We start from the raw sequence: 70,165 nt of genomic DNA on the forward strand, positions 1-70,165 counted from the left end.
TATATAGACATTTAAAATTCCCTGCTCCGGAGCTCAAGATCACCCCTCCATACATGCATCACAGAAGGGGTGTAACCCAAGACCACCACCTCAGATACATCATACCCACATCACAGAAAAGGCAGTCTAAAACAGAAATTTGAATGTTTATCTCCTGTCTGGCAGGTTACTTGATTGGATACCCTGCTTACTTGATTGGATTGCCTGGGGAGCCTAGCCAGTCTTTTGTAATGATAAATACTTAGTTCCTGGGCCAGGTCACAGGCTCACACCCTATTCATATCTTAAATGTGCCCTTAAGACAGGATTTGTGATGGAAAAGACAACGGGGAGACTTTTCCATTTTCCTTTGACCTTGTAGAGAAAACATTTGCACAGTTTGGGAATCAAAATGGTTTCTGGTCGGTCTTCCTGTGCTGATCTATGTACGTGCTTGGTTGGTACACTTATGAACATTAAACATGTATCTAAGACCTCAAAATTCCCATCACAGAATAAACACAATATCTGCTCACTGGAAGGGTGAGTTTGGAGTTTATGGTTGCCCAGTACCCAACCTTTGCTTTTGCTTCTCCCCCTACCCCACACCACAGTCAGATATTGATTGGGGGGGGCGGGGCGGAATTAACGACCAGAGTCACGGATAAGGTCTTTGACTTTATTGACACATGGGTAGATGAGCAAACAGAAGGCAGCCAAGATCTATCCATCCAAACTGGATGTTCAAAATATTTTCAAGGACCAATTCTACAACCACTAGGGAGTGTTTCACCCAGTGCCACCTGCCTAACTCACGGGGGACTGCTCTCCTCTTTCAGGTAGTCCTTGTAAATCCTCCTCATCCGTTGAATCTCCTTCTCCGGGGGCTGCTGCCAGTCGTACCACTCATACCACGCTGTCTTGTTCTGCAGGGCTGGGGACGGAGGGGTCTTGGTGACAGCTGGATGCTGGTTGCTGTAGTCCTCGTGGAAAGTGACAAAGGGGACGCTAGAGGATAAAAGGCCTGAGGGAGGGGGTGGAGGAGTAAACATGTCAGAAAGACAGCTTCTTGCTATCTCCAAAGAAGATGGAACTACGCCCCCTCCCACACCCACAATATCTCCCTGTTGCTGGTCTGCAGAATCTCCCACTGCTGATATGGAGTACGGGTGGGGCTGCATTATCCCACACACAGCCCTGCAGGCACGCCCCCTCCAGCTTCAACCCAACTCTCTTCCCCTCCTTTGCTCAGCTTCATGCCACTCACCACTGTCCCGAGCCATCTGAATAGCTTTGGTCAGTTGCTGATACTTCTTCATACAGATACCTGCGACGGAAGGAGGCATTTCAAAGTGCAGCAGAGACTGCAGTCGCATGCAAATAAAAACTTGTTTGCACTTAGGGATGGAGAGTCTATCTGTTGGAACTCCGTTCGACCGAGCTACTCCTCCGGTCAAGTCTTCGGAATCTCCTCCGAAGGTTATTAACGACCTAAGCCTTTGACGGGGCTTCAGGCACGTTCCCATTCCGCAGAGTATACAAACAGCAGCAGAAGGACGAGAAATACCGAATTTTTCGCCCTATAGGACGCACTATAAGCGCAGCGCATCTTCCCGCTGTCCCCGGACCTGGTCTACCCCACAAGCTCCGGGGACAGCTGGGAGGCACAGCGCGTCTTCCCGCTGTCCCCGGACCTGGTCTGTAGGCGGGCAGCGCTTCTCCCCGCTGCCGGCCCCACAAGCGCCTGGGGGGGGATATTTTTTTTTCTTTATTCCCCCCCCAAAAAAACCCTTGGTGCGTCTTATGGGCCGGTGCGTCCTATGGGGCGAAAAATACGGTATATGCTACAGCACTACGTTTTATTTCTAACTACGCAGGACAGAAAAGAATATACATCTGCTCTCTGTGAAGTCAGAGAACCAACTGGTACAAAGAAACAGGAAACCAGTAACATCAACACCCGTCTCCCATCAGACTTCCAACAGTCTGGAATGTAAACAGAGTCTTGTGACTCCAAAAACTGCACAGTGTCATAAGAGAAATCCAACACTTCTTATACCTTAGAACCTGGACTGGCCAACTTCTCTACTCATGTAGTCGATTCTCCAAACCAAATGGGTCTGGTAGTGAACCTTTTCATGAGTAATCATGAAGCTGATGTCACAAAAGAGCTGGAAAGTTATGGAGTTTGGGCATGAGCAGGCCTTTCCACAGGAAAATGAGAAGGCTCGTGTTTCTAGGAATTCTAGGAAGCTGCCTTATTCCGAGTCAAACTACCTGACAGTCTAGCCAGTGCTGCCTGCTGTGATTGGCAGTGGCTGGCTCACCAGCATGTTAGGCAGATCACCTGCTGCCTTGTTTGCTTGTTAATGCCAGGGATTAATCCTGGGAACTTGTATTGCAAGGCATGTACCCTCCCACCCAACTACCATCCTTTCCCTAAAACCTGGCCACACAGCATGACCAATCCCAAGAAGGTCAGGTTGTGCAGCAAAACTATGCTTCTGGCCGACAGGCTACTCTGAGTGGCACCTAGAAAAATATATTTTAAAAAAACCATAAAGAGCCCTGTTGGCTCAGACCAAAGGTCATTACTCCAGCATCCTGTTTCCTCCAGCTTTTTCAGAAAGCCCACAAGCAGGTCTTGAAGCAAGTGGTGTATACATTGGTACCTCGGGTTAAGAACTTAATTCGTTCTGGAGGTCTGTTCTTAACCTGAAACTGTTCTTAACCTGAAGCACCACTTTAGCTAATGGAGCCTCCTCCTGCTGCTGCTGCTGCGCCGCCGCTGCACGACTTCTGTTCTCATCCTAAAGCAAAGTTCTTAACCTGAGGTATTATTTCTGGGTTAGCAGAGTCTGTAACCTGAAGCGTATGTAACCCGAGGTACCACTGTACCGCCTTTCTTCCGATGATCTCAGGGTGGTTCACAACATAAAAATACAAAATAGGTACGCAAAATGCATAATAAAATACCCCCCAGCACATTTAAAAGGTCTTAGAATGTTTATTCAGCCAAAGGCCTGGTTATAGAGAAACGTTTTTGCCTGGCGCCTAAAGGTATGTAGTGAAGGTGCCAGGCGAGCCTCCCTGAGAAGGGCATTCCACAAACAAGGAGCCACTGCAGAAAAGGCCCATTTTTGTGTTGCCACCCTCCAGAACTCTTATAGAGGGGGCACACAAAGAAAGGCCTCAGATGATGAGTGCAGGAACCAGTTGGTTAATATGTGGAGAAGATGGGAGAAAGCTAGAATTTTTCTAGTGCTGTCAACTATTTCAGTCCAGTCCAGTCTAGTCGCTCTGTGGTGTTTGGCCTAACAGGGCCAAAATTAATAATGATTATTCTTGCACTCAGAAGACCCAGGGTCAAATCCCAATTCAGGCACAAAGCTCCATGGATGGCCTTGGAGAGGGAGAAGACAACCATGAGCCTTTTGAAAGAAAGGTGCAATAAATAGGCAATGGACTAGGATCATGGCTAATGAAGCCTAATAGATATATATTCCATGTATTTGACTAACCCCTTTTTAAAGCCGTCTAAATTTGTGGTCATCTGGCTGCAGTGAATTCCCTAAAAAAATATGTATTGCGTGAAACAGTTGTTTTTTTAGGGGGTCTGCCCTGAATCCACTGTTAACCAGTTTTAGTGAGTGACCACAAGTTCTAGTACAATGGGAAAGAATTTGGAGGCTGAGAAGAGCCTCTCTGGTATAGAGTTCTCACTTCCTTCCAGTGCCAGAAACCTCAACAAGGTAGACAACAGCAGGGATGTAGAATTAAGTGGAATGGGGGGGGGGTATGAAGGGCAAAGGGTGGCTTACCTGTATGTGTCGGGTGGTAGGCGATGCCTGTGTGGGGGCTGATGAACTGCTCCAGAAGCCTCACATTCTGCAGGAATAATCAGACTTTACATGTTACAATTCAAAAAAGGGATCATGGGCACTAAAGCTATTTCTGCCAGTTCCCTATGAAGCTGCCTTATACTGTTAGTTAGACCATTGGTCCATGTTAAGCTCAGTCCTGTTGACACTGACTGGCAGCTTTTCCACAGGACATCAGATGGAATCTCCAGGTAGGGCCGGAAGGGATACAAGAATCAAACCAAGGACCTTCTAAATGCTAAGTAGATGCTTGACCACAGAGCTACATAGCTCTTCCATTTGGGGCCATGTGACATGCTGTGGTGGCGACGTGAGCCAGGGTCCTTCTCTGCAGCCATAGAGTGTCCTCTCTAGGGAAGGTCACCTCATTCCTCCCTTATTGGCTCTTAAGATGTCAAGGCAAGGAAGCTGGAGGGCCTTGAAGGTTGTACTTTTACCTCTCTTACCAGTCCCTGCTGTTCTGATTAACATGGCGACCAATCCCCCCCCCCGTCCCCTTTTCAAAATGTAGCAAATTTTTATACTATTTCTACTATTTGTTATCTGCTTTGGAGACTTTCAGTTGAAAAGCAGGTTATTTCAATTCAGAAACAAATTTCGGTTCCTCTTACCCTATAATCCAAGAAGAGGTTTTGGTCTCTGCAGATAGGGCAGGGATTCCCACAGATGTGCTTTCCTCTCTGCAGGAACAAACATATCAAATGAATGTCATTACATATATATATATATATATATATATATATATGCTTTCGTAGATTTTCACGGGTACAGGAATGCAGGTTTTGGTGTCCTCGGGTGTCTTCCCGTGTAAAAGTTGGGGTGTCTAGGCGACGTTTCGACGAGGTCTCACTCGTCATCTTCAGGCTGGTGCTTTCGGCTTCTTGTTACTGGAACAGAGCAGGATCTCAGTGTTTGAGTTCCTATAAATACTGTTGAGGGGGTGTGGTGTATAGCCTCCAATGTTCTGGGCAGAGGGGAAGTTCCCAGGCTAGTGTGCCTTTTCTTCTTTTGTTCCTTAATTACTTGAGGGATATCTTGAGTGATTTCTTGAGTGATATCCTGAGTACCACTTAGGTGGGTCATTAGGTGTGGATTAGTTGCTAAAGTCTTTGTGTCTTGACCTCTTGAACTTTGTGAAGAGTTTTTCTGAGAAGATGGCTGTACTGCACTTAGTTGTGCTCTGGCTTGGCTTCGTGTATAGGGGCGAGCCACAAAACCACAGCTCGCCCCTATACACGAAGCCAAGCCAGAGCACAACTAAGTGCAGTACAGCCATCTTCTCAGAAAAACTCTTCACAAAGTTCAAGAGGTCAAGACACAAAGACTTTAGCAACTAATCCACACCTAATGACCCACCTAAGTGGTACTCAGGATATCACTCAAGAAATCACTCAAGATATCCCTCAAGTAATTAAGGAACAAAAGAAGAAAAGGCACACTAGCCTGGGAACTTCCCCTCTGCCCAGAACATTGGAGGCTATACACCACACCCCCTCAACAGTATTTATAGGAACTCAAACACTGAGATCCTGCTCTGTTCCAGTAACAAGAAGCCGAAAGCACCAGCCTGAAGATGACGAGTGAGACCTCGTCGAAACGTCGCCTAGACACCCCAACTTTTACACGGGAAGACACCCGAGGACACCAAAACCTGCATATATATATATATATATATATATATATATATATATATATATATGGGGATATGGTGCTGGTATTGATAAAAGTATCATTGGTTCCACCACAAAATGGATACTATAGGCAGCCCAAAAAGTAGTGACGGTATTGTCTCCACACACACTCTCTCTCTCTCTCTCTGATGCAAAGTATCCATTTGGAACTTAGTTTTCCTGGCACACATCACTAAAAAGGGGGAAAGAAACACACTCACATAGGCGCCGACTCCATGGGGCCTGAGGGGGCCCGAGCCCCCTCAATAATTTTTTGGGGGGGGCTCAGCCCCCCCAATAATCTCGGGCGCCCCTCCAGCAGAGCGCCGCCGCCGTCCCCTGCCTCCTCCCCACCTGCTCCCTCGCCAGCCAGCCAGCCAGCCGCGCGCCCTAACCGGAGAGCCCCGGCTGTCCCCCGCGAGATTAGGGAATCCTCGCTGTTTCGCCGCTTCGCAGCACCACTGCCGGGGGGAATTTCCTTCCTCCTGGTGGTTTCAGCCCCCGCGAGAACAGGGGAATCCCGACCGGAATCCTTTCCCTATTTAGGGCCGGAGCAGAGGGGGCTCGCCCTCTCTTCTCCGGCTAGCCCCCACGTTTTCGGAGGTTCCTCTGAGGTTCGATACTTGACTGGGCCGCCCCTCCCCCAGCCCAAAATGCACAGGGAGGGGCGGGCTGCATGCCTCCTGCCCTCCCTCCCGAGCAAAAGCTCCACCCAATTTCCTTTGGAGCTGATTAATAGGCGCAGCACGCTCTCCCCTATTCGCTCACGAGGAGGCGGCGCCACTTTATTTGCATATTCATGAGCTTATTTATTATTCATGAGCTTTCCCGGGCCCCCCCAATATTTTTTATAAGTCCGCGTCCCTGCACACTCACAATGCAAGTCTTCCGGGTCTTCTGTGGTGGAATCTGGCCCTTGTGATTGCGCCGGTAGCCGAACCAGACGGGATTGCTGCCATATCTTTCTATGTATTCTAAAACGGGAGAGAGAGAAAACGATGCCAGTCTATCACAGCAGAATTTTGTCAAGGCTCTCCTAAAGGACAACACAGCAGAAGCTTTCATCCTCCTGAGCCCAACTATTACAGATTCAAGTACACATCCACTTCACACTGCGTGCCCCAGAAGAAACAACAGGCTTACTGTCTTGTGAAGGAAAAGGTGATGGTAGTTTAAGAAACTTGGGCTCTATCGACTTGTGGGTAAGCCCCACTAAGCCACGTGATTTACCCCAGAGAAAGTCACGCCTTCGACTGCACCGTTCGTCAAAATCACAGATGGTGGTTAAAGGAACGTTGGTGTTGTGATGAACCACACCCATTCAAAAAAAATTAAATTATTTAACACACCCTCTCCAAGACTACATGCATCCCTTTGTCTCTTTCCCTTTGAGCACAAGCCCATGCATGGCTTCTCAAATGTAGGTCCCACTGGGTTCAAAAGATTTTATTCCCATCTTAGTGCGAAACTGTTCTCGGAGCCTCTCTGCAGCTTTGTCTCAGCCTATCCTTCAGCTGTTAATTCCCCACTGTATTCCTGCCAGTGATATCTGTTCCTCCAACTTGACCAACCTCAGTTTCCTAAAAGTTTCCTGCTCCTCTTCCCTGCTGCCCCTTGTGGCTTGAACTCCCCACATAGCACTTTCTTCCTTCAAAACCTACCGCTCTCGGACTTCCGGAGGCGGCGCGAAGGGTAATGGCTGCCCTTTCCTAGTCGGGAAGGGAACTCCGTTCGAGATCGGGTCGTCCGCTACGGCGAAGCGGAGACCCACACCGGAAAACTGCAGGCGGCAGAAGCCTGCAGCCTTGGGACCCGGCGGGCGCCAGAAGCTGTCCCCGAAACGTGGAAGGAACCCCGTAAGGGGCTCCGGACCGTCAAGGAGGCAGCGGTGCTGAGGGTCGTTCCGCGATCGGCGGAGAGAAGCCGCGAAGCCGTTGCCGGTGAGCGCCGACCTTTCTTCCTGGATTTGGCTCTTAAACTAACCAACCCGTGAGTAAAAGAGACTTTTAATCGATTGGAGACCAATTCGAGACCAAAGTAGTTGTATTTGGCTGAAAGCGGAGGACGAAAAAGAAAAGGAAGTCCGTCTTCCGCCGCCATTGAACTTGAACGCAAAGAGCTGGAGGAGTGAAGGCTGTGAGTAACCCTGTTTTTTATGATTGGATCTGGGCATTCATTGAGCTGTATTTAAAGACAGAAAAGGAGTTTAAGCTCTGGACTTACATGCTAGCATGGACTTTGAAATCCCTTTCTGCTAAAGTTATAATTTTAAAGAGAGAAACCAGGGCTGGAACTGCCTGATAACAGTAACAATCAGTTTGCAGACTCAAGCAGTTTGATACAATAACTGGGAAAATCTGAGAGGTAGAAACTCTGCTACTTTTTAACATCAATTGAAGTACCAGCAAGCACTGTTTTGAGACATTGTGACTATATATTACCAACTCTGCTAAAAACTAAATTGGAAGGTTTTTGGACTTTAACTTTTATTTTTGAGTAATCCTTCCGAGAAGACATTTTAGGCTCCCCCTAGAGGTTTTTGGACTGAACGGCAGTGACTTTATTTTACTTTCTATTTCTCGGCCTGCTGGCTGAGTGCTGCACCTGGCTTGTCTCTTTCTCATGGGAACAGTCAGTTTGACCTTGACTATTAGATAAGTTTGGAATGAGTGGCGCAAAGAAAAAGGAGATTAAGGAGACTAAGGAAAAAGAACAAAGACCAAGAACGAGACAAACAACTTTAGCCTCAACTTTACAGCAACGTAGATCGTCTGTGCCTATTTTACTCTCTGAAGAGGAAGCTGCCTCCTTGCCACAGGCAGGGGGAGGAGAGACAGAGGATTTGCAACTGGAGGATATGGCCTCAGGATCAGCTTCTTCTATTTTAGAAAAAATCTATGAAAAATTGGAATCTTTGGACAAGAGAGTGGAATCCTTGGACAAGAAGGCCGACGAGCAAACTGCGAAAATAGATCAGAACACAGAATGCCTAAATAGAATAACTGGGCAGGTGGCACAGAACACTCAATTGATTGCAAAATTGGAGGAGGCTTCAGGGGAAAATAGGAAACTGGTTGAAGACACGAGCCAAAGACTTGGACAGCTGGAAAAAGAAGTAAGACCACTCAACAAACAAGTGGGTGAACATCAGACCTATCTCTCGATGATTGAATTGAAGAATAGGGAGACTAATTTAAGGATAAGATCTGTATCTGAAGTAGAGGAAGACAAACTGGCTGAGTTCCTGACCAAAATAATCTCTGTGCAGTGGAAACTTGAGGAAAAAGACTTTAAAATTATATCAGCTTTCAGGCTGGGAAGATTGATAAGAAAAGACAAACCCAGAGACTGCTTGATAACACTGAGATCAAAGGAGGAAAGGGACAAGATTCTGGGCCTACATTACAAAAATCCACTGGACATTCTGGGTAAAAGAATTGAAATTTATAAGGATATTCCTAGACAGCTGTTGGACTTGAGATCTGAATACTCGGAACTAGCAAAACTACTGAGGAGCAACTCAATCATCTTTAGGTGGGACTTCCCTCAAGGACTATCATTTAATTTTAGAGGAAGGAAGATTAAAATCAGAACATTGGAAGACAGAGATAAATTTTTGAGCCAATACGGAGAAGACCTTCACAAAGGACTTGGATCACTGCCGGAGCCTGGAGCACCAAAGGAACCGGCACCCTTGGTTGACAAAGTACCACCCCCTGAAAAATAACCAGATTTATACAGGATGTCTCTGCAACTTCTGAGCTGGAACATAAATGGCTGCAACATTCCCGAGAAAAGGAAGAAAATTTTCCACATATTAAAAAAGGAACAATTGGACATTATTTGCTTGCAAGAAACACATGTGACTAGGCTCCACAGAAAAATACTTGTAAATAAAAGACTTGGCCAGGAATTTATATCTTCGGATAGAGTAAAGAAGAGAGGGGTAGTGATATATGCAAAGGAGAGCCTTTCACCTAAATTATTATTTAAAGATGAACAAGGCAGAATCTTGGCAGTTGAAATACAGCACCAAGGAGAAAAAATTTTGTTATTAGGAATTTATGCACCAAATGAAGGGAAATCGGAATTTTACAAGAAGTTGCATGAGAGCATGCTGGAATATCTGGACTTTGACAACATCATTATGATGGGAGATATGAACGGAATTGTATCAACCAACATGGATAAGTCGCAAAGTCAAAAAGTTACCAAAGATGGCAGACTACCAAAGACCTTTTTTGAAATGACAGACAATATGGACTGGATTGACATTTGGAGAACGAGGAACCCCTTGGAAAAGGAAGGAACATTCTTCTCTGAAGCCCATCTGACTTGGACAAGAATTGACCAAATATGGATTACTAGATGTCTGGCACCTAAGGTCAGAAAGGTGGAAATCTGCCCAAAGACCTGCTCCGACCATAACGCTTTGAGAATGGACCTGACACTAATACCAACCGGCTCCTTTCGATGGAAGATGAATGACAATCTATTTAGAGATCAGGAGATTATTAAGAAGGCCCAAAAAGTTTTGAAGGACTATTTTGAAATAAATTTGAACACAACGGTGGAAAAAAGAACAATTTGGGACGCGAGTAAAGCCGTGATGAGAGGGTTCTTAATACAACAGAATGCTATTAAGAAAAGGAAACAAAATGAAAAGAAAGATAAGATCTTGGAAAAAATAAAAGAGCTAGAAAAGAAGCTAAGAGGAAACCCGAAGTCGCAGCCGACTCTGAGAGAAATTAAACTCCACCAGGCACAATATTCTAGACTGATCAATCAGGAAATAGAATGGAAGATTAAGTTAATGAAACAAAAAACGTTTGAATCGGCTAATAAATGTGGGAAACTGCTGGCCTGGCAGTTGAAGAAGAGACAAAAGCTGAACACAGTTACAAATTTGGAAATTGAAGGAAAAAACATCCAGAACCCTGTGGAAATCAGGAAATCCTTCCAGAAATATTTCAAGAAATTATACACTCAAGGGCCGCAAAATGAGGCTGAGATTGAACAATTTTTGGAAAAAAATAGTCTTAAAAAACTCACACAAGAAAATAGACTACTCCTGAACAGTCAAATAACACGACAAGAAATTGAACATGCCATTCAGAATATGAAGCTGGGCAAATCTCCAGGACCAGATGGTCTTACCTCCAAGTATTATAAGACAATGAGTGACTATTTGATCCAACCCTTAATGGAGGTCAGCAATGAAATTTTGGAGGGAAAGAAGGCGCCGGAATCGTGGAAGGAAGCTTTTATCACGCTGATACCAAAATCAGAAACTGAAAAGACACAACTTAAGAACTATCGCCCCATCTCCCTTTTAAATGTGGATTATAAAATATTTGCTGATGTTTTGGCAGGAAGACTTAAAAAAGTTTTGAATGAAGTAATTCACAAGGACCAGGCTGGCTTTCTCCCAGGTAGACATATGTTTGCAAACACAAGGAACATTATTGACATTTTGGAACTTTTGCAAACAGACATAAACACTAGAGCAGTGCTGATATTTATAGACGCGGAGAAGGCCTTTGACAACATCTCTTGGAAATTTATGAAGGGAAACTTAAAAGAAATGGGAGTGGGGCGGGGTTTTGAAAATGGGATTGATGCGATATATTCAGAACAAAAAGCTAAACTGATAGTTAATAATGTGGTAACGGAAGAATTTAAAATTGAAAAAGGAACACGACAAGGCTGCCCGATTTCCCCTCTGTTATTTATCTCAGTTCTGGAGGTGCTCTTGAATATGATTAGAGGTGACCGGTTGGTGAAGGGGATCAGGTCGGAGCGAAACAATATAAACTGAAAGCTTTCGCAGATGACCTAGTTTTGACATTGCAGGAGCCAGAATCTAGTACGAAAAGAGTTTTACAACTGATACATGACTTTGGTCAGGTTGCAGGATTTAAGCTAAATAAACAAAAAACGAAGGTGTTAGGAAAAAATATGACAGAAATAGAGTCAGAACGGTTTCAGAGAGAAACAGAATTATCACTGGTGAAAAGGGTAAAATACCTAGGGGTTAATATAACAGCCAAAAATCTGAGTCTATTCAAAGATAATTATGAAAAATGTTGGTCTGAAATTAAGAGAGACTTGGAAAGCTGGGCAAAGCTGAAGCTTTCTTTGTTAGGCCGAATTGCTGCAATTAAGATGAATGTGCTGCCAAAGATGTTGTTTTTGTTTCAAACATTGCAAATTGTGGACAAAACAGAGTGTTTCCGGAGGTGGCAGAGAGATATTTCTAAATTTGTCTGGCAGGGCAAAAAGCCCAGAATCAAGTTTAAGATATTAACAGATGCAAAGGAAAGAGGGGGCTTTGCCCTGCCAGACTTAAGGTTGTACTATGAAGCCGCAGCTTTCTGCTGGCTAAAAGATTGGCTACTTCTTGAGGACACTGATGTTTTAGATCTGGAAGGTTATAACAATGCGTTTGGTTGGCATGCATATTTGTGGTATGATAAAGTTAAGATCAATAAGGCCTTTAAGAACCATATTGTCAGGAAAGCAGTGTTTAATGTCTGGACAAAATATAAAGACTTATTGGAAAATAAAACACCAAGGTGGCTTTCACCTTTGGAAGCTAAGGCCCGAAAAGGAACCAATATGGAAGCCTACTGGCCAAAATATTGGGAACTGCTAGAAAAAGATGGAGACAATTGGAAATTGCAGAGTATGGAGAAAATGAAGGATAAAGTGCGAGACTGGTTACACTACGCTCAGATTAAGGAAATTTTTAAAAGTGACAAAAAGTTAGGATTCCAGGTGGAGAAATCGAAGTTGGAAACAGAACTGTTAGAACCTAAGACTAAGGTACTTTCAAGAATGTATAACTTGCTGTTGAAATGGAATACACAAGACGAAATGGTTAAGTCGGCTATGATAAAATGGGCACAGGACATTGGGCATAACATTATGTTTGAGGACTGGGAAAGGTTGTGGACCACTGGGTTGAATTTTACTGCATGTAATGCTTTGAAAGAAAATGTAATGAAAATGATATACAGATGGTACATGACCCCAGTTAAACTTGCCAAAATATACCATTCGTCAGATAACAAATGCTGGAAATGTAAGGAAAATGAAGGAACATTTTACCACCTCTGGTGGACCTGCCCTAAGGTGAAGGCCTTCTGGGAAATGATATATAATGAGCTGAAAAAGGTATTTAAGTATACCTTCACTAAGAAACCAGAGGCCTTCCTCCTGGGCATTGTCGACCAGAAGGTGTTAAAGAAAGATAGAACATTTTTCATGTATGCGACAACAGCAGCAAGGATACTACTTGCTAAGAATTGGAAAACTCAAGATCTACCCACACTGGAAGAATGGCAGATGCAACTGATGGACTATATGCAGCTGGCGGAGATGACTGGCAGAATCCGAGACCTGGGAGAAGAAAGGATGGAAGAGGACTGGAAGAAATTTAAGACTTATTTACAAAAATATTGTGATTTAATGGAATGTTAAAAAAGATGCTTGGTTATAAACAATTGGCCATCACTAAAATAGATCAGGAAATGACGATAAGAGAGATTAAGAGAAACAAAGTTGAAGGAGAATTATTTTAATGTATTTTATTGGTACACAAGTTGGAAATAAGATGATAATTTGCTTGACAAAAATTTATTAATGATGTAAATGGGAGCGGGAGGCGTGAGGAAGTTCAAAGATGACAGGAAACTTTGTTAAAGCAAAACAATACTGTTTATTATTAATGTACTTCTTTCTTTTTTTCTTTAAAAATCTTAATAAATATTTATAAAAAAAACCAAAAAAAAAAAAACCTACCACTCTCATGAGGATTTTTACTTAACTGCTTAGTTCTCACTCCCAGATCAACTGGAGCTTATGTAGCTGCTAAGCGCATTGACCTCCTCTTCATCCAGTACTGCCCTTGCCTCACTCTTTCTTGCCTTGACCCCATTACGTCCCTCTGCTGTTTAAATTTACATCCTAATATCTCTCTCTCTCTCTCTCTCTCTCTCTCTCACACACACACACACACACACACACACACAGAGAGAGAGAGAGAGAGAGAGAGAACGCTGTATAAAACACCATGAACACTGATAGTGCTATATAAATAAAAACAGCACAGAATTGCATGCTGGGAGTTCAGTGAGTTTTAAAATCTAGCAGTCATCCAATTGCTACTGCTATGTGCCCCAAGCAAACGTTATGGCTTTGCTAACCATTCTTTACTGAGAATCTGGTAAATATTCATAGATGGCCAGAAGAAACTACTTTATACTGAATCAGGCCAATGGGTCATCTGGTGTCGTACTGCCAATGGCTCTCCAGAGCTTCAGGAAGAATGTTCCAAGCCCAGCAACTGGAGGTGCCAGTGACTGAACTTGATCCAGTGAGCTTAGTGCGCAACTGTAGCTGGAAGGAGGAAAACAAGATAGCCACACGAACCCAAAGCAGAGAGCCAATGACTGCATGTTCCCAACAGATACAAGGGAAATCACACAGAGCAAGCATGCTGGTCCTGCTTTGGAACATGCCTGGAAAAAATACTTCTGAGAACCATTTGTATGCTGTCCCACGGGAGAAAGACATGGCACACTTATAAGAACTGCATGTACGTAATGGTGTATGTGGGGTTAAAAAAAGAAGTAAAGTCTAGCACATGGATAGGCAAACTAAGGCCCAGGGGCCGGATCCGGCCCAATCGCCTTCTAAATCCGTCCCACAGACAGTCTGGGAATCAGCGTGTTTTTACAAGAGTAGAATGTGTCCTTTTATTTAAAATGCACCTTTGGGTTCTTTGTGGGGCATAGGGATTCATTCATATATTTTTTTTCAAAATATAGTCCGGCCCCCAAAGTCTGAGGGGCAGTGGACAGGCCCCCTGCTGAAAGTTTGCTGACCCATGATCTAGCACATTTCTGTAGGAGATTCTTCCAGCCCTGATAACCCTCTAGATGTTGCTGTTTGTTTGTTTATAACTTGTTGGTCACGTAAGAAAATAGCCTCTAGGTGACTTATTAAAAGTTAAAACATGAAGGAATAGCACAAAATAACAATATATTACAGAAAAAAACCACAAACACTATAAAACAAACCAGGTAATGGCAGAAAACTTTAGCAATATAGAACATTTGATCAACAAACAACAGAAGAATTAACCTAATCTGTCAGTGCATGGGAGAAGAGGACATTTTTACCTGGTGCCAAAGAAATGTTAATGATGTTGCCAGGCAGACCACAACAGGGAGAGCATTCCACAAGTGGGGAGCCACAGCTAAAAAGGCCCTTACCCTTGTCACCAACTCCAAACCGCCTTCAGGGCTGCAACGCCCATCAGCCCCAAACAGAGTGGCCAATGGTCAGCTCCTGTATGTAACTGTACTGTTACATACAGGCAGAGGTCAACATTCTTGGCCATGGAAATTATCCCAGGAGTAGCCAATGTGGCAACTACAGCACCTGGAGACAGTCAGGTTGTGTATCTGCAGTAATGACCAGAGGAGGAATAACCACTGGGATGAGTACAAAAAGAAGAAATGCCATGGTACACCTGCAGCAGCACAATCAGACACCTTCACCTGCCCCAGCTGCAACAAAACATGTCTCTCCAGTATCAGCCCCTACGGCCACAGCAGGTGCTCTAACTCTGCAATGGTTTGACTTCACTCACAAAGGTGCACTCGTCCACTGTCTCCCTAGACAAACAGATGCCAACATGAGCCAATGTGGCATCCTCCAGATGTTGTGGACTACAATTCCCTAATCCACAGGCCATCCAGACCAAGGCTGGTGGAAGTTGGAGTCCACAACATCTGGAAAGCACCACACTGACTAACCCAGCATTATCCACTTTTATCTATGTAAAAAGATCTGCAGTCACATGAATGTCATTGCAGTTCATGCCCTATTCTTCAAAGACACACCACTACTTACTTACACACACACACACACACACACACACTGCTGCTGCTGTCCTTATATTCCCCAGATACCTTCAGACTCAAAGTACTCCCACGGCTTCTCTTTAAAACGTGATTCTATCTCAGAAGCCGCTTGCTCTGTGGGTTCAGCTTCGCCGGCCTCTGTGCTGTAAATACGGAAAGTTAATCGCTCGGGCTGCAGGATGGAAATGCTGGATACATTCTAAAGGGCAGAAGCAAAGCAAGGCATGTGTAAAAAGGCAGATATCGATATGAATGGTGACAGTGGTTTGTTTTTGTTTTTTTAAAAAGCAGAAACCGTGTATAGGTGATACGGAAGGGGGGGGCATGTCTTCTTCACCTTCTTCTTCGCTACAATATATCAATTTATTTCCAATTGTCAATGTCAAAAGGGACTAAAATCTATAAAATTCATAGAAAATCAACGTGCCAGTTTGTTCTGATCAGCCTTTCCTCCAGGCAATGTCAGGTGCCAGACTATGCATATTTGAGACCATTGTTTTCTCATCCCCAGGAAGTGTTTATCTGTGCATATCTCCAGCTCTGCATATTCCCCCCTCCCTCCTCCTTATGTTAATCTGGTGTAGCTCTGCATATTCCCCCCTCCCTCCTCCATATGTTAATCTGTGTAACCCAACCTCCCTTTAATATATTCATGATGTAATCTGTGTAACCAAACCTCTCTTTAATGTATTCATGACGTGTTTTGCACTGTATTCTGGGACATGGAGGGAGTTTCAAAAACTCATGTCACCCCTTTCTCACTGTTCAATCTCGCCTTGAACCTGTTGCGCAATAAACTTGGATCTTCTGCAGTTTGCTCCTGTCTCCGGCTGAGCTCATTTTCCTCCGCAGGGACCCACGGACTTAGTCCGATGAGCTGGGTGGCAGAGCAGCCTCGCACCCAGATTTTTGCCGTAACAATAGGGAAGTTTTATTATTTGATGCTTTACAATTTGTTGAAAGCCACCCAGAGTATCTGGGGCAACCTGGTCAGGTGGGTGGCATACAAATTAATAATAATACAGTAATTGTTGTTGTTGTTGTTGTTATTACATCACAGCAAGTTCAAAAAGCTATATTCCTCAATGAAGTGTTCAGAAATTAAGGGCCCCATTTGCTATCTCCACTGCCAATTCAGCACACAATAGAAGACAAAAAAACTACCGTATCCTCATACTTTCTAGAAACTATGCAAAATAAGTAGCAGTCATATTTTCACTTTTCCTATAGGGAAATTAAGATGGTCAGTATGGGGAATTCTGTAGTTATGATGGAATTCAAAGAATTCTGAGATCCTGGCTTCACACAATATCCATTATGGGACAGAGAAGACATAGTTCTCCTGTCTGTTAACCATAGTTAAAAGAATGAAAGTGAGCTTGCATGCTCTCTCCTCCATCAAGCAGTGTACACAATAGTTGAGCTGTAAGGTAAAGGTAAAGGTACCCCTGCCCGTACGGGCCAGTCTTGACAGACTCTGGGGTTGTGCGCCCATCTCACTTAAGAGGCCAGGGGCCAGCGCTGTCCGGAGACACTTCCGGGTCACGTGGCCAGCGTGACATCGCTGCTCTGGCGAGCCAGAGCCGCACACGGAAACGCCGTTTACCTTCCCGCTGGTAAGCGGTCCCTATTTATCTACTTGCACCTGGAGGTGCTTTCGAACTGCTAGGTTGGCAGGCGCTGGGGCCGAGCAGCGGGAGCGCACCCCGCCGCAGGGATTCGAACCACCGACCTTTCGATCGGTTGAGCTGTACAAATCACCAAGTGTATCACACTTGTATGTGTGCAGCGATAGCTTGCACCTGTGTCCACTGTAATGTATGAACAAGCCTATTAGAAATAGCTATTGTTACACTTTAAAGAATAGGCATATTTTGCTTTCTCCCCCACCCTTCTCCCTTTTAGACTGAAAGCTTATGGGAGGGAATGTCTTGTTTTGATTGGCTGTAGGAAGGATGGGGTGGGCTTTTCAGATGAAGAGCAGCAGGGTGAGCTTTCTCTGCTTAAATAAAATGAAGAAACATGGAGAGGCTAACATAGATTTAGCTTATTTATCCTCTAATAAATTTAATAAATAATTTGTCCTCTATATATAAAAGAGACTAGAACTGGCTATGAATTTAGCAAGTAATTAAATCAGGCTGCAATTCTTACCCTGTCTTACTTGAGAGCAAGCCCCATTGACTTCAACAAGGCTTTCATTTGAGTAAGCATTGTTGTAAATAAAAAATTGCCCTTTTCCCTTATGGGGTATCCAAGAGCCCATATAGAGTTCTTACATAGGTTCCCTATTGGTAGGAGAGAATAACAGAGGCCAACCAGAGAATATTGAGAAGCAAAGCAGCTAGTAAGCCTGATCTTTATTGATCTGTTGCAACAGGGTGCTCCCCTCACACGCAGGAGAGGAAGAGGACCCAGAACAATGCTGTGCAAGGGTTTATAAAGACTTTTGAAATTCCCATCCTGTAGATCAAGGCCATCCCCAGAAACATCATACATATATCACAGAAATTTTAATATTGTTTTTCTCCTGTTGTTTATCTCCTGTCTAGCAGGTTACTTGATTGGATTTCCTGAGTAGCCTGGCCAGTCTTTTGTAATGATAAATACTTAGTTCCTGGCCATGTCACAGGCTCACACCTTATTCAAACACCCTTAAGACAGGATTTGTGAGGGAAAAAACAATGGGGAGGTTTTTCCACTTTGACCTTGCAGAGAAAACATTTGGTCAGTTTAGGAATCAAAATGGTTCCAGGTTGGCCTTCCTGTGCTGATCTATGTATGTGCTTGGTTGGTACAGTTATGAACATTACCATATATCTAAGACCATAAAATTCCTATTACAGCATAGATAGGATTATGCTGTTTTGTCATTAACTGGCTTTATCCTCTTAGCAAAGGATAAAGGTGAATTAACACACTAACATGCGGGCACCACCAATTGCCGGTAATTAATTATATTCTGATATGGTACTTTAGATTATAATCTCTTCCGGACAGAGACTGGAACATTGTAAAGCAAGAATCACAGCCTGTAATACAGAATTTACACCCATGCTTCCCAAGTCCAAAACCGCATTCCATTTCAGTTACAAAGCCGTAGCGGACATTTAATACAGAAACAGTAGTTTAAGATTTTTTTTTCCTGAATAGATAAATGGATGGTTTACAATGCCTACATAAACACAGCGATGTAACCATGGATACAGGCATCCCGCTTTCTGCAGCGGGAAAAAGAGGAAGAGCCCCGTCATTTAAAGCCCTAAAAACGAGCAAGGTTTCTTGTCAGGTAAAAGAAACGATGCAGAATTAGAGAAGGGCAAGTAAGGAGAAGGAAACAGAATTAGCCGAATTTAGTACGAGCACAAAGAGAAACCATTTTGCTTCTGCGGAAGGCTCTAACCCCGCATAGTAAAACGAATACTTCCAGTTGTAGGCGAGGTCCCCGGTGAAACATAAAAGGCTTCTCACCTGCGCCCAGAGAGGCCTCCTAAGCACAGTGCGAGCCACCAAGCAGCCCAAGCTCCTGCTGAGCAGCATGGCACAACTGGAGGCCGCCATCTTGGAGTCCAGAGGTTTCGCTGCGCATGCGCCATAGCGCTCCTTCCTCAAGGTGACCTTGAACGTGGTGCCCATGGGGCATCGACAGCTTTGGGCCCATAGTTAATTTTTTTTATTCCCCACCAGCCTCCGGTATTTATTCACATATAAAAGCCTACGACAAAAAAAAAACCAAAATGGAAATTTATTTAAATTCGCGTTTTGCTATGACGCGGCCTTCCCCCCGTTCAGCCCAGTCTCGCGCACGCGCACAACGCTCCCCACAATAAAACACTGCGCCACAACCCGCCGAACGAAACCCCCCCCAGGGCCCCCGAGAGAGCTTCTTCACTGCGCATGAGCACAATGGTTGACCATTGTGCCGAGTTCGGTACTCGCCGTCAACCACCGAGCTAGGCGCATGCTCGGTTTGTGACGCCGTCTCGCACTCACCTTCCCTGCCCCCCACGGAAACTAGGGCGGAGGCCGCGCGCGAGCGCGCACACGTCGCGCTTCTGGCAACGGATCGCGCATGCGTATTCGTGTTCTACTAACTGCGCCACAACCTTCACGGGCGGAATTTTTTATTTCGGCTCAGTTAGTCCGATTGGATTTCAAAATGCGATTCAGGTGATGTGCTTTGAAGTAAATTTTGATTCGGATTTGGCCGGGCAACTGTGTCGGCGTGGGGCGGCGGCGCGCGCTCTCGCCTTTGTTCTTTACCGCATCGCGCGACGATGGGAGGGGGGAGTTGGGGAGAGGGAGTGGCCTCATATAAAAGCCTCCGCGCGCTCCCGGGTCGGCCATTCTGGGGTCTGTTAAAAGGTAAGTACGGTGTATCTTGGAACGTTATTGTGGGGAACGGCTAGGGTGGGAACAAAGGGGCATTACGTTAGGGTTATTTTTATTTTCCCCCTTCCCAGAATGCGTCTTAATTGGCGATTTTTAGTAAATTATTTGATTGGCTGTACCTGGAGGTAAATTGTCCTTTCAAGACTGTTCTTAGCTGAATTCTCCCAATAGGAAATATTTCCCATTTAAAACCGAGCAACTTAATTTTAAAGGGACGTCTTCCCTTAAAAAGAAAAGGGGAAAAAATATTTTCTTCGCCCCCGCCCGCCCCAATGATCGTCGCGGCTTCCTCTCCTTAACAAAGGCTTGTTGTTACGTAACAGTTCGGTATTATTGCTTGCTTTTTCTCCCCCTCTGAGTTTAAATTCTTAAGCTTAACTTTGTGATTTTTTTTCTCTTTTCTTGTTATAGGTTTGGTTTGGCTTGAGACACCACCGTCGAACTTGCTCCGCGAAACAAAGAGAAAAATACCCCCACAATCTTGAGCCTCTGAGACGACACTAAAAAAGCCAGCTACATTTCAGATCGTCTGTATTGGGAAGCTGATGAAATTCTTTGTGACCTTGAAGGAGAACCGCCACTAAAAAAACATAAAAAAACAAAATTAATATTTAGCAACAACTTTCCCTGATTTTTTAATAGGCAACTTTTTGTTATTTATTGGCCGTCCAAAAAGTTGCTATATTTTTTAAAAATGAAAACCAAATATTATTTTTTCTTTAAAAACACAGCTTAATCAAAAAAAAAAAGCTAAACCTTGAGGCGCTGTCGACGAGAAAATTAATTGGATAGTAAGTGTCGCATTTTCAACCAACAGACCAAAAGAAAATTGGTCCGTGTCGAAGTGAGCTAATGGCACGAAGAAAAGACAAAAAAATGGAGGGGAAGTGGGTTTTGTTTGAGGTGTTAACCCTTAAGACTCGGGCATTTTGTCACCTAAAATGCATATTTATAAGGAGCATGATGGTCTCTTAGATAATCCATCATCTCCAGGACTTGTCAAGGGTTAATGAGCTCCCACATAATAGATGGTGGTGACTGAGCCATAAAGTACTACTTCTTTGTGTGGGAGACGTAGAAATGGAGCTAAATAAGCAATCTGTACATAAAGATTGCAGGGTAAGAGGCAAAGGGATGAAGAAAGCAATAACTTTGTTCTAGCCAGTAAGACAGTTTAAAATACAGGGTGATAATGTCAGTATCTATTTCTAAATTTGTCAATGTTAAAATGGGGGTTGTGGGGTTTTTTTAAAAAAAAACTTGGAAGGTTTTATAATGTATATGTAAGTATGTAATGCTGCAAAAAATAACTAGCAATCTAAAAATAAAGATTGCAACATGATGGGAAAATTGTTTTAAACCACTCAATATTTTTTTTAAAAAAGCCAATTAAGAGTTTTCTCGGACTCAAATGAGGTCTAATGTTTTTAAAATGTTCATCCTATTTATTTCCCCTTGCTGCAATATGGCGGTGCTATTTTATCTTTTGTCCCTGACAAGCAGCATTGTATATTTCCTTTACAGGACCTTTCCATTCTAATGCCATTTTCTACCTCCTCCCAAGTGGAGGGTAAAAGAAGGGGGGGGTGGAGTTAACCCTATAGTAGTGAATAATGGGAGGTTCTTTGAATCTCCGGCACTCGCGGACAAATTCCTTTCTTCCCCCCCCCCCAAACTGTGTATGTTAAATAGGTTCTAGTCTATAGAACTGACATAATATGCTACAAATTGTGTATATGGTGGGGATTGTATTGCTATAGTTTCCTCTTAATAGATTCTAAAGCCTCTTGCTTTTTTTCCTAATTGCCTGTGCTTCTAAAATGGCGTCGCTGCCTCTTTCCTTCCTCATGTACAAGAACCCACAAGGCTTGCTGGGCAAGGGAGCTGATGTAAGCAGCTTGTAGTAAACTCCTCCCCCTGAATAGCTTGTGTTTGGCGCCCCAAGCAAGCAGACATGAAATGGAGGAAGGAGAGATGATGGGGGAGGGGAGAACGCCTTAACCTTCCCCTTCATCACCTTTCAAAAAAAACGATCTAATGAAATTCCACTCCCACTTCATATATAGGAGGAGATCTTTAGATACAGCTTGATAAGTGCAAAGTATTATCATAAATCCACAATGTGTTTTTTTAGGTTTCAACATCACATGAGCTTTGGATTTCAGTTATTTCTCCCATGTCTGTCTGCTGTACTTGTATTAGGAATTTTTTGTCAAGTGCTTATGTTTAGTATCAGGCAGGCAAACTGTTTTGTGTCTTTTCCTTCTCTTTTCCCCTTCCCTTTTTTCATCTCTAGGTTTCTTTGAGGGTGGGCTTGATTGGGAAAGCATGTTCAGACAAATTAATTGCTGAGATGAAATGCTACCACTGGACCCCAAATCTTTTGCGAGTGTCAATGACACTTGCTGGAAAAGTTATAAAAGGGGGGGTGTCTGCATTTTCTCCGGCCACATGCACACAGCTGGGGGAGGGGGTAAGTTTTGTCTTAATTTGCCACATTCCACAGTTCCTGTACAATGTACTAGGAAAGAAGTTATCATTAGGAAAAATGGGAATCCAGCACTTGTATTACCTCATCAAAGGGAGGGGAACAGCCACAATTCCACCTGGTAAGCAAACTCTTTCTGGTATTAATTACATTTCACAACCTTCATTTCTGTTCCAGACCACTTTGTTTTATTTTTATTTTTTTGCTGCTGTTCTCTTCCATTGTCAGCGCCATGAAGTGACACCTACTGATGCATGCAGGCTGTTAAGGGTGTTAAATGTTTACCAATCTGCTTAGGACACTAATGTTTAAGTTGGTTAATTCCTTAAAACAGGCGGAATCTGGATTTTTAAAATGGGTCTGCATGAACATCAAAGAGCATTTTAGAGATGCTGCCCTTGTGACTTCCCCCCATTAAGCACTGGATCCTTTACTTTCTGTGGGGAATGTTTCACAAAGCAGAATTTAAATGCCTCCATCTACACCTCCGGTGGTAGCATTTCATATTGTAACACTCCCCTCCCCGAAAGAACAAATGACACTCTTCTGGCTAGAAGTCTTTATAGCACTGAGGCACTTGTCATTTCTCTTGAAGAATATTTCAAAGTGCCCTATTAAGAAAGACACCTATTGTCAGGTTAACTTGTGCTTGGGAGTGGGGAATAGAATGAGGTCAGCTTATATAATACAAGCTTCTTAAAAGTAAACTTTGCAGAAGACAATTTCATCTCAAAATGCAGATATTGGGTAATGTTCAGATCATGCACAGATTAAGTGGGCCTTTAAATTTCAAAACTGATACGCTCCATTAGAAGTGACGTGATCTTAGGAGAATAAAACAATACTGTCCACAACAGTTAGGGGATAACTAGCAGCATTGGTGCATCAAGAATAGTTCCTAATAGGCTTTAGATCCTTAAAGCACAACAGCAGATGTTCATATTGGTTCAGTAAAGACACATCAGAGTGATAATTCCAACACAGTGTGAGCTTAAAAGTTATAATAAAAACTAGCAGTGTCGTTGAACTGCTAAAATTCTATTTTAAAAGTTAAGGAATTCAGTTTTAAGATAAGCAAAGTATTGGTGTGAGTAGCAGCCTTTCTGGAAGCACAATGGCTTACCTAGGAATTTACCCAAACTCGTAAAAGTAAGGCAAGTAGTGTGGCGTAAGACTCCCATTAAATCCATTGTTTGAAGGATTCCCTCTTAGGAAAAACAATGCTTTAGAATCTTTGTTGGCTTGGTATTCTGAAATTTCAATTCTGGAAGCCTGGCAAAAGAGCTGCAGCCCAGTTAAGCATTATAAAGACTAGTGGTGCCATGGGCTTCAGAAGTCTTGGCCTGTTTCCTTATGGCTTAGCTTCTCTGCCAAATGTTATACCTACATTATTAGGTCAGCCAGTGAGCTGGTGAGGCAATGAAATGTCACAAGACTTTGGGACAAGCTGGTTTAGATCCTGCGTGTGCATAGTGTAAAAACAACAGTCTGAAAAGTTGGCTCTTAGTAACTTCCCCACAAGTCTGGCATTCTTTTTCTTCATCTCTTAACTGCTGCTGAAGGAAATATGGACTAAGTTAGAACCTTGACCTAAATTTGATGAACAGTAGTACATGTAGTCTGGCCCCTTGCTTCCTGCACACTTTGTGAGGGAAAAGGTATTCCCTTTTGAGAAAATCATTCTTAACTGGAAATTTCAGTGGGGCCAATTTCCATGTAAGTGTAATTAAGCTTGGTGCAAACTAGAAACCTGAGTAATTAACATTTCCCGTAGTAGTTATGGCAATTTGTCCGTTCTTTTTAGGAAATTTATTGGCGTTTAGCATAATGCCATAAATTGGTCTGAAAGGTGTCGCAGGACTGCGGTCTCTGCAGCAGCAGCAGCCATGCAGCTTGAATTTAACAAGACCTATTTGGAAACAAATCCTCTCAACAGTGAGATTTACTTTCAAGTCTATCCAGGATTGCAGCATTTAACGTTCCTCTCAAATCTTGGCTCCATCTGAAAACCTGTGACATTAATTCAGGAGCTAACATAAAAAGAAAGATCAGTTGGATGCCATGAACTCCGTTGCTTAGAAAAGTCAGTATGAGCCTCAAGCTAGGTGGTTTTGCTACTTCTAAGTTAAAATGAAAACTGGCTTTTTGAATTTTGCACTTTTGAAATGCTGACCTCAAGTGGAATTGCTTGTCTGCTACAGATCAGTTTCCCCATACTTGCTAGAGTGGAAATTCAGCACACTACCATAGTGAACAGAGTACCTTTCATAGAAAATGAAGCAGACATACTTTTATGTGGGAGTGAGGGGTGATCTGAAAACTTGCAATAAGCAACTGTCACTTCAGTAATTCCCTTGGGAACACATTTATTTAAGACATTTTGCTAACATATATTAATAGAATTGTAGGATATGAAGATGTCTTAATTGGATTAAAATCCCGAGTCCATTCTCTAAAACTGTAAGTATCAAATGACTCTCCCCATGGAGTCCAATCCTGGAGAACTTGTTTTCAGGACAATTGGAGCATTTGGGAGAGGATAATGCTGAATAGATGAGTAGACCTGCTTAGCTTGTGGTTCCAGTATCGCCTGTATCTTCCTAGTTGGTTCTCCGTCCAGTTTTTGGCTTTCTATGGTACAGCCTACATGTTACTTATGCTTCAGCAAGCCCAAATTCTGTAGTGTTTTTGTAAAAAGATTGACAGGAGTCTGTGCAAGATAGCAAAGTAATACAATGGGAGCAAGTAACTCTGAGTGATCGGCTTGCTTGCTTGTATGGCAGCAGTTGACACAAGGCATTCTTACAGGAGTGCCTTGTGGGGAACTGCTTGAGGTTCCTTGCATAATTTATTTTCCAAATCCATGCTTTTGGTTTAGAAGTAGGGTGGAAGTTGATAATTTTTAACTTTACACAATGTATGAACATGGATGAAACATTTAAGCATTAATTCACAGTTGTCCTAATAAAAAATGTGTTCTCTTTAGCGAAGGTACAACATGCTACAGTGTTTTTATTGCAAGTTGAGTTTTTGCTGACACCTTAAATTACAGGGTGTCAGATATCTGTATTTTTAAAAAACAAATTACCTTGCAATTATTTCCCCCCCTTTTTGACCTTTGATAAACGCTATGAAAGTGGCATAATGTTTAATTTCAAAAAGGTTTGTATATGATCAAGGAACCAGTACATTTAACTGCCTAGTGTTATATCTGCCTCTGGAAGCATTTCTAAGTGTGAAAAGTAGTTGTGTTAACTGTTAAGGAATGAATGCTGAGACTTCCCTTTTTTATGTTCATCTGGCATTTTACTATTTTTTGCCTTTTTTGTTTTTCAAAATAGGAGTGGCGTGACTGAGTGCAGATGTATTTAGAATTTGTTCTGAATGGTGTTCTGAGTCTTAAATAAGACAGAGTTTGATTGAATTCCTATGTTTTCAGTCTGCTCTTTGAAAAGACGGCTTACCCTTTCGAGTTTTTTAAAAAACGAAATGAAGGCTTTGATCCTAAATGGCCCTTTATTCGTATTTGGGGGTTATTTTTGTGGTTAGTATTTGGAATATGTTACCTCTAATTTGGAAGAAAAATATTTAAAATGCCAACTGTGTTTCACACTGGATCTGTTTGCTTGGGCACTACGTAGTAGCTCTTGTGCCAAGTTGTAGTAAAATCGTGTCCCTGTTTGCAAATACTAGAACTGTATAGACTGGAGACAAGCACAGTTGCCATTTCTGGTAAGGTTACTGAGGGTTGGATTTATGTGCATGTTAATGAGTACAGGCCCTAAAATCTTCCCCTGTGTGCCTTACTGGGAAATATAGCATATATTTGAGGTTCAGTCAGCTACAGGAAGACTATCGGAGTATACTGTTGTCGACTTGCCAGGATCTGACATGCCCTTATTTTTCTGAATTGCATGTCACATTTCAATACAGTCATACCTTGGGTTACAGACGCTTCAGGTTGCGTATTTTCGGGTTGCGCACTGCGCCGAACCCAGGAGTACCGGAACGGGTTACTTCCAGGTTTCGGCACATGCACAGACGCAGCGCTGCGGGTTGTGAACGTGCCTCCCGTATGGATCACGTTCGCAACCCGCGCGTCCACTGTATGTTCGAAATTTTAGCATGGTCAGTTAACTAGTTTTTCTAATGGAGGATGGATGTTGATCAGTTTTGGGCTTCATAGCAAAACCAGCTCTGTATAACTGACACTGTCAAACAGTTAAAACAATCCTAATGTGCTAAGAAAAGAATGGGTATTGCTGTATCCACATTCACAAATGAAACAGCATTCCCCCCCCCCCCCATTAGTAGTAGTACTGTTAACTTTTGTATGGCTTTGTTCAGCCTGTTTGCTTGGGAACAAGTTCTGCAGAGTTGAAGTGTTAAATGCATAGTTACTGTACAGGGAATGGAAACTTCATGATGAGCATGAATTTTGACTGTATCTTTACTAATCCTGTGTGATACACCTGGAATGACTGCGAAACTCTTAACTCTTCAGTTTGTTGAGATGTTATAGCAATGTCTTGGTCAAATAGGTTATTGTTTTACAGCTGTGTAGTAGAGGAGAGGGTCAGAGCTGCAGAGAAAAAGCTGGCAGTATGAGATTGAGAGCTGTGAGTCATAATTAGAAATAAGAATAATTCTGCTAAAATTATATCTTGAAATCAAACACATTGCCATTTTCATAGCGTTCCTTTTCAGAATCTAACTATGTACCTTGGAGCATATGAAGGATTTCAACTTGTTTCTAAGCTGTTAAAGTAGTTTGCTGCCATTCATATTCCCTACTCTAGCTTTTTTAATTTACAGTAAGTACATGTACCCCAGCCTCTCTAATTTGCCTCTCTAAACCCTCCATTAGTAATTTGTCCATAATCCTTGCAGGATTCTGTTACAGGACGTGTTGCTTTGAAAACTTCTTTCAAGTCACCTAACACAGATTACTTTTCAGAGTATTGACTCTTAATCTGTCAGCAGTATTTTGTGGGGCAGCTTCTGTACAAAAATAATTATATGGCATTTGCAATCCTAATACTGTAGCTTTGTGCATATGCAGGGAAATGACATCTTTTTTGAAGGGGGGAACTTCGATTAATGTTCTTTATGGGGGGGGATGTAATTCATAGCAGCTGAAAGCTTCAGCAAACGGGACCTGTGATATCTTCAAAGTGTTGTGGCATAAACTTGAGAACCTAGAGCCAATTTTATCAGAAATAAGGAGGCGCTAGCTCATGAAAGCTTGTGCCATAATACATATGTGCTATTTTTTCTGAAGTGTCACAGGGCTTTCTCATAAATGTGGCGCTTTATCCTGGAGGTCCAGTAAACCCTGATTAAGGTCAGTGTCATACTGCTCCTTAGGGGACTTAAAATTACTTGCATTACTTTACATCTAATGTCCAAAGTACTTTACATCTAATTACTTTACTAATACACCTAAATTCATGCATGAAATGGATGTGGGGAACATAGTCAGAAACCCATAGCTATGGAGCCTGGAAAGTTGAGAATGGACTGTTCTATAGAATTACCAGTCTCACAAGGTTTGTAGCGCACATTGATACTTTAAATTATAGTCCATCTTTGTAGCGGATCGAATGGCAACAAAAGGAGAGACACTCAAACACAGGCGTGGAACACCAACTAGTTAAACTTACTATCTCAGTTCTCCACATTGCAGATGTAGGTGTTCTCAGCGTGCCACTGCTTGCAAGGCTAGGGAGGTTGGGCAGACTGAAGTTGCTGAAATTGTACATAAGTAACATGCATATTTTTTGAATTTCTCCTGGGAATGTAGTGCTGGAAATTGCCAGATTGACAGCTCTGGAGACTGAAGTCCTCTCTTCACCGCCACAGCAGGCTGAGCCCAAGCATCATCAGTGCAAGTCTTCGTCACCAGTGTATTGCTGCCTTGCATGTGAAAGGCCATATTGTGGGGTGAAAGGGGGAGTTCAGTCTCCAAAGCCCACTTGGTCATTTGGCCTATCCACTACAGGGTGAATTCACAAACATGGACCTTGAATGCAAATGCTTCAGAACTGGACTGAAGCCACGCAAAAAGATCTTCAAGCAACCACAAGCTGGTAACACCTTCCAATCTCTCCTGCTCAGTTGCCCAGCTGTCCTTGGATTAAATTTTCCATCATATGAGTGCATAATAACCTATTGATTATCACCAACAGTGGACTCCCTTTTTAAAATAACCAAATTCAAGGATTTAGAAGAATGTAGGACCTCCTGGACCGTATTGATTTAGGGGGAAATCTCAGTCATTGAAAAAAAGCAGGGCTATGAGAAGATCTGGGTTTTGTAGTCTAGTCCTGTATTTAAAAAAACAAGAACTTGAAACCACACTTGCTGGGAGATAATGCCTCCACAGAAGGCAACTCGAGTCACCAGTCCAATTTCACATTGAGAGTGAACACAAAGGTAGTTTTAGTCTTCCAGGCAGCTACATATATTAATATGCTACAGACTTCTTGAATTGGAGAGTACATTTTTCAACGCAGACAGTTGCTACTGCATCAAACTTGCAAGGCTTTAAGGTGCTTCAGAATGCATACTGCATTGCCATTAGATAACTGACATTTACATAGATGCAACCCTGTTTCAGATTGGCATCTGAGCCTGATCCAGTAGAAAGATGCTTAGCAGGTTGCTACAGGCTACCTCTTTGAACAATTTCAATAGCTAGCACACCTCTTGATGCAACTAGCTGTCCTTGCAAAGAAGATAGAAAATCAGGAAGCCCCAAATCTTAACATGAAATTGGCATCTCACTGCCTCTCTAAGATTCGTGTTGGTCAATCATACATGGTATTCTTTCAGAGACAATAAACCATGATGTGAGGAAGAGACAGTCTTGACTCGGGCATGATTTTATACCAGCAAGTTTCTACGTTGGCTACCAGAAGTTAGCTGTAAAAACATCAGCTGCTCTTGGTTTAATTGCAAGGGGCACAGCTGGAGCACTGCACAGTCTCAAACCAGCTGCCACCCATAATGTGTGCTCGTGAGAGAGAGACAACCATGCACTGGATCAGATTTAAACTAAATTGGCATCCTTTGCTACAATTTAGCTCAGTTGCTACCCATAGGTACTGCCCTGTGCTTTGGGGCCTTGACAATTAGCAGCTATATAGTATAACTTGACTGGCCATGAAAGTTGAGAAGTACATTAAACGTTAGGGGAAGTTGCCAGTAAAAGAGCATGACACATGAACCTCTTCAGGTAGCTTTTACCATAAAGCTTGCACATCCACCGACAGCCCCCTTTTAGTGTTGGCAGCGTAGAAATGCATATGGCCATAGGCTTTTTTAACCACACAGCTTCAACTCTTGACTCGCACAGAATATACCATTGGAACACTGCTTTCTGAGCATAGCAACTTCATGGGCCCTTTTCTCAGAAAAGGGGTTGTGCACTTGGCTGATGACCCCCATTGACCTCCATGGAATATAGGACCTTTCCAAAAACTTGGAAAAACACCTATGAGTGCCTGATTTTGCTACTCGTAGCAATAGAAGCGCTGTGGGTTAATGAGAGAGTTGAATGTGAAGGTGCTAGTATAATAAAAGGAGGTTGACTACTCCTTTTACAATAATGGCAGTGGAGGAACAAGAGAGAGGGCCCTTGGATCTTGCTTGGCTGTTTCCTGATATGTGAGACTGGACAATTGCAAGCTGCTAGGTCCCAGAAGCCTTTATGTGACCCAGTGAAATAATTGCATCTAAGCATCTGTTGTAAATGCTCATTCAGTGCATTTGCCCATTTTAAATGGGTGTGCTCTTCTGTGTGCTGTATTCCTGTAAAGCAAATACTTAGCAGTGACAGTGGATGTCAGAAATGTTACCACCAATAAAACGATATTCTAGTATATTGGCTCTTGCACTTCTCGTGAAGTTTTATATTTTAGCCTGGCTATATCTCACTGAATTATTTACAGTGTTCTTTTTAGAGTCAGGCCTACATTTTCCAGTATGAATAATCCTGCCTTTAAGATAGGAGAGGAGAAACTTTAGTTGTGCTCCTGTGTGCCTGAGAGTATTCCCCACTGAACTGTAAATTGTGTAGGATTGTGCTATGAAATTCGTAAAAGTTAAAAAATCTTATGCTATTAGTAGGGAAGAACTCAGAACATTAAGTAGAAGGACATTTGTTGTGACTGAAATATATGAGACTTTGACTGCATGTGACAAAACACTAAATGTTTATTTTTAAAAAAATACTTGTTCCAGTTGGAAACAAAATATCTTGTAATGGCCTGCATATTTCACCAACACTCATTCAAAGGTCATGGTGATCAACAAAATGGCAAACAAATTATCGGTGCAGAGGATAGCATTTCTTCACTCTTTCTCACTGTCTTTCGCCATCTCTTTGCTTACTGCTCCTTTTTATTTTCCAAAGTTTATGTGATTGAGGAAGCCGCTTGTTGGCTCAAAGAATAGGATAACTTTTCAGTGCACATCTTGATCCTTTCTCTGCACTGTACATTGACTCCTGAGAACTTTATCTAAAGAGGAAACATGATAATACTTTGCACTTACTAGAATTGAAAGCTACCCCCTGAAATTTTCTCACTTTTTTTTTTTTTGCAAAGGGAAGGTGTAGTTTTAACTGTTTTGAGGAGTTAGAACTAACTGTAGTACGCTCCTTTTCTCCTGTATTTTATCAGAATTTCCAACCATGGGTTCCAGACCGATAGACCCAAAGGAACTCCTGAAAGGACTGGACTGTTTCCTTGGCAAAGATGGAGAAGTCAAAACACACGAAGGAATCACTAAAATTTTCAAGTAGGTTTTTAGTGTTAAGGGTATAATTGAAAGGCTTGTTGTGACTCCCAAAAAGTGATGGCTTACTAAAACCTTACCTTGTACATGAGATGCAAGAACCCTCCAGCATCGTTTACAGCTGTTCAGCTATGGCAGGCATCCCCAAACTCGGCCCTCCAGATGTTTTGGGACTACAACTCCCATCATCCCTAGCTAACAGGGATGCTGGGAATTGTAGTCTCAAAGCATCTGGAGGGCTGAGGTTGAGGAAGCCTGACCTTGCATATAATTCTGAAAACTAGGTCAACTTACTGGGTGAGCTGGAATTGACAGAATTTGAATTCCCTTCTCTCAACAAATGTATATGTGTGTGTGTCACCCCACCCCACTGAAAAAGCTCCCTTTTCCTTACAAATATTATCTGGTGACTATACACAGTCTCATCTTCTGGATGGCCTGCTTGCAGTAGTAGTTAATATTTCCCTTTTTTCCAATTTTAGCTTGATGAAAGATGCCCAGAAGATGGTCAGTCGCTGCATCTATCTGAACATCTTGTTGCAGACCAGAACACAAGAGATACTCTCAAAGTAAGGACTTTTGAATGTTTCTGATGAATAGAATTTGGTCTGCTAGTTCCAGAGGCAGAGGGGGAGTTCTGTGGTTTAAGTCTAGGAAATGGGCTGGGGTGGACTTCTGACTCGTGTCGCCACCTCCAGCAAAAGGAATATGATTTCTATAATTATGGATGCCACTGAATTGTCCAGTCACTCACTTTACTTTATGCATTTTGCGTTTTATGTTTTAACTCATCTTGTGGTCTCGATGATACATGAATATTAATAAATAAATAAATGAATAATACTTAAATAAATAATAATAGTTAGCAGGGTGAGCCCACTTGCATTCAGGATATTCATATCCCTGCTTTGCTTTTGCCTGTCTATCCGCCTCCCAGTTAGTCTTACAAATCCTAGGCACTCATTGCAGCCATCTAGGAACGGTGAGCAAAGCACTTATCTCAACAAAGTGTGTTCCCCTCTTTCTGCAGATTCATCAAGGTTGGTGGCTACAAGCTTCTCAACACATGGCTGACCAGCTCAAAAGCAGCGAATAATGTGCCCCTCCTGCAGCAGATCCTGCTCACTTTGCAGCACTTACCCCTTACTGTGGATCATCTGAAACAGGTTAGTCAATGAAACAGCTTTGGACGTTGCTCTTCACCCTTGCCCTTGGGTTTCAGGGCAGCAGAAATGCCCCACGGCAAGGTGGGTGGGCCAGGAGGGTTTGGCCTTTTTCTTGGGATCACACGCCTTTCCCAAAGCCAGTACCCCCTGCGTGCAGTAGTACAGCAACCTGGCACGCATTGTTTCAGCCTGGTGTTTTGCTTGATGTGATAACCTCCTATTTTTCCTCCCACCCTTTCTATTTCAGAACAATACTGCCAAGCTGGTCAAGCAGCTCAGCAAGACAAGTGAGGATGAAGGTAAAAACCTGTTCTCTGGACACTTGCAGAATTCTGACACATGCCCTCTTACATTGGTTATCACTATATTCCAGCAGCTCATTCGGTGCTTATGTCTCTCTCCTTTCCAGAGCTTCGCAGACTGGCTTCAATACTGGTCAGCGACTGGATGGGTGTCATCCGTTCACAGAGTAGCTCCCAGCCTACAGGTGAGTGACTCTGCTGTCTCACAGATGCTCAGATTAAGTTTGTAGTAGCCAAATCTGGCTCTTAACCGGTCTCATCCTTCAGAACTAAGAACAAGTGTTTCCCAAACTCGGGTCTCCAGATGTTTTTGGACTACAACTCCCATCATTCCTAGCTAGCAAGACCAAGTGGTCAGGGATGATAGGAATTGTAGTCTGAAAACAGCTGGAGATTCAAGTTTGGGAAACACTGGATTAGACCAAAGAGATTGGTATATGCACACATTGTTTAAAGTAGGTACAAACAGTGATGAAATCTCCCTTAGCTACATCCCGAAAGGGCCAGGAAGTATTCCGACCTTAACCCTTCTGACCTTCATTCTTCCTTGCAGAGCGAGACAAGAAAAAGCGGAAGGAGGAGAATAAAGGCAAAGCACCCGTTCAGGAGAAGCCTCAGGAGGCCAAATCAGAAACCAAGCCTGAAGAGACTCCTGAGAAGAAGAAAGAAAAGCCAAAATCTCTCCGCACTACAGCGCCCAGCCATGCTAAGTTCCGTTCCACTGGTAAGTGCTGGTATAGTCATGCTTAATGATCCAGTATGGTGTAGCATTTAAGAGTGTTGGACTAGGACCCTGAGAGGGCAGAGTTCAAATCCCAACTCAACTGTGGAGCTCACGAGGTCACCTTGGGCCAGTCACAGCCTCTCAGCTTAGCCCCACCCCACAGAGTTGTTGTGAGGATAAAATGGGGGGGGGGGGAGAGAGAACTGTGTATGCCACTCTGAGCTCCTTGGGAGGAAAGGTGGGATATAAATGTAGCGAACAAAATAATACGTTTTTGAGCAAAAATGCATTCTAGAAACAGCTGGCTTGCAGTCTTGGATAGGCAGGCAGTCCACACTTGCAGAGCCTATTCTGGGATTATCGCAGTTGTTGTTGGAAACAGTTATGACACAGAATGTTGCCGTTAACTTGCAGGGCTGGAAATGGAGACTCCATCCCTCCTTCCCATAAAGAAAACTGTCAGTGCTGCAGTAACCTCGGACAAATACAACTTGAAGCCAATACCACTGAAGAGGCAGAAGTAAGTCCTTGGATCCTAATGATGACTTCATCTCATTGCTCTGAACTACTTGTCGATTGGAGGGTTTTGACCCAGCGTTGGGAAAGCTTTGATTATTCCTGTTGAGCCAGCACTTTCCTAAGTTGCAACATCAACTCTTTCAGGAGGGAGTTAATGGTGACAGGAGGCCTCTCGTTTGTTTTCTGTAGTGAATGAGGTGTAATAGTGGGAGAAAGTGGCTCAAGCCATTCTGTTCACCGGTTTTGAGATATGCTATAGCAAGGAAGTTTGGAATAGTGATAGGGCAGAATCTGGGTTCACACTGCCCTGGGATCTTCTGATAAAAGGGAGGGCTATAAATTGGATAAATAACAACAACAGGGATGTTCATTAGACGAGCAAAGTATGCAATTTGTGTCAAGTGAACTACAAGAGATAAAAACTCCCGAAACTGATGGAGACCTTCCTGGTGCCCCCTCCTCTCTTACCTGACTGTGCGCCTTTTCTTCCTGCAGCACATCTACTCCCATTGCAGAAAACCCACCTGCTGAGAAGAAATACAAGCCCCTCAATACCACCCCTAACACTACCAAAGAGATTAAAGTCAAGATCATCCCCGCACAACGTAAGCTTCTCTAATTTTTGTTTTTTTAATGGTTGTTCACACCGTTGTGTCTTACCCAGAAGGCTTGTCCCAGGTAGAAAATGACCTATGGAGTAACATGCACTATAGAGGCAGCTAGAATACCAGTGCTCTGACCTTCCTCATGAGTGAGGCTGTTGTGGCTGCTGAATGTTTCTGAGGCTGCAGACCTTGCCATGCTTGCTTGGGAGTAGCTCCCACTGAGTACGGTGGGGCATCTTATGACTGAACATGCTCAGGATTGCACTGATGAGGGACTTTGATTACAGAATTGCTTTCAACCCGTTTTTCCCCATTCATCCCCAGCTATGGAAGGTTTGGGCTTTCTGGATGCCCTAAACTCTGCCCCTGTCCCAGGGATCAAGATCAAGAAGAAAAAGAAAGTTTTGTCTCCAACTGCAGCAAAGGTGAGAGGAACCTGATGATGATGATGATGATAATTTATTTATACTTTGCCTCTCTGGCTGGGGTTCCCCAGCCACTCTGGGCAGCTCCCAACAGAGTGTTAAAACTGCAATCAAACATTAAAAACCTCCCTAAACAGGGCTACCTTCAGATGTCTTCTAAAAGTCAGATAGTTGTTTATCTCCTTGACATCTGACGGGAGCGTGTTCCACAGGGCGGGCGCCACTACTAAGAAGGCCCCCTGCCTGGTTCCCTGTAACCTCACTTCTTGCAATGAGAGAACCGCCAGAAGGCCCTCGGTGCTGGACCTTAGTGTCTGGGCATGAACGATGGGGGTGGATGTATCAGTATGTATATTGATGGCCAAAGCCCCAGCTTCCCCTACTGTTAACACCATATCTGGCAATTAACTAAATAGAGGTTTGGGGTGTGTTTCTCAATCCTCAGTCAAGCCCCTTTGAAGGGAAGCCAGTGCAAGAAATGAGTGCCACCAAGCCAGCTTCACCAGAGCTTACCCCTACATCAGAGCCAATGGATGTGGATAGACCTGGCACCCCTGTACCAGCTGTGGAGGTTCCTGAGCCAATGGAGACAAGTAAGGAATAGCAGGAGGGAAGGCACATCTTGTGTAACTGTGTGTGTGTGTGTGTGTGTGTGTGTACATGGAGCAGAGCTTTTTACCCGATGCAGTGTTGAGCTTGTCCAGGAAGCCTTCACCATCTTAAAATTGCTGTCTCAAAGCGAGATCCTGAGCAGCTAGTGCATGGTGTCTAAAAAGCCCCCCCCCCCAAAAAAGAGGCAACTTTGCCTAAGGGATATACATTGCATCTGAAACAGGTTGGGGGTTTCCCTGCCTCTTCTGGCCCTGGTATTCGAAGCATGCAATGTCTCTGCAGCTCTGTTGCTGAGCTTGCATGTGGTTGTGCTTTTGCAGACTCCTCTGAGCAGGGCGGATTGCTGGATTCCAAACCAGCCGATAGCCCGGTCGACTCAACCCAGCTGACAAAGAAGGGCAAGAAGAAGAAGACTGTGAGCTGGCCTGAGGAAAGCAAGCTGCGGGAATATTTCTACTTTGAATTGGATGAGACAGAGCGAGGTGAGTGCCCTGTTCTGGAGAGAAGGTTTGTGCAAATAAAAGGAATTGGAATGCGAAAACACACATGCCCAGCCCAGGGATTCCTTCTGCAGTGGCTAAGTCACAAGGCCACGTGGCAGTGAAAATAATTATTTTGGGCACTCTTGGTTTTTCATCAAGGGTTTCTTTGCAAGCAGTAATGTCCAGGGTTTGTTTATTTGTTGAATTAAAGCTTTGATATTCAGGAACTCTAGGCTAACATACATTGTTTGGTGTAGGAAAATTTGGAGTTTCTCTGTTGTACTGATCAACAGAAAGGATTGGTTTTTCCTTCCAAGAAGTTGGTGTGGGAAGGCGATAATGAACCTTCAGTGTAAGCTCACAAGGGTCCCTAGCTGCATTGTTAAAAAGAGTTTTGCCAGATCTTTTTTTTAGACTTACCTGTCTGCTTTGTCCTCACAGTCAATGTGAACAAAATCAAAGACTTTGGCGAAGCTGCCAAGCGAGAGATGCTGAAGGATCGCGAGGCCTTTGAGACAGCACGTCGGCTCAGTCATGATGCCATGGAGGAGAAGATCCCCTGGGTCTACCCGAAGCCCATTGACTTGCCTTCTCCACTGGTTCAGCCGGGAAGCGGGAGCCAGGAAAAGTTCACCCAGGCTGAGCGCGAGAAAGGCATTTTGCAGGAAATCTTTCTCTCCAAAGAGAGGTAGGCAAACTCCCACAAACATGCTGACGTGTGCATTTTGAGCACTTGAGACCTTGGGTTAGATCCCTGGCATCTTCAGCAGATGACTTCCAGACTGAGTATAGGACACGGAAACTAGATGGAATACGGACGTGACTATAGGCGATGCTCTAACAAGGATATGTGTCCTGGAAGACAGCAGTGGAGAAACAGAATTAGTTGCATGGTTGGGAGAGGCAATTCCATGGCTAGTCCCATTTTGGGGGAGGACCTGGGCAATTATAGCTCTATCTTCCCATTTCTTCGGCAGTATCTGGCAGTTCTCACCGTGCTTGCCCTCTCAAGTGTTCCCATGGGGCAGGAGAAGGAGCTTTATTACGTAGGGCACTAGGTGAACTGTCCAGAGTTGGCCAGGGATTTCATGTTTCTTGGCTTCCCTAGTTTCAGGCCTAGCAATCTTCACTTAGGCAAGGTGTTATCCATCTCTTCTCTCCCTGTATTAATTCCAGACCAATATTCTCTCTCCCTAGTGTTCCCGACAGTCCTCATGAGCCTGACCCAGAGTCCTATGAGCCAGTGCCACCCAAGCTCATTCCTCTGGATGAGGTAAGTGCTTTCCCACTTTGGTGGTTCCCAATCCCCTGCTTTGAGCAGAGGAAAGTAAAAAAAAATAAAAAATAGTGGCTACAAGAGGAGTGGGAGTGATAGCCAGGGCTAGTCTTGCAACTGTGCAGCAGGCCAATATTTTATTTTATTTTTTTAAGAGCCAGGACACTTGATAGACAAAAACTCCTAGGTTCCCTGTGCTAAGAAAGCATATTTAAGAAAGGGACCCCAGAAACCCTGTGCTCTATGCCTATTTCCCCTCCCTCTCTGTGTTGGTTTCCCTTCTGTGTAGTGGAAACAAGCTGGAGAAGGGGAATATTTTGGATCAGAAGCACAGCCGATCTCCCCTGGGCTAGAACAGCCGGCTCTCCCACCCACCTACCCACCCGCCCCGTCTCCCTGGGTTTGAGCAGCCAGCTCCCCAGCAGCCAGCCTCTGCTGACTCCTTCTGTCTCCTCTGTCACCTCTCTCAGGAATGCTCCATGGATGAGGCTACCTACGAGGAAAGACTCGACCCAACCACCGCCTCGCAGTCTCCGGACGGAGCTGGGGGCTCGAAGCTGCCCCCGGTCCTGGCCAACCTCATGGGCAGCATGGGGGCAGGCAAGAACCCGCAGGGCCCCAACCCCAACTCCTCCATCAACGTGCAAGAGATCCTCACCTCCATCATGGTAACTAGAACTGCCACGTTGCAGTCTTTTGAACAGCAGAAAACCAACCACAGCTGACCTGGCCTGCCATGCCTCCTCCTCACCTGCCTCCTTTGCAGTTGAGAAGCCGAATTTCTGCTGAACCAAACTATTGGCCCCATCTTACTGACACCTTCAAATAGGTGCAGAGACCAGAATCATCCTCCTCCTCCTCTTCCCCTCATGAAATAAAAAGAGCAGGAGACTATCCCACGCTGCGCCAGGAAGAGAAGCTGATAAATGGGATTCTGTCCTGAAACCCATTTTCTGGTGCCTTCCTTTGCGCAAAACCGGAGTAGCTCCCCTGCCCCAGCTAAGCAGAGGTGTACGCAGGACCAGTGTAGCCAGTGGGGACAGGGTAGGCCAAGGCTGCAGACCTCCTTTCTAATCCCACGGCTTATCTTCCCTGTTTATTGCAGGGTGGCTCCAACAATCACAAAACAGAAGAGCTGCTGAAGCAGCCAGATTACTCCGACAAGATAAAGCACCTGCTGGGCAACTTGCAGGGTCAGCCTGGACCGGGTCCTTCAGGAGGTGAGTTGGTTTCATTTGGCACCTTAATCCCTCTGCCCCCCATGTTGAATAGGCCTCGCTGTTTCCACCAGCTGTCCTCCCAGATATGCCACACAGTTCCTCCCCATGAGTCTGTTGCATAAGGCGCCATAGGGCTGCTTCCCCCCACTTTAAAATGGAGGCCTAAGTAAAGGACTAGGTGGCCCATCCAAGGGAGGACTTGCCAAAGCTTTGTGTTCGAATTCCAGGCGTACAGTGGCTAATGGGTTGGGGTTAGCCTGGTGGTTATGTAGAGCTGTTTCTCTCCTTTCTTTTTTCTTTCATATACAGCTGTTTTTCTCTGTTTCTCCTTTGCGGTGGGACTCCATTAACAGTTCCTTTCTTCTCCTTATAGTTCCTCACGGACTGCTTGGAACAGGGCCTGGTCCAGTCCCCAACGGCTTTCCCCCAGGGCCCAAAAACATGCAGCTCTTCCCTCCTGTAGTTCCAGGACCTATGCCTGGTAAGTAGAGATGGGTCCTTCCCAAAAAGAAAAGGCCAGCATGGAATCATAGAATTGAAAAGCTGAAAGAGGGAGCATGAGAATCATCTAGTCCAACCCCCTGCAATGGAGGAATCTTTCACTCTCTGTGGGGCTTGAAACCACAACCCTGAGATCTAGAGACTTATGCTCTTACCAACCGATCTATCCCTGGGATTGGGGGGCGGGCATGGCATATTCCTGAAAAAACATTGTCGGTTGTGTTTCTTTGGCTAAACCCCAAGCCACGCTCATTGTGCTCCCCTTCTGTCTTCCCCAGGACCCCACGGGGGCCCAGTTGGTCCTAACATGCCTCCCGGCCCTGGCGTGCCCAGCGGGCCTCGAATGATGGGCCCACCCCCACCCCAGTGTAATGATGGCTACTGGGACCCTCCCGACGGTGGTATTCGAGGTGGGCCCCACGGAGGCATGAGAGGCGGCAGCCCTGGTCCGGGCCCCGGCCCTTTTCACCGTGGGCGAGGTGGCAGAGGCGGAGAGCCCCCTTTCCGTGGACGAGGCGGCAGGCGGAACGGCGGCCCCCCTAATGGTAGGGGTGGCCCTCCCAACAACAGCATGGGCGGTGGCCATGGAGGGGGACACGGCGGTGGTGGCCACGGAGGGGGACACGGCGGCGGCCACGGAGGTCACGGAGGAGGGGGCCACCCCGGGGACCATGGCAGGGGCCACCCCGGGGACCACGGCCGGGGACATCCTGGCGGCCATCCAGGGGACCACGGCAGGGGACATCCAGGTGGTCATCCAGGGGACCACGGCCGGGGATATCCAGGGGACCACGGCAGAGGTCACCCAGGGGACCACGGCAGGGGACATCCAGGGGACCACGGCAGAGGTCACCCAGGGGACCACGGCTGGGGGCACGGAGGCGGCCACGGTGGAGGTAAATACTGGAAGTTTTCAGTGCTCTTCCCTTGATGGGGTGGGATTTGCGAGGGTGTCAGCCCAGCATGCAGAGTTTCACAGGGAGGCAAGCAGCTGCTAAAAGAAAAAGCAAAGGGGAATAGAAATGTTTGAATACAGATTGTCCGTCTCCTTTGTCTTTGGCCCCTAAAACAGATTCTTCAAATGTTAACAATGCTGCCCAGGGCATAGGATAGTCTCTTCCCATTTACTTTTAATAGCATGCTTTCTTTAGAAACTTGTTTTGCCATCTTCGGTTCTTTGTGATGCATCGCGTTCTGGGTCTGCGGGTGGCTGGGATGTAACAGCATGTTGAGGGAAGAGATGCATGCAAAGTTACCCGAACTTCCTTCCCGCCGTGGCTGACTGCCCTGTCCCTTCCCTTTCGCCTCGCAGACAGGTCGGAGCGCCCCGTTTGCCGTCACTTCACGATGAAAGGCAGCTGCAGGTACGAGAACAAGTGTGCCTTCTACCACCCTGGCGTCAACGGGCCGCCCTTGCCCTAGTCGCAGGGCCCCGGGCCCCTCTCCCCAGCTCTTCTTAACTGTGGTATCAGCACACATTCCCATGTCACGGACTCCGGGACTTGAACCCCCAACTCTCGAGACTCATGCTGCATCCACCTTTTTATGGCTTCTGTGAGGCCCTTTAAACGTTTGGGGCAAGGGGGAGCCGACCACTCTCCCCTCCGCTGCTACTGATATGAACTGCCACCCCCCCCCAAAAGAGGAAACCACTGGGAGGCACCTTCTCCGTCTGGTCTGTGGAGCGATGAGGCCACCCATGGCTGTGAAAGCACAAGAGACGTCAGGGCAGGATTTTGGGGGAAGCCGACCGACCTGTGTAAATATCCCCATGAAAACCAGCAAAGGAGGAGGCACTGCAGCTCTGAAAGGCCTGCCTGGGCTGGACTGTATTCCACCACAGGTTCCCAGGAACCAGGCCTGCACTGAGGACTTTGCTTTTCCTCCGGCAGAACAGCTGGCCTCCGCAGGCAAACGCTGCCCTTTTAGGAACACGCTTGTGAGGCAAGGCGAGAAGCAGCTGCTTCTGGATAATTCTGCGGTCGACGAATCTACAGCCCTGGTTGAAGGCCCACTGGGAGATGGGGGAATTCCAGTAGTTGCCACTTGCACAATACCTTACTGGTGCCCCATCCTCTCCCCTTTGTCAAATCTTCCCCACTGGCTGCAGAGATGCGGTTTCCTTTGGTGCTATGTTCTGTCATTAGGGGAAACCTACAAACTGTTTTCTATGAAAACTCAACCTTGACTCTAATGATTTAGGGGGGTAATTTTTGTTTTCCTGATTTATGTTGTTGGTTGTGGGTTTCTTTTTTTCCTTTTCTTTTTTTTTTAAGTGTCTCACAAGGTGTGGGCTTGTCATTACATCTTATGTCTCCCGTTCTCCTTGAAGTGGGTGCAGTCGCCCCTCTCCTGAGGGGAAGGAAATGTCTCTTCTCTCTCTAAGTTTTGTATATTTTGTACATTAGTAATAAACATGGTGGGAAAATGAGTTATCTAATTTAACCCTTGTCGTCTGGGCTGGCTGTTCTTTTCCCTGGCAAATAAATTACATTGTATTCATTGAACCAGGGCTTGAGGGGGAAAGGGGTGAATGGTTTTGAATTATTACCTGAACCAGCCAATTCTCCAGCATAGGCTGGCTTGAGCGGTGCTCTCATGGAACCATCTGTCCAAGAATGTTTCTTTTGCAAAAGAAAACGGTAAAAGAGTCTTGCTCCAGCAAACCAGAGACACATCTCCAGCCTTCAGGTCCTGCAAGCAGCAGATGAAAGCGATTACATTCTGTAGGAACTATCTAGTTCCCCAGCAAAGTACTCTGAACCTTCTATCTGTCCCAAATCTACTACCAGTGAGCCTAGTTTCTAGTAAAGTGGTACCTTGATTTACAACCAGAATCCGTTCCGGAGGTCCGTTCATAAACCAAAACAGGTTGTAACCCAAGGTGTGCTTTCGCCAATGGGGCTTCCCAAAAAAATTGGTTCGTAATCCAAAAAAATTGAGTTATAATCCAGAAAAAGTTCGCAAACTGGGACGTACACTTCTGGGTTTGGTGTGTTTGTAATCCAAAACATATGCAAACCAGACTGTTTGCAAACCAAGGTACCACTGTATTACGAGAAGAAAAGCTTATCTCAATCCACTTTCTTCATACAATGTATTTTTATACAACTCTGTCAAGTGTCCCTGCTTGCTTTCCCCCGCTGTTAGTGAACACACACCCGCTGTTATTTTTTCACACAGAGTTGCTTCATTTAGGTTGCCCCTTTTTTTGCACATTTGCTAAAACAAGTTTGTTGTAGAGTGCTGAGAATTTTTAAAGTTTACTCTGAAGTTGAGCCAGGCAAGTTGGGGTTGACTCCTCTCTGCCATATAGGCCAGGCACCATCATGCAACTTGGCATCCGTCATCCCTGGCTGTTGTTGGGAGTCTCAGAAACTTGTAGAGAGGCCCACAGGTTTCCCCAGACCTGCTGTAGTTTGAAGAGACCCACTGTCTTGGCCTGTGTGTCGTCTTCACTAAACATGAAGCCTTTCTAATCTTCTGATAATTTCCACATCCATTTCTTGATGTGCAGGCATTATCTTCCATAATGCCAATGTCAAGGATGTGATCTGGGCAGAGTTAGCTTTATTTCTGAAAGGGGTTTTCCCATTTTGCACCAAACCTGAAACTGCAGAACTGCAAAACTAGGTATTTCATCAATTTTGGGGCAATATCTACTGATGGCAGGACACGACATTGTAAAGCCAGTGACATTAACATCATCCTTGGTGGAAGCAGTTTATCTCAGGTAGCTATACAGAGGTGGCTTTTCGTCCTCAAAAGTTTTGCAGGAAATAATGCAACAAATAATGTGTAGATTAAACAGTGATGGGTATGTGGCCTATGGCTCCTAAGCTACTTATAGCAGACTTTCAGAATATATATATGTGAATTTAAGGTGGCAGTAATTCTCTACCACAGGGACGCAGGTGGCGCTGTGGGTTAAAGCCTCAGCGCCTAGGACTTGCCGATCGAAAGGTCGGCGGTTCGAATCCCTGCAGCGGGGTGCGCTCCCGCTGCTCGGTCCCAGCGCCTGCCAACCTAGCAGTTCGAAAGCACCTCCGGGTGCAAGTAGATAAATAGGGACCGCTTACCAGCGGGAAGGTAAACGGCGTTTCTGTGTGCGGCTCTGGCTCGCCAGAGCAGCGATGTCACGCTGGCCACGTGACCCGGAAGTGTCTCCGGACAGCGCTGGCCCCTGGCCTCTTAAGTGAGATGGGCGCACAACCCCAGAGTCTGTCAAGACTGGCCCGTACGGGCAGGGGTACCTTTACCTTTACCTTAATTCTCTACCACTGGCAAAAGAATGGCTGACTACCCTTAAGCAGAGTGAGAGCCCTGGCTCAGGCATGAGTTTTCACAGAGCTGATCTGATCTGCATCCCGGAAGCTAACCACTGCAGTGGTGATGCTGTCCCATTGCTAATAGGATTCAGATGCCAGCCTTAGTTGGCTTTGGTACTTAGAACAGGGAGGGCGTTGTCTTGACCACTGCCTCAGGCAGCAAAATGTCTTGACCTGGGCAAAATGGGCAAGCTGTTCTCAACAGGCAGGTAGCACCATGATGGCTCAGAAATAAACCTAGGCCTGGAACAATTGGAAGACCTGCAATGCTGCTCTGCTAAAGCCAGCCTGGCCCTGTAAATTTACCAGTTCGAGACCCTGTACAAGTTCTTATGGAGAAAGATGTTAACAACAAAGGAGTAATTTGTTGTAGGACCATGAATGGTTCATAGCGCTTTCCCTACATGTTACAGTCGCCAGCTGGGGGCTGCTAGGAAAGGTTTTACTTGTGAGGCAGCTGCAATGGGCATGGATGGGGAAACTTGGGGCTTTAGCGCTCTTGAGACTCCCATGAGCTGGAGCAAACAAGGTCCATGTTCAGGGGTGGTGAGAGAGATAGTCCAGCGACATCTGGAGAGCTTCAGGTTACTGTTGGCTCATCATGAGTGGAACCATCTTTTTCTTTTTAAAAACCACTTCTGTTGCTTATCATCTAGGGTAGAACCTACAGGAAAATCCTACATGATACCCTCCTTATATTGTTGGAACCCAACTTCTCTAAGTCCCAGCCAACATGGCCAATGGTCCGGGATGATCAGGCAACATCTGAAGGGCACTACATTGGCTACCCCTGCTTTACGGCATCATGAGGTCATTTCAATTTCAAATCTTCAGTTCACTTCTGAGGGCTGGATTCAGCCAACTAGCTCCACCAGTGGGAGCCCACAGAAGACATTCCACTAGAGCAATGGGGCTCCCCTCCCTGTGCATTTGATTGTGCTTGTGCTTGGGTAGGGGAGGGGAGTTGGGCAAACCTCTGGAACATAGTGCAAGAGAAAAGGGGAGATCCTGTCATCAGGCAAAGATAAACAATACGCATAGCCTTGAATTCCTTCCTGAGTTTCATAATATAAGTCATCGGTAGGCAACCTAAGGCCCAGGGGCCAGATCCGGCCCAGTCGGCTTCTCAGTCTGGCCTGCAGACAGTCCGAGAATCAGCGTGTTTTTACATGAGTAGAATGTGTCCTTTTATTTAAAATGCATCTCTGGGTTATTTTGGGGGCATAGGAATTCGTTCTTTTTCCCCCAAAATATAGTCTGGCCCCCCACAAGGTCTGAGGGACAGTGGACCAGCCCCCTGCTGAAAAAGTTTGCTGACCCCTGATTTAAGCTTTCTCTATAATTTGCTTAATTTGTTGATATCATTCGTATGCCTAAATTGTTTCTAGAGCTTATTTTATCCAATTCTCATTGAACTGTTAAAATGAGGAAGCTGTACCACAGCCCAGAGCTTATGTTGATCCATTTTTGTCGCCTGATGAAGAAAAAAAAATTACCGGCAAACTTGCCTGTGTCTGCTTCGTTCTGCACAATATAGTTTGCTTCTCTTGGAGAAGGGTGGAGAATGTTGATAGGGCGCCTCTTACCAGACAAATACACCAAATTGTGGCTAGAAAGTGGAAGTGGTGGGGAATATGGAAGGCATGCAAACTTTGCCCTACACAGCATCTTAGGTTAGCAATGCAAATTTAGCCTGGCTTCGAAACAGTCATTGTCCTGGCATTAATTACAAGGTACCATGAGTAAATTAGGAAAAGGAAAAAAAACTTCACAACAACGGAATGCAGGTTTCATGTGACTGAATCATTCGGTTGAAAGACTTTGGAGATTGAGACAAGCAGCAAAGGCTTGAAAATGCTGTCCTTGAAGCAGACGTCACTCCGAGAGTTGTTTAGTTGCAAACCACAGATTCCTTTCCGATACACTTTTGAGCCTGATTCGAGTTCCGCAGGAACAATGGCTTTTAAGGCAAATGGGACTTCAAAATAAGTACCTTTCTTTACTTGGCTTCTAGGTTGTGATAGGAATTTTATGGTTTTAGATATATGGCAACGTTCATAACCACACGTACATAGATCAGCACAGGAAAGCCAACCTGGAACCATTTTGATTCCTAAACTGAGCAAATGTTTCTCTGCATGGTCAAAATGGAAAAGTCTCCCCATTGTCTCTTTCCTCACAAATCCTGTCTTAAGGACACATTTAAGATACAAGGTGTGAGCCTGTGACCTGGCCCAGGAAATAAGTATTTTACCACTACAAAAGAATGGCCAGGCTCCCCAGAAAATCCAATCAAGTAACTTGCCAGACAGGAGATAAACTGTAACAGGAGAAAAACAACATTTAAATTTCTGTGATGTAGGTGGGATGTATCTGAGGGGTGGTCTTAGGTTACACCCCTTCTGTGATGAATGCATAATGTTTCTGGGGGTGGTCTTGATCTACAGGGTGGCAATTTCAAAAGTCTTTATAAGGCCTTGCAGGCCATTGTTCTGGGTCCTCTTCCTCTCCTGCGTGTGAGGGGAGCACCCTGTTGCAACAGATCAATAAAGATCAAGCTTACTAGCTGCTTTGCTTCTCGATATTCTCTGGTTGGCCTCTGTTATTTTCTCCTACCAATAGGGAACCTATGTAAGGACTCTATATGGGCTCTTGGATACCCCATAAGGGAAAAGGGCATATTTTTATTTACAACAAGGTACATTCTAATTGTTTAGCAGCTTGCTAGGATGTTGTTGTTGTTGTTTAGTCGTTTAGTCGTGTCCAACTCTTCGTGACCCCATGGACCAGAGAACGCCAGGCACCTCTGTCCTCTACTGCCTCCCGCAGTTTGGTCAAACTCATGCTGGTAGCCTCGAAAACACTATCCAACCATCTCGTCCTCTGTCGCCCCCTTCTCCTTGTGCCCTCCATCTTTCCCAACATCAGGGTCTTCTCCAGGGAGTCTTCTCTTCTCATGAGGTGGCCAAAGTACTGGAGCCTCAGCTTCACAATCTGTCCTTCCAGTGAGCACTCAGGGTTGATTTCCTTCAGTATGGAGAGGTTTGATCTTCTTGCAGTCCATGGGACTCTCAAGAGTCTCCTCCAGCACCATAATTCAAAAGCATCAATTCTTCGGCGATCAGCCTTCTTTATGGTCCAGCTCTCACTTCCATACATCACTACTGGGAAAACCATAGCTTTAACTATACGAACCTTTGTTGGCAAGGTGATGTCTCTACTTCTCAAGATGCTGTCTAGGCCTGTCATTGCCCTTCTCCCAAGAAGCAGGCGTCTTTTAATTTCGTGGCTGCTGTCACCATCTGCAGTGATCATTGAGCCCAAGAAAGTAAAATCTCTCACTACCTCCATTTCTTCTCCTTCTATTTGCCAGGAGGTGATGGGACCAGTGGCCATGATCTTCGTTTTTTTGATGTTGAGCTTCAGACCATATTTTGCGCTCTCCTCTTTCACCCTCATTAAAAGGTTCTTTATTTCCTCCTCACTTTCTGCCATCAAGGTTGTGTCATCTGCATATCTGAGGTTGTTGATATTTCTTCCGGCAATCTTAATTCCGGCTAGGGATTCATCCAGCCCGGCCTTTCGCATGATGAATTCTGCATATAAGTTAAATAAGCAGGGAGACAAAATACAGCCTTGTCGTACTCCTTTCCCAATTTTGAACCAATCAGTTGTTCCATATCCAGTTCTAACTGTAGCTTCTTGTCCCACATAGAGATTTCTCAGGAGACAGATGAGGTGATCTGGCACTCCCATTTCTTTAAGAACTTGCCATAGTTTGCCGTGGTCGACACAGTCAAAGGCTTTTGCATAGTCAATGAAGCAGAAGTAGATGTCTTTCTGGAACTCTCTAGCTTTCTCCATAATCCAGCGCATGTTTGCAATTTGGTCTCTGGTTCCTCTGCCTCTTCTAAATCCAGCTTGCACTTCTGGGAGTTCTCGGTCCACATACTGCTTGAGCCTTCCTTGTAGAATTTTAAGCATAACCTTGCCAGCGTGTGAAATGAGTGCAATTGTGCGGTAGTTGGAGCATTCTTTGGCACTGCCCTTCTTTGGGATTGGGATGTAGACTGATCTTCTCCAATCTTCTGGCCACTGCTGAGTTTTCCAAACTTGCTGGCATATTGAGTGTAGCACCTTAACAGCATCATCTTTTAAAATTTTAAATAGTTCAGCTGGAATACCGTCACTTCCACTGGCCTTGTTATTTGCAGTGCTTTCTAAGGCCCATTTGACTTCACTCTCCAGGATGTCTGGCTCAAGGTCAGCAACCACCCTACCTGGGGTATACGGGACATCCATTTCTTTCTGGTATAATTCCTCTGTGTATTCTTGCCACCTCTTCTTGATGTCTTCTGCTTTTGTTAGGTCCTTTCCACTTTTGTCCTTTATTATGGAAATCTTTGTACGAAATGTTCCTTTCATATCTCCAATTTTCTTGAACAGATCTCTGGTTCTTCCCATTCTATTGTTTTCCTCTATTTCTTTGCATTGCTCGTTTAAGAAGGTCTTCTTGTCTCTCCTTGCAATTCTTTGGAAATCTGCATTCAATTTCCTGTATCTTTCACCATCTCCCTCACATTTTGCTTGCCTTCTCTCCCCCGCTATTTGTAAGGCCTCATTGGACAGCCACTTTGCTTTCTTGCATTTCCTTTTCATTGGGATGGTTTTCGTTGCTGCCTCCTGTATAATGTTACGAGCCTCCATCCATAGTTCTTCAGGCACTCTGTCCACCAAATCTAAATCCTTAAACCTGTTCCTCACTTCCACTGTGTATTCATAAGGGATTTGACTTAGATTGTATCTTACCGGCCCAGTGGTTTTTCCTACTTTCTTCAGTTTAAGCTTGAATTTTGCTATAAGAAGCTGATGATCTGAGCCACAGTCAGCTCCAGGTCTTGTTTTTGCTGACTGTATAGAGCTTCTCCATCTTTGGCTGCAGAGAATATAATCAATCTGATTTCGATGCTGCCCATCTGGTGATGTCCATGTGTAGAGTCGTCTCTTGTGTTGTTGGAAAAGCGTGTTTGTGATGACCAGCTTGTTCTCTTGACAGAACTCTATTAGCCTTTGCCCTGCTTCGTTTTGATCTCCAAGGCCAAACTTGCCAGTTGTTCCTTTTATCTCTTGACTCCCTACTTTAGCATTCCAATCCCCTATGATGAGAAGAACATCCTTCTTTGGTGTCACTTCTATAAGGTGTTGTAAGTCTTAATAGAATTGGTCAATTTCAGTTTCTTCAGCACCAGTAGTTGGTGCATAAACTTGGATTACTGTGATGTTAAAAGGTCTGCCTTGGATTCGTATCGAGATCACTCTATCATTTTTGAGATTGCATCCCAGTACAGCCTTCGCCACTCTTTTGTTGACTATGAGGGCCACTCCATTTCTTTTACGGGTTTCTTGCCCACAGTAGTAGATATGATGGTCATCCGAACTGAATTCACCCATTCCCGTCCATTTTAGTTCACTGATGCCCAGGATGTCAATATTTATTCTTGCCATCTCATTTTTGACCACCTCCAACTTACCCAGGTTCATGGTTCTTACATTCCAGGTTCCTATGCAATATTTTTCTTTACAGCATTGGACTTTCCTTTCGCTTCCAGGCATATCCGCAACTGAGCGTCCTTTCGGCTTTGGCCCAGCCGCTTCATCAGCTCTGGATCTACTTGTACTTGCCCTCCGCTCTTCCCCAGTAGCATGTTGGACGCCTTCCGACCTGAGGGGCTCATCTTCCAGCGTCATAACTTTTATATGCCTGTTGTCTTTGTCCATGGAGTTTTCTTGGCAGGGATACTGGAGTGGCTTGCCGGTTCCTCCTCCAGGTGGATCACGTTTGGTCAAAACTCTCCACTATGACCTGTTCATCTTGGGTGCCCTGCTCGGCATAGTTCATAGCTTCTCTGAGTTCTTCAAGCCCCTTCGCCACGGCAAGGCAGTGATCCATGAAGGGGGCTTGCTAGGATAAGTCAAAGCTAAACACTCTAACGAGAGAGAGCACTAACCTTGCACCAAGGGTGCAACATGAGGACGGCGGGTGTGAAAGAAGAGAATTTTAGCAGGTAGCGCTTGTTCATCCCAGGACATCCCCAAACTGCACCTGACAACGTTCCCTCCATAGCTGTCAACTGTCCCTTCTTTGGCAGGAAACTCCCTTATCCCAGCGCCGTGTCCCACTGCTGTCCCTTATTGATGATGTCCCTTAAATTTCCCAGGTTTCATGCTCGCCCAGCTCGGGAGGGAAGCAGTGGCTTGGGGTCCTCCGCTGCAAGAGAGAGCATGCGCACAAGCTGCCGTGTCTCCGTCTCTCCCTTTTCCCCCTCGGGCGCGTCGTGAGGAGACGGGTGACGGCGGGTGGGCAGGCAGCCCCTCTCTTGTGAGACTTCCGCCGCGCTGCCAGGGGAAGCCGGAGGCAGCAGCGGCGGCTTAGGATGCGGCCTGAGGGAGGAGGAAGAGGAGGAGATGGGGAGGGACGCAGAAGGGCGGTACTCCAGCGGCCACCGCAGGGCCGCAACTGCCTCATGCTGGGCTCGCGGGCGGCGTGGGCGAGAGTCTCCCTCCCTCCCTCTCTCTCAGGCGGGGAAGGGCCGATGGAACTCCTCGCCCCAGGACAGTAGCCCTGATGTGCTGCTTAGCATCCCCTCCAACCAGTGCAGCATCTTAATGTAGTGATTTCCGCCTCTGCATCCCTTTCATAACTCTATTTTTATAAATCATTTGTCCACCCATAGTTCAAATTTTTACTACAAGTTTTCTGTCAATCCTACCAATGTATGTAACTCTTTACAATAGCTTTTCAACTAAATTATAAACTTTCCCCATTCTTTATTAAAGAGGTCCTCTTCCTGGTTTCTAATTCTGCCTGTAAACTTTGCCATCTCAATGTCGTTCATCAGTTTGTCTGCCACTCTTCTTTGGTTGGAGTTGTAGACCCTTAGGATCAAAGCAGCATGGCTTCATCAGTGCCGGATTTCTGTATAAGCTAAGCAAAATCCCTTATTTTGGCTGCTGACCCCTTATTTTCAAGGCTGCTGGCCCCTTATTTTCAAATCTGTAAGTTGACAGCTATGGTTCCCTCTTCTACACAGCCACGAAAAGTTTCCACAGTCCAACCCTTCTTTTCCATCTTGGTACCTGCACCTGAGTTTACACAAGGTTGTTGTCACAAGGTTTGGAGCATGTCCCTGCATGAGAGTTTTCTAGCCATTTCAGACATATCCATGCTTGGTGCTCAGGAATCAGCCACCTGTCGTCTGATAGGATTAGCTTCCTGCATATTTCACCATTTCCTTAGGGTCAGGCACATTGCAAGGTAGCATTTTCCTGCTTTCTTCCACTGCTTTATGGAAGCCGAGTGCATTAAGTAGACCTTTCCAGCTCTATTGTCACAAGGAAGAGGCGTTTGGTATTTTTAACCACAGAGACAACCCTAATAAGCAAAAGCGCTCGGGACAACTCGTGGATTTGGTAACTTGCCGAGTCAATGCTTGCTGGAGACATTTGTGCTTATGATCTATTTGTTCTCTATTACATATAATGTAATAACGAATTGTGTAACAAGCCTCTTGTTATCCTTTTATCTCAAAGTTAAATAAAGCAGTGTTGTTGGGTTTTTAAAAATCTAGATTGAAACTTTATTGCAATGAGCAATTCAACCTTGACAGTAAGGACACCTTAGCAACTGCATGGCAACCACACTGAAACATTTGTGTGTGCATGGACTAAACAAGCTGAGATTCCTACATTGCAGTGGGTTGGAGTAGATGACCCCTGGGGTCCCTTTTAACTCTGCAATTCTATGACTCATAGTGGCTGGGAGAAAAGAAGCAGATGGGGCTGTTATTTGCCTGTTGCAGGTATCTCTTTTGTGGGTGTATCACCCCATCCTGTTACCTGTGTAGATTAGGGTTAGTGCACTCAGACAGGGACTATTCTTTCACTCCAGTTTCTATTTTCCTTCTCCAGGCTCACTTTCCATAAGCAGGAGAAGACACCCTAGTTGTGTAAAAGTTTCCTTAGGAAATAAAGCTTTTGAATTTTTATTTTTGGCCTGGTTATTTCTCCCTTGCAAGGAAAGACACACCCCCTCAATACCGTGTGTCTCAGGCCTGATCACCTTGGCACACACAGCAAGGCTGCCGTTTTAAAGTTCACAGTCCGAGTTCCAATCCCCAGAACTGGCATGTAAAGAAAGCAGCTTTCATTTCTGGCAAAGGCCATGTTGTGGGTAGAAATATCAGAGCATTCCCCCTGGCACTGCAGCCCAAGTCCTACAAATACTAGGGCGGCCAGAAGAACACTTGGAACTCGCAGCAAATTTAGATAAAATACCCCAATGCCACTGAAGAAATATTAACACTTAATATGGCAAGACTAGATTTCAGCAGTAGAGCTAACAAATATAAGGACTTGTCCTCATTGGTCTACAGTCAATCGACTAACAGTCATAGTATTTTGAAGAATTCTGAGATCCAATTAAACAAGTTTCTAGACCTCATGGATGCAGAGACAAGCTAAACAAGGAAAAGGCTCCACACGCACACCTATTCCCTGTCCCATTCTTAATTCTCTTCTGCATTACTGTTCCACATTTGACCCAACTTTGTCCCAGTTGAGCTGTTACTGCTTATCATGGGATCTGAGACTGAATGAGACCAATTTGACTTAATTTGAATTAAAACTGTTTCCTGCACCCCACTGTGTGTCTTCACTTACTACCCACTTAGAACACTCTTTAGCCCAGTGAATGCTACATGCTGTCTAGGCGAGTGGACGGTAGATTGGGATCTGCTGTTAGATCTAGGGGTGCGTTGCAATAGATTCAGAAGTGTATAAAATAAATAAATAAATTTGTTTTATTATTTATACCCTGCCCATCTGGCTGGGTTTCCCCAGCCACTCTGGGCAGCTTCCAACAAAATATTAAAATATAGTAGTCCATCAAACATTAAAAGCTTCCCTAAACAGGGCTGCCTTCAGATGTCTTCTAAAAGTCTGGTAGTTGTTGCTCTCTTTAACATCAGGTGGGAGGGCGTTCCACAGGGTGGGTGCCACTACCAAGAAGGCCCTCTGCCTGGTTCCCTGTAACTTGGCTTCTTACAGTGAGGGAACTGCCAGAAGGCCCTCAGAGTTGGACCTCAGTGTCTGGGCTGAATGATGGGGCTGGAGTCGCTCCTTCAGATATACTGGACCGAGTCCGTTTAGGGCTTTAAAGGTCAGCACCAACACTTTGAATTGTGCTCGGAAACGTACTGGGAGCCAATGTAGGTCTTTCAAGACCGGTGTTATGTGGTCTCAGAGGCTGCTCCCAGTCACCAGTCTAGCTGCCGTATTCTGGATTAGTTGTAGTTTCCGGGTCACCTTCAAAGATAGCCCCACATAGAGCGCATTGCAGTAGTCCAAGCGAAAGGCAACCAGAGCATGCACCACTCTGGCGAGGCAGTCCGTGGGCAGATAGGGTCTCAGCCTGCGTACCAGATGGAGCTGGTAAACAGCTGCCCTGGACACAGATTTGACCTGCGCCTCCAGGGACAGCTGCGAGTACAAAATGACTCCCAGGCTGCACACCTGGTGCTTCAGGGGCACAGTTACCCCATTCAGGATCAGGGAGTCTTCCACACCCACCCACCTGCCCGCCTCCTGTCCCCCCAAAACAGTACTTCTGTCTTGTCAGGATTCAACCTCAATCTGATTTAACAATAGCAACCAAAGAGATTCCCTTCCCCGACCCTGCTAAATTAGGCTGCTGAAGCAAAGGTGGGGTAGGATCAGAAGGGGATTTGTGTGTGGAAGGGCAGAAGATTCTGTTTTGGAAACAAAACTGACTGGCTTGGCATGTCCTCAGAAGCACCTTAATCTTCAGTTCAACTTGCTGAGATGCCCATTTGTGCAATCATAGATCCATGAAGACCAAAGCTTGTCCACCCCCGGCCTTTGCAAACTGAGCTAAGGATCTCCATCTGGCAAATATCAAGGCATGCACTAGGGGCACCAAGCTCTTTTTGGGAAGAGGCACATCTGCAAACGAGAGGAAGCTGTCATTGCAACCAGTTGGCTACTGGCTACAACAGAATGCTTGCTTCAAGCCAAATTTCGGGGTGGGGGGGCCGGCGGCGCTGCAGGCACATGGGCACCACATTGGCAACTCTGGTGCTACGAAGCAGAACTTTAAAACTGCTTAGAGGCCTCCCCCTCAAAGGAGGCAGTGATGGTGGTGAAACCCTTGCCTGCCTCCTTCCCCTTGCTCACTCAACTTGTTCCCACCTTCTCACTCCCTATCCTCCAGAATTAAAAAAAACTAAACCTGTTTGCAATCACATAGATAGCTCTGTTGGCTAGAGCGTGGTGCTGATAACACCAAGGTCTCAGGTTCGATTCCCGTATGGGACAGCTGCATATTCCTGCACTGCAGGGGGTTGGACTAATTAACCGCCAGGGTCCCTTCCAACTCTATGATTCTAAGATAAATATGATTCTCCTTAAACAACATATTTTAAGTATATAAACAGGGGAAAGATACTGAGTAGGCTCTTCTATGAACTGTATTAAATGTATGAAGTGCCGTATTTTTCGCTCTATAAGACGCACCAGACCACAAGACGCACCTAGTTTTTGGAGGAGGAAAACAAGAAAAAAAGTATTCTGAATTTCAGAAGCCAGAACAGCAAGAGGGATCACTGCGCAGTGAAAGCAGCAATCCCACTTGCTGTTCTGGCTTCTGTGATAGCTGCACAGCCTGCATTCACTCCATAAGACGCACACTCATTTCCCCTTACTTTTTAGGAGGGGAAAAGTGAGTCTTATAGAGCAAAAAATACGGTATGTTGCTTTCTTCCTTGTTTATTCAGAGATATTGATAATCTGGATTATAATCTTAGCGACTCATTATCTGATGCAATGTTGTAAGCTGGGCAATTGTGTTTCCATCTCAGCGCTTGTTTTTCGATGTGCTGACATATATACACATCTACATATATAAATAAATACAAAGGCAAAAACATCCTTCACATTTTAATTTATTAAGTGTACGGTGGGAGGAAAAAGAGAAAGGAGATCTGTAAAAATGACACCAAAATGCCAGCCTCGGGGGTGGGAACAACAAGCCGCTGGGAGACACACCCACACTTTTTCAACCCCCTCAAACACTTTTAACTTTCCTGCTGGTGGTGGTGAGGGAAGAGTAAGATGGAGCTGTTAGCTCCTTCTCAATGCTCAATCTTTCCTCCCTCAGCTGTCAGATAAATAGAGTCCGGCTTCTCAAGGAAAGGGAGGAGCTTCTGCTAGGAAAACCGAGGGAGGCGGGGCCTATACCGAAGAGACCCCGCCTCGTTCATCCTCATTCCCGGGGCCGATTGACCAGGACTTCGCCCAAGGCCTCCAGCACTTCACGCTTGTAGTCTTCGAAGTCGCCATCTATCTGGTTGACAGAGCGGTCTTCCACCACCCAAAGGTGGCAGTTGGTCTCTGTGATAAGCCGGGCGTCGTGGCTCACAACGATGACGGCTGGAAGGGGGAAGAGGCGGGACAGTTAGCACATCATGCTCTAAGAAAATTCCACTTGCTGCAAAACACCCCCCCCAAAAAAAACCCCTTCCACAGGACAATATACCACACTTTTCCGTGTATAAGACAAGGGTTTTTTTTTTACTCTAAAATAATGTTAAAAAACGGGGGTCGTCTTATACACAGATAGTGCATAGGGGGGACTGGTGATCAGTTGCAGCCGCAAGCAGGAGCTTGTCAGCAGCGATTTGGTGGGTGATTGGTGGCTGCAGCAAGGGCTGCTGTGGATTGGCTGCTGCTGCAGTAATTGGGCAGGTGATCAGTTGCTGCGGCAAGGGCTGCTGTGGATTGGCTGCCCCTGTGTCAACTGGGCGTGCAATTGCCGGCTGCTGTTGGCTTCTGCAACACGAGCGATTGTCAGCGTTTGTCAGTCGGGTTAGTGATTTTCAGCATTTCCCCCCAAATTTTCTTAAATCTGAGTACCCAAAAATTTATGGTGAGAGCCAGTGTGGTGTAGTGGTTAAGAGCGGTAGTCACGTAATCTGGGGAACCGGGTTTGAGTCTCCGCTCCTCCACATGCAGCTGCTGGGTGACCTTGGGCCAGTCACACTTCTTTGAAGTCTCTCAGCCCCACTCACCTCACAGAGTGTTTGTTGTGGGGGAGGAAGGGAAAGGAGAATGTTAGCCGCTTTGAGACTCCTGAAGGGGAGTGAAAGGCGGGATATCAAATCCAAACTCTTCTTCTTCTTCTTTATACATGGGGGTGTCTTATACACGGAAAAATACGGTATGTGCCTCTTCTGGTCTCAAGAGCTACCAGAGAGAAGTAGTGGCTGGGAACATGAGCAGGGCATGTTTGTATTTGTAATAAAATGTATTTTACTAAGACTGAATTGTAAGGGTGAAAAGAAAACCAATGTAATGTAATAGCCGCAAAATATTGCGACTCCAATTAAGGTCACAAAAATGCAGAATCATGTTCACATGTAGTGGGGATGAAAATATGTACAATTTTTTTGGCAAAGGGTGTTTAAGGAGATAACAGAAATCACTGTGTTAAAGCAGACCAAACTCCAGGGGTAGCATTATTATCAATTTACAATGGGGTGGAAGGTTCGCAGGCTACGAAGGACTTGCTCACAAATTTATTGATAGCTGCAAGAATTATTATAGCTAGGAAGTGGAAGGGGCAAGCGGAATATAAAATGGAAGAACGGTATAAAGAGGTGTGGGATATAGCTATTAATGATAAATTAGCATGTGCCGTTAAGGTAAGACGGGGAATATGCAGGAAAAATGATTTTGAGGAGATATAGAGGGTTGTTTGCAGAAATTGTACTGTTAAAACAGAAAGGGGTCAAACCATCACTAGAGGTGTTGAAATTTTGGGAGGTTGGATATTTACAATGGAATGGTCTCCGTGGTGGGGTGCACATTTTAATTCTTATTCATTTATGATTATTACTTTGTCAAAAAAGGAAGAATGTATGAAATGCAAATAAATGTATAAAAATAAATAAATAAACCACAAAAAAAGAAACATGGAATCATTGCTGTGTCAATTTGTTAACTCCCTTTAAAAGTGTGTGTGTGTGTGTGTGTGTGTGTGTGTGTGTTAGATAGGAAGGGTTGGAGGTGGCGGGTGGCTGGCTGTTTCACTGAATATGGAAATTTCAAGCAGACGCTATATCTGGAGGAGTTTGTGAGGACAGACAAGCTATGGACTGCTAACTTACACACTGCTATAAAGGAGTTTTGAAAGCAAGAAGCAAGAAGACCCTATCTTGGGCTCAGGGGAGAAACACATTGTATCGGACTTGCTATGCATATATAATACTGATTGTTAATATCTGCCATCCTGCAGGTGAAGAGTCATCTTCAAAATCTTGTGTGTGAGGTCTACTTCATCACTAGGGCTTTGAGGGTGAAACCGCTGCGTGTAGGAAATGTAGGAAACATAATCCATATGCTCTTTAGAACGGCCTTCCCCAACCCGGTGCTCTCCAGATGTTTCACTCACCTCCTTTATACTCGTTGATGGCATCGCCCAAGGCATCGATTGACTCAATATCCAGGTTATTCGTCGGTTCATCCTGGGGGGCCAAGAAAAGTCACAAAAAGAGGATGAAGTGCATGGGGGTGGGGACAGTCTCTTGGCTTTTCATTGCTCTACAGCAGTGTTTCCCAACCTTGGGTCTCCAGCTGCTGTTGGACTACAATTCCCATCATCCCTGACCATTGGTCTTGCTAGCAAGGGATGATGGGAGTTGTAGTCCAAAAACAGCTGGAGACCCAAGATTGGGAAACACTGCTCTACAGTGGTGGGGAGTCGGGGGTGGGGTTGGAGAAGGATGCTTTCAGCTCCCAGGTTCTGCAGCAGCAGAAATCTTTGTAGTACAGTGGTACCTCGGGTTACATATGCTTCATGTTACATACGCTTCAGGTTACAGACTCCACTAACCCAGAAATAGTGATTCAGGTTAAGAACTTTGCTTCAGGATAAGAACAGAAATCGTGCTCCGGCGGCACGGCTGCAGCGGGAGGCCCCATTAGCTAAAGTGGTGCTTCAGGTTACGAACAGTTTCAGTTTAAGAACGGACCTCTGGAACAAATTAAGTACGTAACCAGAGGTACCACTGTACTGGGCAGATTTCAGAAAGCAGCCTTGCTGGGTTTCCAAGCATTAGCAACTGAAAGCTAATGCAGACTCAGGAAGGTGCTTTTAGGACCTTTAAGCTTAGCTCAGGATCTGAAACAGAGGGTAGCTGAATGGGGTTGTGAAGAAAAGAGCAATAGAATTGGAGGAAGGTGCACCAAGGATTGCCATCCTTTCATTAAGAGACAGGGAAAGAAAGGGAAAGAAAGGGAAAGAAAGGGAAAGAAAGGGAAGAAAGGGAAGAAAGGGAAGAAAGGGAAGAAGGAAGGAAGGAAGGAAGGAAGGAAGGAAGGAAGGAAGGAAGGAAGGAAGGAAGGAAGGAAGGAAGGAAGGAAGGGAGGGGAGAGCGAGAGAGCGAGAGAGAGAGAGAGAGAAAGAGAAAGAAAAAGAAAGAAAGGCAGGCAGGCAGGCAGGCCCTTATTGTGGCCTCTCTGCTTAAAAGATCCAACAGTCTGGGACCGCTCCAATACACTCTGCTGGCGATAAAGGTAAAGGTAAAGGTGTCCCTGACCATTATTGGCCGAGGGAGCCGGCGTACAGCTTCTGGGTCATGTGGCCAGCATGACTAAGCCACTTCTGGCGAACTAGAGCAGCGCACGGAAACGGCGTTTACCTTCCCACCAGAGCGGTACCTATTTATCTACTTGTACTTTGACATGCTTTCGAACTGCTAGGTTGGCAGGAGCAGGGACCGAGCAACGGGAGCTCACCCCATCGCAGGGATTCGAACCGCTGACCTTCTGATTGGCAAGTCCTAGGCTCTGTGGTTTAACCCACAGCGCCACCCGCGTCCCTGCTGCTGGCGGTAAGGTAAGCGCAATTCCTCGGGGAACAATCCCAGTGCTCCAAAATTGATTAGGTTCAAATTTATTGCTATTTTGTAGTAATGAGATAACTATCAAATCTTACAAGATATATCCCATACGCCGCCCCTCCTCTTCAAGGAGTTATGTGTGGGACTCACCAAAATGAGGACATCTGGTTCCCTACAAGCGAGTTCGGCAAAGACCACACGGGCTTTCTGTCCCCCTAGAAGGAAGTACAAAACAGAAGAGAGACAATGAATGTGAGATGCCCCCTCTATGAATAGAAAGCTCAGAAGTGCCCATCTAGTCCAGCACCCTGTTCTCACAGGAGCCAGGGAAGTGTGCAAGCAGGATCAGAGCACAGGAGCAATATCCCTGCTTGCAGCTGGTTTTCCGAGGCACACAATCAATCAATAAAATAATAATAATAATAATAATAATAATAATAATAATAATAATAATTATTATTATTATTATTATACCTCGGGTTACAAACTTAACTCGTTCCGGAGGTCTGTTCTTAACCTGAAACTGTTCTTAACCTGAAGCACCACTTTAGCTAATGGGGCCTCCCGCCGCCACTGCGTGATTTTCATTCTCATCTTCAGGTAAAGTTCTCAACCCAAGGTACTACTTCCGGGTTAGCGGAGTCTGTAACCCGAAGTGTTTGTCACCCGAGGTACCACTATATTATTACTTTATATACCAGAGAGCTTGCAGATCTGGATGGTGTGGGCATGGCTCTCCAGGCCAAACCGCCCCAGGCATTTGCGGGCATCCTGGTAGGGCAGGTTGAAGTTGCGCTGCAGGTACTCTGTCGCCGTTTCCTGCATATTCAGCTGGTCGGCATACTGCTGGTTGAAGAACCCGATTTTCTGCCAGGAGAGAAAAGGACAGGTCTTTCATCCTGCGAAAGGAAATGTCACCAGCCCGGTTGTGGCACCTTGCCCTGTGGAACGCCCTCCCATCCAATGTCAAGGAAATAAACAACTATCTGACGTTTAGAAGACACCTAAAGGCAGCCCAGTTTAGAGAAGTTTTTTTTAAAAAAGCTTATGTTTTTATGTGTTTTTTATATTCTGTTGGGAGCCACCCAGCCAGATGGGTGGGGTATAAATAAGATTATTATTATTATTATTACTACTACTACTACTACCGCCCCACTCCCTTAACCAGTTTAAAAGGGTGCCACACTGAGGCGCTGTGTGAGCTCAGCTCAGTTCCTGGCACCTCTGGACAGAGGAGAGGGACTTGACATCTTTCCGCAGGGCCTGCAAGATGGAGCTGTTCCACCAGGCCTTTTGCCAAGGCACAGTCTGACCCCCTCTCTCCTTCTGTAATCCTCATAGAGCTCTAGCCCAATGGTTGCCATTAATTTGATTCTGAATTGATTTTAGAATGTATTTTAATTAATTGACTGTGTGATTTTATGTACACTGTGCTATTTTTACTTGTTGTTAGCCGCTCTGAGCCCAGCTTTGGCTGGGGAGGGTGGGATATAAATAAATAAATAAAAATTATTATTATTACAGCGGTACCTCTAGATACGAACGGGATCCATTCCGGAGCCCTGTTTGCATCTAGAGGTAAACGTAACTAGCAACGGCACACCTGCGCACGCCGCTTTTCGCCGCTTCTGCGCATGCGCGCGATGTCATTTTGAGCGTCTGCGCATGTGCAAGCGGCGAAACCCAGAAGTAACGCGCTCCGTTACTTCCGGGTTGCCGCGGAGCGCAACTCTAACGCGCTCAACTCAAAGCGTATTTAACCCGAGGTATGACTGTATTATTATTATTTGAGATCCCACTGCTCTGCACTGGTTTTTCAGCAGACCACTCTTAAAGACATGCATCCATTATGCGTACATCCCCTGTATGCAGGAGAACTGCGACCCACATCATCCAGTGGACTTGTGGGCACACTATAGCAGAGTTTCAGCAAGAAGTGAGGCTGCGTAGGGTATGTGGTGCCACGAAAGCTTCTTTATTTACAGCAAATCAAAACAACAAAGATGGCTAGTGTGAGCAGTGTCTCACATGTCTTCTCTGTCCGAGAGCAGAGAACAAAGAGCAGAAAACTAAAGCACAAAGAAGAGAAGTTCAGTGTGTGTTCCATACACTTCCAGCAGTATGGAATGTAAATAAGGATCACATGATCCAGAGAGAATGAAATCCCAACATCCACGAGCTTCTTGGAGGAGAGGCGGGGAACTAATGTAATAGCCATCATAAAAGAAAGAAATCAATCCAAGGCCTCTCACATTCAACCCCAGGACCCTCTGCCTCCCAGCAGCTTCTTAAAAGCAAAGGTAGGAAGCCCCTCTGCCATATGTGTCAAGTGAAGACATAAACTATTTGTTTTCATGGTTTCTTGGAACAAACCAGCTTCCAGCAGGACAAAGATCCTTCCATTTGGAGTCACAGGCTTGCTTTGCTATTCCAGATGTGAACGCCCGCCCCCCCTCAAAATGTCATTCCACATTCCCTGCTGTATTGCCACGGGTACTTACCAGCCTGTGGTTTTTTCTCATTTCCCCTCTTGTCTGGAAGGATGAAAACAGAAACAAAAACAAGTTAAGAGTGTAGTCCAAAGGTCTAATGACCTTCCCTGTAATCCAACCAGATTAAAAAAGAAGTGCTCAAAAAGATAGGATTCAGCAGGGCCAAAATGCCACCTGCAAAGATGTTGCTTGCCCAGAGCTGGAAAGATGATAAGATACCTATGAGGGCCACTTGCCCTGCAGCAAGGAACCCCTGATGTCAGTTCCTGTTTCAGCAGGGACCGTTGTTTTGTGAGCACATGGTCCTTGGTGTACCTGTAGCGCTTTCATAAATGTCGCTTAAAGGATTCTATAGTCAAAAAGTGGTATATGAATTTACTAAATAAACACATGTGGCCATCTACAGATGGGTCCTGCAGCTCGTCCCTTGCTCCCCAGCAATGGCGTGGCCCAATTCATGCACCAAGGGGGGCTGAATTTGAGGACACACCTAGAGCAGCCCTTCTCGCTGCCTGAGCAGAAATGGGACACACATTCCTGGCGGGATCAGCAGAGGCATGTGGTGGAGGGAAGACAAGCAGAAAAGGGAGGCCATCTCAGGAACAAAGCGGGATGATTAAAAAAACCGAGGAAGACCAAAAAGGGGGAAGAGGGGCAGGGCTCACTTACCGGCGTCAATTTACCCGTTAACAGCAACAGCAGCGTACTTTTCCCGACGCCGTTGGGACCCACGATACAGACTGAGGGGAGAGAGAAAAGCAGAGTCAACTTTGAGATCCCTGTGTGGCAAGCGGTGCTTTCAGGAGATCCTCCCTGTGGCCTGCTCTCAAGAGCTGAGGCAGACAGACTTGAGAAGGGAACTCTCAGGCAAAAATAAAACACTGGAAGACGTTAAAACGGGGATAAGCAAGTGTGGCTCCAGATGTTGCTAGACTTCCAACCTATGACGGCCTGGGCTGACGGGAGATGGAGTCCAACAACATCTGGAAGGAACTATGACGGTTTCAAAGGACATCATGTAGCCAGCACGCTGAGGTGGATTTCTCGTTCAGTAAACAAGAGGCATACAAGTTTCTTAGAAGGACTTATTCACCGCCCCCGACCCCAAAATCACTTACTTCGAGATTCCATGTCAATCCCAAAGTCCAAATTTTTGAACAGAGGCTTCTGTCCCTCATAACAGAAGTCCACACCTACAGGAGGGAAAAAGGAGGAGAGTGGGCTACAGGGAAGGAAATATTTCTAAATGTAGTCACTGTGTTGTAGGAAACTGTGGAAATAAATTGTGTGTGCGTGCTATTCTCAATAAATATATTAATCTATTATTATTTCTAAGTTCGTTTTGAAGAAGCAATGGAACAAAATAGAATCTGGAGATCTCAACAATAGTGTTTCTTTTTAGACGCAGCTTCACAATTAAAAATATGTTTTTGGTCTTAGTGGCTCGTACTAGCTACGCAAGCCTGTTTTGCTTTCGTTATAGTACAAGTCCATTTCATGTATGTTCTTATGTGCTATCGCTGTAATATATTGTTGTAGCTATCAGTTACAATGATTGCCTCTTAAAACTACAGTAGTACCTTGGTTCTCAAACGGCTTAGCTGTCGAACAAATCGTCTCCCGAATGCCACAAACCCAGAAGTGTTCCGGTTTGTGAATGGTTTTTGGAAGCCGAAGGTCTGACGCAGCTTCCGATTGAGTGCAGAAAGTTCCTGCAGCCAATCAGAAGCTGCGCCTTGGTTTTCGAATGGTTTCGGGAGTCGAACGGACTCCAGTTCAAGAACCAAGGTACCACTGTATCTAGAAGCAAAACACTCTTGTTATGAGAACTTAGCCGTTTTCATAGTATATTGAGACACATGTGAAAGGTAATTCATAAATGTTGTTGTTGTTTAGTCGTTTAGTTGTGTCCGACTCTTTGTGACCCCATGGACCAGAGCACACCAGGCACTCTTGTCTTCCACTGCCTCCCACAACTTGGTCAAACTCATGTTCGTAGCTTCGAGAACACTGTCCAACCATCTTGTTCTCTGTTGTCCCCTTCTCCTTCTGCCCTCAATCTTTCAGTAATAATCATATATTAATATCTATATCATCTATCTATCTATCTATCTATCTATCTATCTATCTATCTATCTATCATCTATCTATCTATCTATCTATCTATCTATCTATCTATCTATCTACAGTGGTACCTCGGGTTAAGTACTTAATTCGTTGCGGAGGTCCGTTCTTAACCTGAAACTGTTCTTAACCTGAAGCACCACTTTAGCTAATGGGGCCTCCTGCTGCCGCTGTGCCGCCAGAGCACGATTTCTGTTCTCATCCTGAAGCAAAGTTCTTAACCCGAGGTACTATTTCTGGGTTAGCGGAGTCTGTAACTTGAAGCGTCTGTAACCTGAAGCGTATGTAACCCGAGGTACCACTTTATCTATCTATCTAATAGATGCCATTGCTTTTGTGATTTTCCAGAGTTACACAGACAACTGCCTGCCCCTGCTCCCTGATGGACTCTCCCTGGCTAAGGCAGACTCGTACCATGCAAGCCCAGAATGGGTGGGCTGAGGGGCGGTGGGTTTGGAAAGGTGAATTTAACAGTGTACTCCTTTGGCCGCTTCAGCAGCTCAGGCACCTCGCTCGCCTCTTCATCCGGGTTCTTCTTACGGCACTTCTGCTGCTTTCGGGTCAGGGCCTCCTTGGTCTGCTTTTCCTGGGGATGGCCGGAGGGAGACAGGTTAACAGGGACACCAATTATTGGCAAGCGTTCTTGACAGGCCCAATCTAGGCCGCTATGCTCTTTTAATCTCACCAGACAGAAACCCTTAATTAAAACGTGCAATAATGTGTACATTTTTTCAGAAGAGACTAGAACCAACCCCCCTCCTGTCAACTTCCACCACTGGAGTAAAAGTCTGCCCTAATATCCGAGGCCACGCAGAAGGTTAAGGGTGCCATCTTATCCCAATGCTTGTGCTTATTTAATCGCTGTAAAGAACACTGCAGCGTGTAGTTCCACAGATTAACTCATGGAAAAGCTCTGCCGCCTTGGACCGCCCTGCTCCCAGGAAGCCCACAGAGAAGAACCTAACTGCACATTTTTTTGGGGGGGGGGGGTTCCTCCCGAGTCTGTGGGTCCCATGACAAAATACAAACCGGAAACCTACTGCCTGCTTTGTTGACTTCCCTCCGGCCTTGAGATCTTTCAGTTTCTTCTCTTGCTTCTCGTACTGTTTCAGAAGCTCCTTCTGTTTCTGCTGATACATCTTCTTGAAAGTCACTGGGGTGGGGTGGGGGGGTGAAGAGAAATGCAGAGGGGTGAAGAGAACTCTTAAGAACTGCGTTGGTTGGATCAATCAGCCTGGATCTGCCTTCTCCAATCGGGTGCATGTTGTTGGTCAACAACTCTCATCAGACCCTGTCAGCACCCAATAGCCAGGGATGATGGGAGTTGTAGTTCAACATCATCTTGGAGATCTGAACTATCTTGTCTTGAATTGGGAGTCTAGCTGTGGCCAGCAAAGCCCTTGAGGCAATGGTTCTCCACCATGTTACGAAGCACTCCTTGGAGCCCAGCTTTTTGCTGTCGCAGATAGCACCTGAGCCTGGAAGTTCTATTTTGGCCCTGAAAAAGCCTCCATGGCAGGAACCCAGGCGTACGTGTTTAAGCCAGCTTAGTTGCAACATCTGGGGGGGGGGGGAAAGGGTGTCAGGATTGCAAGTGAGAAATGCAGGTTGGCATACACACTTCATAACACCCAACACTTGCAGGCACCGGTATTTGCTAATCAGAAGTATATTGCTACCAGATGAGGAAGTTGCCCTTTTAGCTGTTATAGGTGATAAGGAGGCATGGACTAAATCTTCCAAGAAGAGGTTTGTGAATGACAGGTGACAGAGATTCAAATCTCCCTGGAAATGCACCCTGGGAAAGTCAGGCATGGGGAAATCTAGTTTTGCAGATACCCCTAGACCATGGGAAGTGGATTCCAATGCGGTCCAAGTCACTGCTTGTCGCTGAGCAAGGACTTGTTTTGCTCCAGGGCTCAAAACCAGCAGCAACCTGGTTTCAGTTGCTCAATCCTAGAAAATACATTTGCTATCTCAGCACTTGCATATTGGCAAAAAAAAAGAAAGGCTGGAGACATGTTAGGCTGAAACACCCCAGAGTTTTAAGATTCCACCCAATCTACTGAATCACTAATCTTGAGCCCTCATACTTCCCGAGGGGTGCCCCCATTTCTCCCCCCATATTTAAAAAAAGTGGGGAGAATGGAGCCACCTCTGCATAGAGTTGGGAAGGGAGTTCGAATTCTGACACCTCATTACTGGACAAGCATATCAGCATACATTTATTTAGTTATTCTGGTGGCAAAACAGAAGTTTTCTGTTTCTGTCCCGTTATTCCCCATTCTCCCCCTTTCTTGAATTTACTGTATTTTTCACACTATAAGACACACCAGACCACAAGACGCACCTAGTTTTTGGAGGAGGAAAACAAGGAAAAAAATATTCTGAATCTCAGAAGCCAGAACAGCAAGAGGGATCACTGTGCAGTGAAAGCAGCAATCCCTCTTGCTGTTCTGGCTTCTGGGATAGCTGCGCAGCCTGCATTCGCTCCATAAGATGCACACACATTTCCTCTTACTTTTTAGGAGGGAAAAAGTGAGTCTTATAGAGCAAAAAATAAGGTAAATTGATTTGATCAGGAGCCAGAGCAAAGGGAGGAAAAGAAAAGGGAAATAAATTGCTAATAAGTCGTTTCTGAACTTCCCAGCAAATGGTCATATGTTGGCTGAGTTAAGTCGTGAGGTAAAACATATTGAACAGAGAGAGAGAGAGAGAGAGAGAATGAGTTTTGCCAAACATCAGCATTCCAAGTTCTTTGTGAAAATGCCCATCTCCCTTGCCCTGGTGGAAGGCGTGGGAATTGAGCGGCAGCCCTGAAATGGAGTCATGTGACTCCACTCCCAAGTCACAAGATCTGTGTCCTTGCTCCGGTTTGAACAAAGGAAGGAGCTTATGTTGTATCTGCAACAAATGGAGGCCTCTGTAGACATGGCTCTGGGGCAAGGAGATTTCACAGTCTAACAACATTCCACCCAGAAGGGGTATTTCGGGCCTCTAAGTTTCTGAAGTACCGCACGCTGAACTGACCTCAATCACAGAGACTCAGAGAGGGTTTAAATGTACAACAGTAACAGCAGCCTGGGCACTTGGTGAAAATCAGGCCCTCTCCATTGAGAGCACCCCTTGAGCTCAGTTCAATTCACACGACTTCTAGATTCAACCCTCTAACTGTATTTGAAAGCTGGCCTTTTGGGTCATTCAATACTTTACACTCTTTAAAACAACAACGACCCATACAGCACAAAAACGTGCAGGGAAAAGACTGCCCCAACAAGTCTAAAACCCTTCAAATTCCAAGGAATTTTGAAGTTTAAACGTCCAAAGTCAAAATCCAATTTCTCTAACTTGAAGGCTTTCTAGATTGGGGGTGGGGGGGGGAAGCTTCAGTTCTACAAAGTGACCTTATGACCAATATTGAATGAGTTTTCCTTGACGTTTCACTTCCTTAACTCCCCCCGCAAAGAAACCCAACAGCACCCTAGCAACGGCATTGCCCCCTCCCAACAAAAAAACCTGCCTAGTCCTTCCAATGTGGAGGCTTCTGTGGGCACTTACTGTAGTTTCCCCGGTAGTAGAAAAGCTTCTGCATGTCCAGATGGATGATATCCGTACACACGTCGTCCAGGAAACCCTGGTCGTGAGAGACAATAAGGAGGGTCTTCTTCCATGTTTGGAGGTAGCTGTAAGAGGGTGTGGAGCAGTCGTTAGACAACGAAGGGTTTTCAGAGTTTTAACCCATCACCAGATGCTTTTTTAAAAGTGAGTACATTTTCCTTGTAATGGAACCACCCTGCTTTGGAAGCAGCGGCCCGGAGCACCTTCCATCAGCTGGTGGCCCAGCTATGCCCCTACCTGGACAGGGATAGCCTAACTACTGTTGTCTTTGCTCTGCTAACCTCAAGGTTAGATTACGGCAATGCGTTAATACGTAGGGCTGCCTCTGAAGATGGTTCAGAAACTTTAGCCGATGCAAAATTCAGCGGCCAGGTTACTCACCAGAGCAAGACGGTTTGAGGATATTACACCGATCCTGGTCCGACTGCACTGGCTACCAATTAGTTTACGGGCCCAATTCAAAGTGCTGGCTTTGACCTCTAAAGCCTTAAGCAGCTCAGGACCGCAATACCTCAAGGACCGCCTCTTTCCATATGAACCTACCCGGACCCTGAGATCATCTTCTGAGGCCCTCCTTTGTGTGCCTCCTCCTTGAGAGGTCTGGAGGGTGGCAGCACGAGAACAGGGCCCTCTCTGCAGTGGCTCCCCATCTGTGGAATGCTCTCCCTAAGGAAGCTCGCCTGGCGCCTTCATTATACACCTTTAAGCACCAGGCAATTCCTTTTTAACTAGGCCTTTGGTTGATCTGATTGGCATCCTATACTCTTTTAAAATGTAGCTCTTTTTTTAGGGGGGGTGTTATTGGGTTGTTGTTTTTATTTTGATTATATATATTGTGGTCTTTATGTCGATCTTTTCTGTGAACCGCCCTGAGACTTCCAGGTGTAGGGCAGCATATAAATTCAAACAACAACAATGGTTTCTATGTACAGATGTTCAGTGTTTAGGCTTTCTTTTGAAATCAGGAACAGAGGCAAAAGGAGGATGTAGGTAAGGTGGCAATTAGGAGGGGCTGAGAAATTAACAGAGAGGGAAGAATTCTGGCCCAAGGAAAGCCTGTGACGTGTGCAAAATAAAACAGGGCCTTTTCAGTGCTGGCTCCCTGGTTGTTGAATGCCCTCGTAAGCATGGCCTGCTGGATCAGGCCAAAGGCCCATCTAGTCCAGCATCTCCCAGTGGATACCCAGATGCCTCTGGGAAACCAGCGAGCTGAACAGGAGCATAAGGACTCTCTCCCCTCCTGTCGTTTCCAGCAACAGATATTCAGAAGCAATGATGCTTTATCTAGTCAGGTGTGCCCATCTCCATCACTAACTTTGAGGGATTCGAAAATATTCCTGTGGGCCCAGGCATCTGGTGGTTGAAGAATACTGTTCCTGGCTGCCCCGAGATCAACGCATAGGCACATATTTTAATCGCAAGTGCTGTTAGATGTTTTTCATTGCAATTGGGTTTTAGAACATTTTAATCCGTTTCAAAATGTTTTTACAAACACAGCAAACTGTGCATCTGTTCGCAGCCCTGGACTCTCTGGGGAAGAAGGGTGAGATATAAGTTCAATAAATCAGTAACTAAAGCTCGTGTGCATCTTATTATTTCCTGCTAGGGCCTAAGTCTGCATGTCATAAACAATGCACAGCGTGGTTGGTTTTCCTTGGTTGATGCTGGTGGTTTTTAAACTTTTATTGCAAATCGTCCAGAGGGTGGTGTCCATCGCCCGAATGAATGATATTAAGGTAAAGAAAAAAGGCTAGCACCAAAACTGCTTTGCCCACCCTTCACTGGAAAGCGGGCATGTTCACCCACGCAGGTGCCCACCCCCCCCAGCTGCTGTTATGCCCCCAGATGCACGGAGGCAGCGACTTACTTGTTAAGCCAGATGACGGCGTTGAGATCCAAGTGGTTGGTGGGCTCATCGAGCATCAGCAGTGTGGGCTCCATAAACAGCGCTCTGAAAGGAGAGCATGGTTAGCAATGACAAAGGGCCATAGCTCGGTGGCAGTGCATCTACTTTGAAGGCCGAAAATCCTGGGTTGGACCCCCAGCATCTCCAAGTGGGGCAGGGAGAAAACTGTGCCTGAAACTCTGGAGAGCTGCTGCCAATCAGAGTAGACAATACTGAGTGAGATGGTTTGACTGTTCCTGCACAAGCAACAGACAGCATCTTAAAAAGCAGAGACATCACCTTGCCAACAAAGGTCCGTATAGTTAAAGCTATGGTTTTCCCAGTAGTGATGTATGGAAGTGAGAGCTGGACCATAAATAAGGCTGATCGCCGAAGAATGGATGCTTTTGAATTATGGTGCTGGAGGAGACTCTTGAGAGTCCCATGGACTGCAAGAAGATCAAACCTATCCATTCTGAAGGAAATCAGCCCTCAGTGCTCACTGGAAGGACAGATCGTGAAGCTGAGGCTCCAATACTTTGGCCACCTGATGAGAAGAGAGGACTCCCTGGAAAAGACCCTGATGTTGGGAAAGATGGAGGGCACAAGGAGAAGGGGCCGACAGAGGATGAGATGGTTGGACAGTGTTCTCAAAGCTACCAGCATGAGTTTGACCAAACTGCGGGAGGCAGTGGAAGACAGGAGTGCCTGGGGTGCTCTGGTCCACGGGGTCACGAAGAGTCGGACACAACTAAACAACAACACCACACAAGCAACAGAGGCCATTTGCTCTTCGTGTTCAGTTCCTGTTTGCATAAACTGGCTTGGCCTCTCCTTAAACAGGCCCACATTTCACTGGCAACTAGGAGTGGACACCGGCCGCCTGATCAGTTCTGAACAGAGGAGAGGTGCAAATAAAACATCTCTTTGTGGGTGAGAGTGGCGGTGGCTGATATAGGTGTCTATCCTCCTATTGACAGGAAGGGGGGGCACGCCTTGCGCTCCTGTCTTATTTTCAGCTCTTTTAAAAGTGGCAGCCATTTTGTGTTACATCACACCGCCAAGGCAGCCATTTTGTGTCTAGTGACCATGGCACTTTCTCAAAATTCCAAAATGTGCTCTGTTGGCTCCCATGACAATCCCTGATCTACATTGTGTGGTGCAAGACAGAGTGCGTTTTGAGGCAGAATGTGGCAGCGGTGGACTTCCTTATCCTAAAGCCACTCATGACAGGAGAAAATGAGTGGTATACCACCGAGGTGTACACTCATAGGAGACACAGTGCAATTAGCAGACATGACTGGGTTAGGTCCATTAACGTCTACTTTGAGGAAAACTTAGTTGACAACCACTCATCACAAGCTAGCACCTGTGACCTTTCACCCCTTGCTTTATTGGACTCCCGTGCCACAGTCTGAATGATGCTGTATTGGATTTCCAATTAAAACTGTTCCGTTAGCCAGAGACTATTGGCTACTGGGCAACAAATGAAAACGAATTAACTTCAAGGATACGTCATGCTGATCCTCCCATTTCTCCACGTCTCCCCACCTGACAATTACCTGGCCAGGGACACTCTCATCCGCCAGCCTCCGGAGAACTTCTTGGTCTGCCGGTTCTGCATCTCAGGGTTGAAGCCCAAACCTGCCAGAATTCTCCGGGCTTTTGCCTCAGCTGCTGCGGCTCCTGTGGCCCGCAATTCCTCATAGACCTGGGGAAAGGGGATGAAATATATGGCGTGAGCGGAGATCAACAAAAGGGAAGCGGCTA

General features: G+C 45.4%; 3 protein-coding genes across 11 annotated transcripts in view; 1 reads left to right on the forward strand and 2 right to left on the reverse strand.

Annotated features, from left to right (window-relative positions):
* Window positions 1-644: 644 nt before the first annotated feature.
* Window positions 645-20,077, reverse strand: MRPS18B (mitochondrial ribosomal protein S18B). Of its 2 annotated transcripts, none has more exons than XM_081903245.1 (7): window positions 19,974-20,077; window positions 15,511-15,661; window positions 6,407-6,504; window positions 4,472-4,540; window positions 3,801-3,867; window positions 1,247-1,306; window positions 645-1,003 (listed from the first exon to the last, which is right to left on the reverse strand). In XM_081903245.1, the coding sequence occupies exons 1-7, from the start codon at window positions 20,037-20,039 to the stop codon at window positions 792-794; spliced, it is 723 nt and encodes a 240-aa protein (XP_081759371.1). In that variant the 5' UTR covers window positions 20,040-20,077; the 3' UTR covers window positions 645-791. The 2 variants fall into 2 exon arrangements, with proteins under 2 accessions (XP_081759371.1, XP_081759370.1); XM_081903244.1 differs by lacking the exon at window positions 19,974-20,077 and adding an exon at window positions 18,934-19,266.
* On the forward strand, window positions 19,460-41,418 carry PPP1R10 (protein phosphatase 1 regulatory subunit 10). 7 transcript variants are annotated; one of them, XM_081901512.1, is made up of 20 exons: window positions 19,460-19,632; window positions 20,266-20,645; window positions 31,027-31,144; window positions 31,624-31,710; window positions 32,172-32,307; window positions 32,555-32,606; window positions 32,717-32,794; window positions 33,163-33,333; window positions 33,748-33,853; window positions 34,348-34,457; window positions 34,782-34,882; window positions 35,328-35,475; window positions 35,815-35,976; window positions 36,418-36,664; window positions 37,174-37,249; window positions 37,723-37,920; window positions 38,358-38,472; window positions 38,846-38,953; window positions 39,252-39,869; window positions 40,286-41,418. In XM_081901512.1, the coding sequence occupies exons 3-20, from the start codon at window positions 31,038-31,040 to the stop codon at window positions 40,393-40,395; spliced, it is 2,730 nt and encodes a 909-aa protein (XP_081757638.1). In that variant the 5' UTR covers window positions 19,460-19,632; window positions 20,266-20,645; window positions 31,027-31,037; the 3' UTR covers window positions 40,396-41,418. The 7 variants fall into 7 exon arrangements, with proteins under 7 accessions (XP_081757638.1, XP_081757639.1, XP_081757635.1 ...); XM_081901513.1 differs by lacking the exons at window positions 19,460-19,632; window positions 20,266-20,645 and adding an exon at window positions 22,508-24,058; XM_081901509.1 differs by lacking the exons at window positions 19,460-19,632; window positions 20,266-20,645 and having other exon boundaries at window positions 39,252-39,722; window positions 39,759-39,869.
* Window positions 41,419-54,292: 12,874 nt separating this feature from the next.
* ABCF1 (ATP binding cassette subfamily F member 1) overlaps window positions 54,293-70,165 on the reverse strand; it is a 36,649-nt gene continuing 20,776 nt past the window's right edge. For both annotated transcript variants that reach the window (XM_081901622.1, XM_081901621.1), the window contains exons 17-28: window positions 69,958-70,106; window positions 68,378-68,461; window positions 66,451-66,575; window positions 63,933-64,045; window positions 63,307-63,478; window positions 61,887-61,961; window positions 61,438-61,508; window positions 60,778-60,810; window positions 58,975-59,143; window positions 58,427-58,491; window positions 56,827-56,899; window positions 54,293-54,806 (exon numbers count right to left, since the gene is read on the reverse strand). In XM_081901622.1, coding sequence (XP_081757748.1) covers window positions 54,640-54,806; window positions 56,827-56,899; window positions 58,427-58,491; window positions 58,975-59,143; window positions 60,778-60,810; window positions 61,438-61,508; window positions 61,887-61,961; window positions 63,307-63,478; window positions 63,933-64,045; window positions 66,451-66,575; window positions 68,378-68,461; window positions 69,958-70,106 — 1,296 coding nt within the window. In that variant the 3' untranslated portion in view covers window positions 54,293-54,639. The remainder of the gene's footprint in view (window positions 54,807-56,826; window positions 56,900-58,426; window positions 58,492-58,974; window positions 59,144-60,777; window positions 60,811-61,437; window positions 61,509-61,886; window positions 61,962-63,306; window positions 63,479-63,932; window positions 64,046-66,450; window positions 66,576-68,377; window positions 68,462-69,957; window positions 70,107-70,165) is intronic.

Source organism: Podarcis melisellensis (assembly GCF_964234715.1).
Source record: "Podarcis melisellensis genome assembly, chromosome: 2".
In the NCBI taxonomy this organism is placed as follows: Eukaryota; Metazoa; Chordata; class Lepidosauria; order Squamata; family Lacertidae; genus Podarcis; species Podarcis melisellensis.

Excerpts from the sequence above, each read along its gene's own strand:
- PPP1R10 (XM_081901512.1), top strand. The coding sequence starts at position 31,038 with ATGGGTTCCAGACCGATAGACCCAAAGGAACTCCTGAAAGGACTGGAC. Across the intron at positions 32,308-32,554 it reads CTGTGGATCATCTGAAACAG|AACAATACTGCCAAGCTGGT; the intron begins GTTAGTCAATGA and ends TTTCTATTTCAG. Across the intron at positions 34,883-35,327 it reads TGTCTCCAACTGCAGCAAAG|TCAAGCCCCTTTGAAGGGAA; the intron begins GTGAGAGGAACC and ends CTCAATCCTCAG.
- MRPS18B (XM_081903244.1), bottom strand. The coding sequence starts at position 19,098 with ATGGGCACCACGTTCAAGGTCACCTTGAGGAAGGAGCGCTATGGCGCA. Across the intron at positions 4,541-6,406 it reads AGACCCGGAAGACTTGCATT|AGAGGAAAGCACATCTGTGG; the intron begins GTGAGTGTGCAG and ends TTGTTCCTGCAG. Across the intron at positions 3,868-4,471 it reads ACCTCTTCTTGGATTATAGG|AATGTGAGGCTTCTGGAGCA; the intron begins GTAAGAGGAACC and ends TTATTCCTGCAG.